General features: G+C 40.7%; 3 protein-coding genes and 1 long non-coding RNA gene across 10 annotated transcripts; 2 read left to right on the top strand and 2 right to left on the bottom strand.

Moving 5' to 3' along the window:
• Positions 1 to 4421: 4421 nt before the first annotated feature.
• Positions 4422 to 26669, bottom strand: PUM3 (pumilio RNA binding family member 3). 3 transcript variants are annotated; one of them, XM_053932629.1, is made up of 18 exons: positions 26641 to 26669; positions 26323 to 26429; positions 25546 to 25728; positions 23684 to 23819; positions 22878 to 22953; positions 22083 to 22176; positions 21806 to 21872; positions 21092 to 21266; positions 19369 to 19472; positions 18782 to 18860; positions 16986 to 17084; positions 15869 to 15922; positions 14230 to 14310; positions 12222 to 12364; positions 11334 to 11556; positions 10197 to 10284; positions 8272 to 8362; positions 4422 to 4674 (listed from the first exon to the last, which is right to left on the bottom strand). In XM_053932629.1, the coding sequence occupies exons 2-18, from the start codon at positions 26417 to 26419 to the stop codon at positions 4545 to 4547; spliced, it is 1920 nt and encodes a 639-aa protein (XP_053788604.1). In that variant the 5' UTR covers positions 26420 to 26429; positions 26641 to 26669; the 3' UTR covers positions 4422 to 4544. The 3 variants fall into 3 exon arrangements, with proteins under 3 accessions (XP_053788604.1, XP_053788603.1, XP_053788602.1); XM_053932628.1 differs by lacking the exon at positions 26641 to 26669 and adding an exon at positions 26568 to 26627; XM_053932627.1 differs by lacking the exon at positions 26641 to 26669 and adding an exon at positions 26554 to 26620.
• Positions 26670 to 39994: 13325 nt separating this feature from the next.
• Positions 39995 to 42683, top strand: LOC128781890 (acrosin-like). The gene is made up of 5 exons (XM_053931903.1): positions 39995 to 40106; positions 40405 to 40647; positions 40980 to 41245; positions 41523 to 41668; positions 42148 to 42683. The coding sequence occupies exons 1-5, from the start codon at positions 40021 to 40023 to the stop codon at positions 42499 to 42501; spliced, it is 1095 nt and encodes a 364-aa protein (XP_053787878.1). The 5' UTR covers positions 39995 to 40020; the 3' UTR covers positions 42502 to 42683.
• An 11001-nt stretch (positions 42684 to 53684) lies between these two features.
• Positions 53685 to 58680, bottom strand: LOC128782327 (heat shock factor protein 5-like). Of its 3 annotated transcripts, none has more exons than XR_008428729.1 (4): positions 58060 to 58680; positions 55399 to 57520; positions 54503 to 54805; positions 53685 to 53717 (listed from the first exon to the last, which is right to left on the bottom strand). XR_008428729.1 is itself a non-coding variant. In XM_053932593.1 (2 exons), exons 1-2 carry the CDS (start codon positions 58601 to 58603, stop codon positions 57433 to 57435), a joined length of 645 nt encoding a protein of 214 aa, XP_053788568.1. In that variant the 5' UTR covers positions 58604 to 58679; the 3' UTR covers positions 56261 to 57432. The 3 variants fall into 3 exon arrangements, 1 of the variants encoding a protein (XP_053788568.1); XR_008428730.1 differs by having other exon boundaries at positions 54717 to 54805; XM_053932593.1 differs by lacking the exons at positions 53685 to 53717; positions 54503 to 54805 and having other exon boundaries at positions 56261 to 57520; positions 58047 to 58679.
• A 17-nt stretch (positions 58681 to 58697) lies between these two features.
• On the top strand, positions 58698 to 68919 carry LOC128782328 (uncharacterized). 3 transcript variants are annotated; one of them, XR_008428732.1, is made up of 4 exons: positions 58698 to 59212; positions 67227 to 67360; positions 68531 to 68647; positions 68789 to 68919. It is a non-coding gene; the product is annotated as an uncharacterized LOC128782328 (long non-coding RNA). The 3 variants fall into 3 exon arrangements; XR_008428733.1 differs by lacking the exon at positions 68789 to 68919 and having other exon boundaries at positions 68534 to 68768; XR_008428731.1 differs by lacking the exon at positions 68789 to 68919 and having other exon boundaries at positions 68531 to 68768.
• The last annotated feature ends 2181 nt before the right edge of the window (positions 68920 to 71100 follow it).

The following is a 71100-nucleotide window of genomic DNA, read 5'->3' as shown; positions in this document are numbered from 1 at the left end:
AAGGAAATGTGTCTTGATTAATGCAATGAACTCTTGAATCATGAATGCATGAATCTGTCTTAAAGATGTAAGAAATTAAAAAGGTCCCACTTTCAATATCAGATTATTACAATTTAATTTTTTAGATATAACACAGAAATAAAGAGAACACATAGTGGAACTCCATAAGTACCAAGTGGTGTGCCTATGTGGGCATGGCCTTGTGTCCATTGTGACAGTCTACAACCCAATTGCTCAGGAGATGGACAGCACTAAGAAAGCAAGTCTCAGTTATGGGTCATAGTCTGTCTGCAATGTGTATACTGTCCCCAGACATTCCTCCTTTATTTTCAACTAAGTCAATCACTGCATTTTCTGCTGATCCCACTTTTCCCCTCAGTTCTGCACTCAGAAACAAACTCAAAGTCATTGTGTACTTTTTTTTGCTTTTGAAGAAAAGTAAGTTGGTGGAGTCAGTGGGAAAGCAAAACACTGCATGCTCTTGGTAGATCCTGCTGTCAGCAGTAAAGGGCAAGGCTGATTCTTCTGTACCTTAAACCAAGAGCTACTAAAGTGCAACTGCACCCATCTGCATACATCTATTTCCAAGGTAATGGAAAATAGTTACACAGTAATATATATCAATACCAAGGAAATGGGTCTTCTGTCTTCTAAGAACAGAAAATAAAACAATCATTACCACCTCTTCTGTCCTAGCACTCAAAATGGTGGTTTACCCTCCAACTTCTGCTAAGCAAGGTGAGAGGTGTTGGCTGGTCACAAGGGACAGGCATTTCATCTAGGGAAAATGGCTTTAAAACAAATGCCCCATAATTGCTAGCACAGCCTTTCTTCTGAGCAAGTAGAAGACAAAAAAAATTACTCGCAGCCTGTGCACTTCCATTGTTTTCTTGGCAATAAAAAAATTACTACAAGCTATATTAAGATGCTGGCAATAATTTGAGCACTTTGGATAACCTGAAGAAGGCAAAAAAAGTAAGTATCAAACAAAACAAAAAGCATACATTTAAAAAAAAAGAAACCCAAATCAAGAAAAAACCACTATTATTTCAGAAACTTTCAAAAATTTACTTCTCCACCTCCATAAAGCCAGAGACCCATGGCAGACTGGGACAGATATGGCACTGCATCCAATCAGTTTCCTTACTGGGAAAAACCAGGCCACTCCTTGATGTAGCCTAAGCCAGTGAAATAATCTTTCATACTCCACATATCCTGCTTTTTCCCTCCTTCCATTTAGGCTATTCTAGAATTTGTTTTCATTTAACATTAAAGACATGCCTTAACAGTAAAATGTATGTTCTATCTCTTGTAGGAAAACAGTGACAACTATAGCATAACCTTAACTGATGCCTACTTAATGATGAGAGGCATTTATCAGCTTGTGGTAAGGAAAACTAACAGCTAGTCACTGCACATAACTTAAATGATGTATGCAGACTCAAAAATGCAAATAAACTGCCTGGTACATATCCAGCTAAAGCAACTGTAATTAAAGTACACAATCAAAGCATCAGATTAGATTCATGTAAGCACATATTCTTTTTGTTGTTCTGTTTATTAGCATCTTCTCTAGCTATGACTTATTTTCATTGTTTCCTGAAATCCTCTTGATTGGAATATGTCTGTGCCAGATTCTAAGTATTCCCCTTAATAACCCAAAAAATTGAGAAGGGTTGTACCAGACTTTTTTCCTCTCCCTGTTTTATTGCACCATTAATTATTCAACCACAAATCTGTTGTATATTTCATTCAGGTTGGGTTTTTGGCAGTAACTGAGACTTCTTTAGAAACAGTTCACTACAGTTCAAATTCCCTATCTGCTGCTAATTAAACTGATCTGTTTTACTGTCACAAAAGAAAATCCTGTTACAGAAACTAATGAGTTCCAATCTTCAGTAATTGAGAGGACATGTTTACAAGCAGGAACACTTAACGCCATTGCCAATCAGATGCTGGAATTAACTACATTTTCTAGATGTGTATGTTTAAGTCTAAATAGTTTAAAGCAGTGAAATGCACTGTTTCATCTTTATAAATAATCTGTTGCTTCTCCCTGGGGGCAGTATTTGTTAGTTCACAAAAAAATAGTAAGATACTCAAATAGGTGAATTCATAAAAAGAAATAAATCATAAACCCAATTGTAATGTGTAGTTTATTTAGGCTACTTTGGGCAGTACATAATGTTATAGTTATAAAAATGGTTTCTAACACTTTTTGTTTATTTGCATCTGTTGATTTACTAATATTTTGCTGACTGTGCTCCCTGCTAATTCCACCTAAGTTTTTGAGTAGGTGTAAATACTTAAAGGTTAATCCCAATTAGACCAGCCTGGCAATGGCATTAAGTGTTCCTGCTTGTAAACACATTCTCTCAGTTACTGAAGATTACAACTCACTAGTGTCTGTAACACGATTTTCTTTTGTGACAATAAACCAGATTGTTTTAATTAGCAACAGGTAGTGAATTTAAACGGTAGTGTACTGTCATTAGGAAGTCTAAGTTATTGCCAAAAAAGCCAACCTGAACAAAATATGCAACAGATTTATGATGAATAACTACAGAAGTAAAGAATCACAGAACAAATTGGTTCAGAAAGGACCACAGTGGGTCACTAGGTCCAACCTTCCAGCTCAAGCAAGGTCATCCTACAGTACATAGCACAGGATTGTGTCCAGAGAGCTCTGGAATATCCCCAGTGAAGGGATACTCCACAACCTCTCTGAGCAACCTGTTCCACTGGACAAAAAACCTCTTCCTCATGTTCTGGTGGAACGTCTATGCATCATTTTCTGCCCTTTTCCTCTTGTCCTGTTGCTTGGCACCAAGAAGAGCCTGGATCCATCCTCCTGGCACCCTCCCTTTGGACACTTATAGGCATTGATGAGGTCCTTACTCAAGTCATTTCAAGGCTGAGCAGGCCCAGTTTCCCCAACCTTTCCCCGCTGAAGAGATGCTCCAATTCCTTGATCAACTTTGTAGCTCCAGTTAGTGGTAGAGCAAAACAGAGAGGGCAAAAAAATCCCCTTCTCAATTTTCAGGTTACTGAGGGCAATAATCTAATGTTTAGAACCAGGCACAGACATATGGGAGCAATGAAATTAAGTCATAGCTAGAGAAGGTGCTGATAAACTGAATACCAACAGCCATGTGAGAATGTGTGCTTACATGAATCTGATGGTTTGATTGTGTGCTTTAACATCAGGGCCATATAGGTGCTCCCTCGAGAACCAGAGTATTCTACCTCAGTCTATGTTTTCAAGTCTGAGTCAAGCACTGGGTAATCTGGTTGTGATGTGTGCTGAGCACTGCAGATCCCAGTGGAGTGCAGGACTAGTGGTGGACCATGATGACCTCTGTCAGTAAATGCAGTAGTTTAGAAGTCTGATTTCAAGTATGTAAAACATGGGAACTTAAACCAGTTTACTTAACCACTAGCAACCAACCACTGCTAGTTGTATTGTACTTCATGTTGAGGAAGCTGTTATCTTAGGAGAAACAATGCCTAAGTATCCACTGTTACTAATGGAATCACATCTTGTCAAGCTAAGCAACAGGAAAGACTGACTCCTACAGCTGGAGATTTAATCAATCTGGTTCTCTGCTTGCATCAGTCTATCAGCACAGCCCTGAGCACCAGCAGGGTGGGTATTCTATGAATGCCTTATGAAGGAAGTTTTGGATGTTTTCCTAATGGAGAAAATAAAATATTGGCTTAATTTTTCTAAATCAAAATAAGGTACAGGAAAAATCAACAGGATACAAATTTGCTATCATGTGGAAGTGAATTCGCTCCTCCCCACTTACCAAAAAAAACCAAAAACAAAACAAACAAACAAACAAACAAAAAAAAAACAACCCCCCCCCACAAAAAAAAAACCAAAAAACCCAGAAAAGCCCCCCCCCCCCAAAAAAAAAAAAAAAAAAAGCTCAAAATCCCTTGGCTATATTAGGGCTTAAAAGTGTGTGGTTAGAAGACTTGAGTGAAACCAAAATGTGGTCCATTGGAAGGGTCAGCTGTTCCTTCAGGACCTTCTCTGAAAAAAGTCAGAGACATTACTTTCATTCTATTCCTTTTAGTTCCTAGGGAGGATAGCCTCCATCAGAGGGTATGAATGAGACTTAAGTCGTCCTCCTGGTTGGTCTGGGTTTTTTAAGGAAACCAGGAGGGAAGGGGATTAAAACAAATATACTTGCCCAAATACACTATGTCCAGAACAGATGCTTTTGTTTCTGTGGTAACCATGACATCATACATGCAAATTTTAACAACACTTAAAACATTTTTGTGCAAGTTATCAGGAAAGATTGAACACCCTGATTACATGTTCAGAAGTTTCCATTAGCTCTTAAATCTTGAGACTTCAGTCTCTGAGAACAATCTTCTATTGTGCACCACAGAATGAGTACTATGACAAGTTGTTTTAGAAATTATTTAATATACAAATGCATACACTGCTTCTTAGAACAACCATGGTACAAAATCTTACCAAATCTCACTTGACTGCATGGATGTAAATAATTATTTTAAGTTCATTTACACTAGGAAGTCAATTTTTCCAGTAATGCTTCTATTCCTTTTACATTTTTATTCCTCTTAAGCTTTGGAATGAGCTTTTTTAATCCTTTTTTAACTGTGCTTGCCACCTCTTCATCAGTGCTTCGGAGAAGGCTGCAAGGAAAGGAAAAAAATGAAGGATATCAAAGGTAAGCACGCAGGTTATAGAAAAAGAAGTTGTCCATGACAGGAAACAGTAACAATGTAAGAAGAATACAGTTCAAGACAGATGCTATCACCTCCTACTATAAAAAAGATGCAAAACATTCCATAAAATATGAAACACCAAATCAGAAGACAGCCAACAGAGGATAAATCAGTCTGCAAGAAACTGCTGACCCCTATTCAATGCAGATTCAAATACTGAGTCAGACCAAGTTGTTCTGGGTTTCACCCAGGCTGGGCTTCAAACCTGCCAGGCTGGGGACAGCCACAACTCCCTGGGCCCCAGCCCCACTGCTGCACCATCCTCATGGGAAAAAGGTTTTTCTTTATCTCCAGCATAAGCCTCTTGTATTTAAGCTTGTGCCACTACCTCTTGCTCTCTATTCATCCATTGCTGTGAAGGGATCAGCTTTCCATCCATCCCGTTGGTGCCAGGGATGTCTCAGGAGCCCACAAGCTGCCCCTTTTCCCAGCTGAAACAGACTTGGCCCCACAGCCTCTCCTTCCAAGCCAAGACACCCAGCCCATGACTATGCCAGGCACCTTCCATTGAATTCACTCCAGTTTTTGGTGTCTTTCTTGTAATGCGGGTCCTAAAACTGGATGCAGTGAAGTACATCTAATATACATCAAGCACCTTCACTATTGTACTTTCATGATGCAGTTAGTGAAGAACAATAAAGCCTTACCAGTTCTGTTCTCCTTTTAGATACTACTTTTGGAAACCAAATCAGATTTCCCAGATAAATTCTCTTCCTCAGAAACAAAGAAATTCACCATAAGCTGTAAAATACTATCAGCTTAGTAGTGACTGTCCTTTTCCCTTTCTTCAGTTAACATTGGATGTTCTTGGATGAAGTACAAGATCTGCTGAGTTAATGACATACCTAATTTGCTACTTCAAAATTATGAATGAACACTGGCTAGAAAAGTGCCTTCTACAGCCAGTTTGTGCAAACCAGATCAGAACTGCAAGTTTGATGTACAAATAAACTAAGACTAGAAAAAAATTGTAACACGCGTGTGCTGGTATGAAGCAGGCTGCATGATAATACAAGTCCTTACAATCCCTAGGATTCTTCCAAGTGGTTCCCAAATTTACATTGACCTAAAAGCTTATTTCTTACCTACTTTTTAAGCAAAGATCAGATGTGGCAAACTGAACTGAGTAATACATAAAGGAATTAACGTAGCTTAAGATCAGATTTAAATTTTGTCTCCTTTAGGGTACCAAATCCTGTGCTGGGTGGCAACACTGTAGGCAGGAAAACACTGGATGTCCATCTGACAACACCACAACTTTCAGCTACTTAATTCCCTAATTTATTTCTATGACTATGACTTTGCAACAACCTTTAGTAGCAAATTGTGTTACACTTTTAGCTGTAATGGCTAAAGAGGCCTCCTTTAAAACTGAATTCAGCTGAGGGTGGTATTTTCTCATCTCTTCTATGATTCATGTGCCCCTGATAAAAGCAAGAAAATGCAGAATCCTGGAAAAGGAGGTACTGAACACATTGGTAATTAACATGGAGAGGTATGTATGTTTCACTCACCAAAAGAGACAAGGACCATATAAATTAGCAAACCACTCTGGACTGCACTTTACTTATCTCTAAAAATGAATGCCAGCTTCTGACAGCTATACATGTGACATTGCTTTCAAAAACATAGTAACCACAGGTACTTCTAGACAACATTCTTAATACAGAACACCCACATGTTTAACACAGCCAAAAGACCAACATAGTGACAGAGTGGGGTATTTTTAAATTACTATTCTGTAAGTTCTTACAAGGTCTAGAAATCTGGCACCTATGTATTCTGTGGATGTAAAACCTAACTTCCACAGATTACAGAAATAAACGAAGTCAGTAACACATTTGGTGAAGTACAATCTTATCCATGTTCTACCCGGATGCTACACATCATTTACAAATTCAAAAATATATAGAAAAGTCATATATAGGAATTTAAATAGGCAAGCATCTATGACATTCATAAATAATGAATGTGACTTAATACACATGTGAGCATGCAGAGTCCTCTCATTACCTTTGGGCTCCTCAAGACAGTACTAAGTCAGAACCAGACCCCAGATATTTTTATTACAATCAAAACCAAGTAGGGCAAGGAAAGGAGAAGGTCCAGAGGGTACCAGGTTATTGAGAAGCCAAGCATATGCACTGCCTATAACTGAGGAATAAGCTTAAAGGACTAAATAGCCAAAAATCTTCAAATGGACTTACTGAGTAATTCCGAGTTTCAGATCTGCACATATGTGACAGATGTCCATCTGAGGATGGACATGCTGCTGGCCAAAACTGGGCCAATGAGCAATGTTGGTAACGCCTCTGTGATGATATATTTAAGAAGAAATTCAAAACGAAGTAGACACACAGTTTTTTTTTTCTACCCAGAGAAGAGAAGGAGGTGAGAACATGTGGGGGAAACAACATGGCAGCACCAAGGTCAGTGCAAAAGGAGGAGAGGAGGTGCTCCAGGTGCTGGAGCCCAGATTCCTCTGCAGGCCATGGTGCAGACCATGGAGAAGCAGCTGTGCCCCTGCAGCCCATGGGGATCCATGGGGGATGCAGAGATCCACCCACAGCCCATGGGGGAGGTGCCCATGCTGGAGCAGGTGGATGCCTGGAGGGGGCTCTGGTCCAGTGGGAGACTCTATAGAAAGAGGGGGCCCTGCTCCCAGGCTGGAGCAGCCTGTCCTTGGAGGACTGCACCCCATTGCAGAGTGACCCATGCTGCAGCAGTTTTGGGAGGTGCTTGTGCGAGTGGACCCAAGCCAGGGAAGTTCACGGAGAGCTGTCTGCTGTGGGAGGGACCCCACAGCCTTACAGGGGAAGGACTCCTCTCCCTGAGCAGCAGAAAAAAGCCTCAGGTGATGAACTGACCAAACCTCATGCCCTGTCTCCCTGTGCTGTCTGTGGGAAGGATGGAAAAAAGTGAGGGTTTTTTTTTTAAGGGCTTATTTTACTTCTCATTATCCTCCACTGATTCTGTTAGTAATAAATTCACCTTTAAGTTAAACCAGTTTTGCACTTGCAGTGTTTTCACCCAGCCCTTATCTTAACTCATGAACCCTTGGATATTTTTTTTCCTCTCCTCTGCCCAGCTGTGGCGGGAGAGGGTGAGCGAGTGGCTTTCATGGATATCTGGCATTTGGCCAGTGTCAAACCATGACAAGAAGTATCTGCGTTTTTTAAATGAAAAGGTTTTTAAAAACTCAGCCTTTACTTTATGTTAAAAATCCCCTGCTGTTACTTTACACCAGACTAAATGAATCACTGCTGTACAATTCAGGTAGTCACTTGACTTCAGTGCATGCAGTTAAACAAAAATGCGGTTAATTGCTATGTGATAGTGAGGTAAGCAAGTGTGACATGAAATGGAACAAAGAATGCATCTGTGCATTCAAGATAGCACATGTTGAACGTCATTTTGTTGGTAGAAATTTCAACTGATGTACTCTCAGCTGTTCAAGAAATTAACAATGTAATCTAATCAGAAGTAGTCACGTGCCACACTTACCAACAAAGAATAATGGCGCCTCGATTTACTTCTGCCCAGGTCTTCAGATTCTCAATACCAACATGTTCCACCAGTGTTCTTCCAAAGCAAACTGAAAAATGGGGGAAAGAAGCAGGAGAAGAAAAAAATGAGACAATATCTTGCTACAAAGAAACCTGTTCAAAGTTTTCTGTAGTTTTGATTTAATCAAATAGTTTTTAGTCCCCCAAGTATTCACAAAGTTTTCCCCCTCAAAATAATTGACTGTACAATGCAATGCAGACCTTTATAGATATTAGACTACTTCCAAGTACTGCATGGAATTTGTTAAGACAACAGCAGCTCTGCATGACAGTGTACTATTATAAAGTATAAAAGGCTATTAGTATCTTAGAGAAGGCATCCAGTCCAAAGAGAGAACTCGCAAGCATCACAAATCATTCTGCTTGAACAGATAATGGCATCCCATATATTAAATACATAAACACCTTTGTTGAAAAATGCTACATTTTAAGCATCTGACTCTACAATTGAAGGAAAATAATTTGAACAGAAGTTACTTAAAATTTCAGAGCTAATCCTTAATTGATGCAAAAACGTTGTCTTTTTCAGATGTACTGATGCTCCAGGGCTCTATTTCTTCAGTGGCTTTGAAAGCCTAAGTTGACTTTAGACTCATTACATTAACCTAAGCTGACTTCAAGGCCCCAGCTGAATTTAAAGAACTGAACTGCATGGAAACTGTTCTTATAATTTGGCATGCTGAGCAAACTTACCAGTAAACAATGCAAAAAACCCCACCCAACCCAAATAAACACCAGCCTCCAAACACTGAAGCTACTTTTCACTGTCACTTTACATCCTAATTCCACCTGAAGATAGGTCAGACTTTATGCAACCTGCTCACCATGTGATAACAATTTGTTTGGGGTTTAATGACAATTTAATAAACTCAGAGCAATGATTCTGAATGGTACTTTTTGGAGGAAACCAAAGGGGATACATGTGATTAAATTGGAAATTGTATAATTTTTATAGAAATAAATCCAGATTACTATCATATTTCAGATAGGCAAGTCTTTGAAAGACACTCACAAAACTTTTCCTTTGGACATTTTCAATTATCTGCTTGAGAAGTGGGAAAACAGCCTACTTTTAGAAACATTTAATAAAACACAACTAACATTTTTAAAGGAAATACTGGCTACCTGAAAGTAGCAAGAGGAAAATAAATAGTTTAACAAGATCTGATCATTCTACATAGATAAAAACTATTACATACAGAGAAGTTCCCTCAGATTACACTTTGCCAAACACGTGCTTTCATTTTTTGAGCTTTTTGTATGAGAAAAAGTAATCACTATTAGGATAGAGTAATACACATTGAAGATTTTACAGTTATGTAATAATGTAAGTTTAAAAGCTAAATTAAGATGAGAACATCTGTGCCCAATATCTGCCTTATGGAACATAAACTAGCAAAGATGTCCTATTTTTGTGCACAAATTATTTTAGTAACAGTTACAAAGCATTAACCCACCAGCCTAATGAACACAGTAAAGATTAGAGCCAGGCTTACAAGGACTAATGAAACAGAGGCTCCTGTAAGAAAGACCTTATTGTTTCTATTATTATCCTTAAACTACTATGTAATTTAGCAAAGCTATCAACACATTTTAAGTATAGAAATGAACTCTGCCCCAAATACACATTAAAGCACTGATAAAAAAAACCCAACCACTGCTTGTATTGCAAAAAAAAGCAAACATATCCTTGGCATTCTGTTTGTATAGCAGCTCACAACAGCAAAAAAGATAGAAACAATAACATTAAATTTTCCATATACTAGTATACTCAAAGAAATAACTGTAACTATTTTATATGACCTCAGATAGCAAACTATTCTGAGGTCAATCTGAGCAAATAAAGCTGTATTTCCAACATACCTTCTTTTCCACTCTCTCTCATTTTTTCATCTTGCTCTATTAACCATTTCAAAACTAGATGGCCTGCCGGATGTTCTGCAATGTGAAGCTTTAAGGGGAATAGACAAATCAAAACAAAACAAAATTATTTAGTGATGTTGGTTCAAAATTCAATTACATGTCTGGCCATAAACATTTCTGCTTGATTTATTCACTCTGCCATCACACTGATTCACTGAGTCATGACCTATGCTAATATCAACAAGTTTGATGTAAGTTTCTGGTTACTCATTTAAATTGACCATTTTAACTCTTACCATCTTCCCTGCAACATTTAACTTTCAATAATATAAATTATATCAACGAACATTTCATCCACCCTTCCAAGAACTTCATTCTTAATAAACAGAACCTCCTAGTCTAACTGTCTCTGCCTGAAGTTCCAGAACTTTCACATTTCCACACTTGAAAATCAGCTACAGTATGGTTCACAGAAAGTCAAAGAAAGCATGTGTAGGTCACATTAGAGTTTCATAAAATGTGTATCAAAGAATGAAACACAGAGCTAAAACAGCACAACTATGGAAGCTGGAGATATCTATCTTAAATACAACATACATTGTGTTTTTTTGTTTTCTAGTCTATGGACACATATCTGACTGACTTTAACAAAGTAGGAGAGGGGCACTCTTTGAAGAAAAGGTCATACTGTGAAGACAAACAGCTCTTAATCTAAGATATTTCCTTGCATGGAGATATGCACACCTGAAAAGTAAGAGATCCCATCCCTCTCAGCGTAAACAGTCCAATGCCCTATAAAACTTTGCTAAGTGCTTGACTGCACAGTGATAATGAGAGACAGTGTAACATGATTGTCAGCAACCTTCCCACTAAGTGTTTAAAGCAGTTCTGAATATTGAAGATCATGAAGCACCTTGCCCTACAATTCATATGAAATGCTGGCACAAGCCACCATCTCTCCAGATGCACTAATAATAAACTATGAAATCAAGAAGTCAGAAAACAGCATCACATCTAATGTACAAGTGCTCTCAGGGCAGTACACTGATGACTTACATAAAGGAAAACAAGATTAGATTTTGTTTTAGTAATGCAGAAGATCTGCAAGGTCTCAGCACCTTGTCTTCTGTACATTACCTGTCCATCACGGCCCCCTGGAACCAGCTCTTCAGCTGCTAACTTAGCAATTGCATCTAGTGTAGGCTGGATGTCACCAAGAGCTGTTCTTAAAATATCAGCAACCAAGACAAAAGTAGCTTTGTCTATCACTACTTCTTGGGTGTGTTCTTGCACGTACTCTAGCAAAGGCAAGGAAATGGCTTCCAGGAGCTCATGGCGACGGAGTTCAGTATTTTTCTTACTGATGAAAGAGACAGCACATTACTGCAAGAAGATTTGCACTGTATGCACATCAAGTAACAAGAAATTTCAGAATGTATGTGCTATTTGAGACATTTCAATTACTGCTAGATTCAAATACAGGCATTATTGTTCCCTCTGTTTCATGTACAATTAAACGCATGTTGGACACAGAATTTAAGAATGCATGGAATGAAAAAGTGTTTAAAGCTGACTGTCTCAAAACCTCAGTGTTTTTTCTTGTAAGTAACATTTACTATATATTTTCATTTTGTTATCTCAACTATGGAGATACATTTTTTACACAGTTTACTAGTCATCTAGAATTGCTCCTTCATCAAAAGCTGGTAAGCATCAATGTCGATACCAGAGACTGAAATAAAATGAACAGTTTCCATTTTTATTGCTAGATTTTGAGATACACTTTTATGCTACCCAAAGCACCAGTAATGCATATTACAAATTTTCTTCTACACTGAATTTGATACATGAGCTTACACACAAAATATATCACAATATTTGCCCTTCATAGAAGGGGCAAATATGTATTATTTATATATATTTACATTACTTAGATTTATTATGAAGAAAAAAATGAAATTAAATCATTGCATGACTTCTTCTGGACTCTTAAGAAAAACCATGTAACCTTCACATCTGAGTTACCTATAGGCATTTCCATCTCCCTGTTGCAGAAGTGCGATGATTTCTGGAACAAAATGTGCAGGATCTCTAGGACTTAGCAAGTACAACAAGACCTTCTTTCCATGTTTGTTGTTTATTATATCAGGCAAAGAAGCCTTTATTTCCTGTGGGAGTAAACAAACCACAAAAAAATATTAATGAAATAACAGTTCTTGGTCACTATCGGTATTAGATCTGTGAAAAAGTACCAGGAGAAACTCTAAATGACAGAGATACGCTATTTCTTGTTGGTAATGTCTCCACCTTTTTGGAGTCCTCATGAAAAAGAGGGATTTTGTGCTGAAATCTGCCTGAATCCTTACACATGCCAAGTGCTCAATGTACAGTTCCAATTACATATGGAAGTTCAAAGCACCACACATGGGCATTAGTCCAGGATTAAGATTCTGTGGACCTGAAAGATGATGATAAGAAAAAGCTTTCCTCCAGAGGATTTATAGAGCTCAAAACCCTCCTTTACCTACAAATTCTCTGCCATACAACCAACCCACATAAATGAATTTTGCAAGACTACAAAAAAAATTTAAAACCAACAAAAATGCCGCCAAAACAAAAAAACCCCTTGCTTTTCTCCCTCTAAAGTTCTATTATTTACCTTCCTAAAGCTATATTTTTTTATAGAGAGAATGATAATCTCTATAAGGTATTTTTGAAGTCTAACTGCTCTTTGAAATAATTTTAAGGATTGGTTTCCTCTACAGAATATGCTTCAGTGCTTGATTTTAAGATGCCTCGACCTCATCATCTGCTACTAGTTTTCATTTACTATCTGAAGAGCTGCTTTTGATCTTAAGATTTTTTTTTTCATCTTCCTGCCATCCTTTCCCCATTCTTGACCACACATAAGCCCTGATGGGCCAATTGTCTATGTGCGAAGGCCCCGTCTTGCTCTCCATTTTCTTTCCAGATTGATGTGGTAGGATGACCAAACAGTAAACATTCCATTACCTTTGATAACTGATTAATTCTTGATCTCAGATGATTCAGTAATTAAATGACATCTTGGAAGCTCAGCTGAAGACATAGTATCTGAACTAATAAACTCTCCAGAAAGCAGAGTGCATGTTACACAGTACAGGAACAGGTCAAATATCTCATACTAAGCTCAGACATGTCACAACTTAATTCCTTAGACCTTTCCCAGAAGTTGTTACATTCCAGACCTGGCTCTGAGAAACAAACCCAGCTGCAATCACAGCTGAAATCCTTGAGGAACAAAAGCCACATGAAGATGCTTTCATCTCTCCAGACTCATTAGAGAGGCACAGTCTAAGGGCCAAATCCCTATGATAGGGTACAAAATCCCAATTGCACTCTATACTAAGTTGCACAAGGGAAATAGTTCCTACTTTGCAAAACAAGCCTCATCAGAACCACTTTCTCCTCATATTCCTTCTCCATGTACAGAGGATTTCCCTCATCTTTACCTCCCTGCCACTTCCCCTAAACCCATTAGCTCTTACAGCTATAGCACGTAATTCACATCAATGTGAGTTTCTCTGCTGAGAGGATGCAAATAGTTTCACTTGTAAAATTAATAAGATACCATCATCATTCTGAAGTTTTCCACAAATTTAATCTCTAGAAATACTAGTAGAACACAAACTTCTATGATAAAAGGCACTGATTTTAAAGAATCTCCAGTCACCCCTTATCCAGAATAAATGTGTACTAAAAAGGAAAATTTCAGCAAGTACTGAACCTAGCTTAAAAATTAATTCAAATAAATAATTAAAATTATGTCTGAAAGTGCTAAGATCTGCTAGGAAAAGAAAACAAATCATGATACATAAACATAATGAAACAGAAAAGACGGGAAGTATTTAAATAGTCTAAAAAAGCAGATGGATTCTTACTTTCATCCTCCTATACACTGACAAACTTTCATTCCCGCTTTCATCCTCTTATACACTGACAAACACATTGACACTATTTAATATACTATTTTAGGAGAAATTCAATTACTTACTGATATAATTAACTGCTTCACAAGTTTAGTGTCATCAATGCAATCAAATGCTGCCAGCAAGACCAGATGAGAAAATTCACCCTGCAAAGACGAGACATCAGAAACCACACGCAGTCATTTTTAATGAATATACAAACTGACTTAGAATCAGGATTTCTGAGGGTTTGTCTCAAACATAACACAACATGAAGCACAAGCAAATTCTGACTACTGTCGTAAAATGAGAGAAGTCCAACATTTAGGTTTCTCTCCAAAAGCAAGGCTTGTTAAGAGAAGTATGTTGTTAAAACAAAGGTAAATCTTCCATTTCAAGTGGATATACTGCTTAATCACATTCAAGCTATTAATCTAATCCTGTATTATCTGTATTATCAACATTTGAAATCATGTTTTCCCTACAGCAACATTTCATACAGACTTTATTTCTATTGTTGATTTGCTTAGAAGTGAACTAAGTCACATACAATGTTTTTGGAGATCATATCTCTGCAATGAGCCATACAGTCTTTACTGCATTGCTGGAGATCAAGTCTCCAGTACACTCAAAAGGGCACAAATGAATTCACCTGTATGTCAGTGAGGCTTGACATCAACATGAAGCCAGATCTTCTGTGCTCCAGTGTTGTGTCAACTATTATTTACCCACTGTCTCATATTTCCATATAATATATCATTTATAAAATGACACAACTCATTTATTCTAGTGGAAAATTAGGGAGAGAAACATTACCTAGACCAGTGGCCCTCAAAGTGGGTTGCACAAGAAAATCCATTGTGGTGCAGAAAGAAAATATTTTTGGCACCATTAATAAAAAATAAGAATAGCCTCTGGTTATTTTTATCTCATCCTTTCAAATTTTCTATTTCTATTATAATGTACACTATTACAGTAGTAAAGGCATGTAATTTATACAAATATATATATTGGGGATGCATGCCCAGGATGCAATCAAAATGCTTGAAGGCCACTGATTAAGACCACAGTAACTATTACCAAATAAAAAAGCCCACAGCAACCAGGAAGGGAAGTTTAAAAAGCTCTTCTTTACAGCTACAGTTTGCCCAACTCCATAAAATCTGGTTTCAAACATTACTCTGCTGGTGTTGCACTCTCCAAACACGTATGTTATTCATTAAAAAATAAAACAGATTTTCCATTGCATGCCAGTGTATTTTGAAGCTTCCTGACATGAAAAAAATATCGAGCATCTTCTAAGAAATACACATGTTCAGAGAGCTTTTTCAATGACATCTCCAGCATATCTTGATTTTTCTTCCTCCTCTTTATATAGGCTGTTTTACTCCCAACCAAGGAGAATTAATCAATGAGCCACATGAAGATGTAATACAAAGCTGGCATCAACAAAATAAAAAGTAGAAAGAAAACAGAGGAATAATAATGAACTCAGCCATAACGAAGCATAGTACTACATGTAGTGCTCACAATGAAGCTTCTTGGTGTGTCTCTAAATATTCCATTCAGTTCAATTAAGTTATATTATCTAATATATCGCTGCTATTTTAAGACTGGTTTTATTAAGATCTCAAAGTTGTTCCCAGTACCAAAGAACATTCAAGCTAGCCTCTATCAAATCACTAGTTTCTGAGACTATGAAATAAATGGTAAATGAACACTCACCGTTGCTATTTTTTCAATATATGTCTTCATAGTTTTCACAATGACTTTCCTGTCCTATCCAAAAGGAAAGAGGAAACCCAAATGAGCCTAGAATACCAGTGATTCTGAGTAACTAAACTGCTATTTACACCTTTCAAAAAGATAATCTTCAGTTTTCTTTCTAAGGCAAAGGCATCTACCAAAGACTCACACACATTCTGTTAATTTACACCCAGAACCAGTATGGAAAGTTAAACCTGAATTGTGACTTGATTCCAGAGAGATCCTGTGGTATATTTACAAGTCCAGATCACCAACGGGACATGTCAAAAAAACTTGCAAAAAACCACAGCAAACAAAAATCTCAAACCATCACATATGTTCACTCATATTTTGTCCATTAATTAAAGAAGAATGCATTTCATCTCTGCATTTGTAAAGAAACTTATTCAACAGAACTTAAAACTCTAGCTTAGTTTAAACCCCTATTACTAGCAAAAATATTTTGTCACAAAGTTCCCTCCCTGTATTTTTGGCTTTTGGAATCACTGCTCAGTCTTCTTTAGATCCATTTCTATGCCTAGATCATTGGAACTTAATTTTTTCTGCATTCTTTAACAAGTAGACTGTTTTAATACAGAATCTTTTTTATTTTTTAATACAGAAAAACATAGAAGGTATTACAGTATTTCCAAGATGTGATGACATTTATTACACCAAAAGTGGATACTGTATCAGCTGATGAAACTAAACCACACTTCTTATAACATTTTGCAAGTCTCAGTATTCCAAAGCCAAACATGGTTTCACATTATGACTTCTTTACTGTCCTCTCCCTATAGTCAATTTCACTTATATTAAGAAATCCATGGGACAAATGCCAATAACCTTACAGTGGAAAAATTACTCCATGTGTCACTGCCAAAACCTCTGCTAAAAATAAAAGGAGATGCTTCAGCTATAAAACTTCTATGAAAGCATTTGAGTCACAAAAAACAATGTTTAAGTTTGCCAAGAGATAAAAAGGGGCCAGTTTTTAACCTTTCTCTCTAATTATTAATTGCTTGAAAATGTGCCCAAGCAGAAGGACCCATATGGGCAGTCAGAGAGAACTAAGTAGAGGGAAACCAAACATTACCTTGGGAGTGCCATGCCATAAACAGTGCATTGCTACTCGGGCTCCATCGTGAGTGTGTGCCAGGTAGATGACAGCCTCTCTGATAGCTTCTATCATTTCCTGGGGAAAAAAAGGTGATAAAGCAAAAAGATTAAAGAAAAGGCTTGAGGAACTGAAGGCAGGTGGGCAAGAGAAAATTATTTTGTCTGCCCACATGATACTGCTCTACTCTCTATCACTGGCTCTACAGAACTACTTTCATTTCCCTGACCTATGAAAAACTGCCTCAAGAGAAGTCCAAATGACTGCAAATGACACAAGCTTTCTCTCTTTAAAATTACACTGTTCATCATAATCATGCCATGAAATCTCTGTATTGAAGAATGTCAGCTGTCTTATTGCAAAAAATTCAAGAAAGGGTGCTCAGAACTCAGACAAAATTCAAGAAAGGGTGCTCAGAACTCAGACAGAAATGAGAGAAAAAGACAACCATTAACTTAGGAAGAAATCCGGGCAGCTGATGCATATTCATACATACAGAGTATTAGCCAGAAAATAAGAACTAAAGTCATTGAAGTAACAGGTTACATTATAAATCAGATATTACAAGACATAGCCAAAAGTTTTGTCTTCATATCAAAGGAATGAAGTTTTCTGAAGCTATCTGACAATACCAACAGCCAAATAATAAAAATCAAATCAAATCAAATGACACCTTCTTGGGTTACTAGATACTACTCCTGCTACTATCTAATAGATTTCCTCGGAATGCAGCTCCCATCTATGCATCTTTCTATCCCTAGTTCTTCTTGCTTTCTAGCCAAAGGCTCCAAGCATTTTACCAATTATTTACAAATTGCTCAGTCACAACACAATTGGTGTCACTACCTGTAAGCACAGGTAGGAACAGATCTGCAGAAGGGGTTTCCAAACTCCAAAGCACATGTCCATATACTAGCACATTTGCACAGAAAGCCAAGCAAAGAGATACAATCTTATTCCCCTGATTCATGCAAGCCTGCGAATCCAAAAGCATTTTCAGTCACAGCATTACATAAAACCATGCACAAGAATCTTCTAGGTTCTGAAGTTTTGGACTCAGAATAGGCCCCAAATAGTCCACTTCCCTACCCTTAGCCTTGGGTTTATTAACAGTAACAAAGAAGTATTCAGGAGTCCAGTCTGGCAGAGAGAAGCAAGAGACAGCAAGTTTAGAAGGCTCTGCCTGTAAGTGAGATGGTTCTGAACTGCAGAACCATGGTGAGGTTGATGGACACACCTTGAAGACAGGTAAAGTCAAACAGGGTAACAGTTTAAACCATGTCACATTACACAGACGGATTTAGGCCAAAATACAAGAATGTCTGACGTAATCTTAAACCTGCAATTTAATAAGGATATAGCAAACAAAGTTTTGGTTGCTGACAGAAGGGCCAATCTCATTCTATTTTGGTCAAGATATTTTTGGACAATCACTGCAAGTTGTTAAGAAACTACACACTGGAAAGCTAAACTACTGGAAGCAATGATGCACACTTTAATTATATTCTCCAGCTACTGAGAAGGGTCATTTAGCAGGAAGAGGGGAAACATCAAAGTCATCTCACTTTATTTTACAAATTCAAATATCACAAACACTTGTGAAAGTTCACTCTGACTATAAATCGCCACACATTACTCTCATCTATCTAGAATCACCAGATGTGTAGAACTCTCTTAATGAAAGATGTATTTTTGTCTAGTTAACTTAACAAATTTCACAAGATGATAAAACCAGAAAGGCAAAAGAAGACAAAAAGCAAAATAAAGATACTTACAGATCTTTGTTTCGGAAGAGCGTAAGTGAAAAAGTCCAAAAATACTTTATGTACCAGTGAGTGCTTTATCACTGCCTCTCTGTATTTGGATAGATGAGAATAAGCAACAAGTTCCCCACAATCAATCACTTAAAATCATGTTAGGAATACCTCATTTGTATTTTAAAAAGTTAGGCAGTGTGATGAGCAAAAAACACACGGTCATTTTGGATTCAGATGTTTAACATTTACAGTAAGTGGAAGATTCTAACAAAACTTACAAATTATAGAACGTATTTTCTTCACTGGAGAAGCATATCTAATAATGTGTTATGGAAATATATGACAGTGCAACATTTCTACCAATTGTCTGACTGGGACAGAGTACTCTTTAATTCATAGAAGGAGAGTTCAAAATTAAAGGAAGATATTCATTATGACACCTGAGACAAAACCATAGACAATGCAGCACAGCAACATTACAGCTTAAAAGAGTATCAGTATCACTGTCATCTGAACTTAAAAATATACCAGTGCCATTGTTTGTATGTCAGAAACAAACTGATTTGTGCTAGATTGTCACACATTCAGCTGATTTTTGTCCTTACTTTTGTGCCATTGGTGTAAGAATCTGCTTCATTTCATCCAAGATAGCCTCTCTCTTTTCAGGTTGAGCTTCTAGCACTTTGTCCAGTGTTGGGACAGCTGGTGTCTGAAATGAATGCACAATCAGAGGTTTACTCGTACCAGTAAGAATCAGAGTTCATAGAATATTATAATGTTTAGACCTTTTTCAATCACATGTCAGGAATGTCAAAAACAAAATAAATTTTCTGCAAAACTAACCATTTTTAGATTTTTAAAATAAAAAGCTACCTTTTCTGAGTATGTCAGAAGCTGTAAACTTCAGTTTGTACAAATTAAATATTCCTCATTAGCAAACAAAACCCACTTCTATAGCCTGAGCTGGTTTTTGCCAGTTATATAAGCTCTTCATGCCAGATACAAGGCACAATACATAAAACTGGCATTGCGTTAAGGTGCTCCTAAGCTAAGCAGAAATCCTGCTTTAGACACACATCAGAGGGTAACACAAGAAGTTAATGAACTGAGAAGCTAACAAAGGCCCAGGAAATTCCAGTTCAGGAACAGCACAGAGGGGGAATATATACCATATATCTTACACGCAGAAGTACTTCCTGGTATCTTAACAGAAGAATTACACTGGTAACTCTCTTAAAATAATCTGCTATTAGAAGAAAACTCAGACTGGATAGACAATTAGAAGAAATATTTTTTAAACCATTCCTGCTATTTTTTAAAGACTATGTTGCAATTTTTTATAAACCTACATTGCGCTGCGTCTTGGTTTTGCACCACAATGTATGGCTACTTAAAGCAGTTATGCCAAAAATACCAGAATTATGGAAGCTAATAGTGCACTTCATTTCATGGGCTGTTCGACTCTCAGTACAAATTACAGCCCATAATCACAACAAACATACCTCTCTACTACTCAGTGCTGCAAAATGCCTAACTAAAACTTACAATAACTTATAATAACTTGCAGTGTTAAGAAAATACAGGTTCAGAAATGAGATGCTAATTTTAACAGAAATCCTGGTTATAAGTGAACAGGTGAAGAAGTATTAGAGTGGAGTTAGTAATTGTGAAAACAGTTCTGTACTTTGTATCAAAATTCCTAACCCTAATGGATACCAACTTTATAAGTCAGCAAAAATTAAAAACAGAATTCAAAAGAATGGAGGTTCTAGTTTTTAAGAAGGTTCCAACTGCCTGGTGAGGACCTACCACAGACCAAGATTTCAGTGGAGTTTGGACTCAAGCCCTACAGTCTCCATGGGAAAAGAAAACAAAGAGAAAAATTAAGCCTAATGGAACACTGTATGTGGATATCAGCTCACTCTGCCCACACTCAGTTTTCATAAGACATAAGGTAGTTCTGACACAAGAGTCATCTACAGTATTAAAGAAGAATTACACGTAAGTCTTACCTCAGCAAGGATGGTATCAGCCTAGACACTATGAGAACTGAAACTATGTAAGAACAAACTGTCCTTGATGAGCAGAGCAAGCTCATACATGAACAGAGAGTATCTTACATAGTCCAAACTAAAACAACTCACTACAATTTAATCTAAACTAGAATTGTGCAAATAATAATGACACTTAAACATGCTAAACTAGACTACCTTTGGATACCTGACAGAAAGAAATGTAATCAAAATAGTAGGTAAGATAGGTAAGGCACTACTAACACAACACCTTATGGGCTAAACTATCTTAAACTATAAAGTATTGAAATACCACCTTGTAAACCTGGAAAGTGTTTCCATATAGTTCTTCTGTCAGCATATTCCTCTGCTCCAGAATGGCTTTGTCATTATATGCATATTCCACCACAGCAGATGCTTCAGAATGACGGAGCATTTTTTTCACGTGGCCTTTAAAACTTTTTATTATTTCTGCAACTTGTGCTTTTGTCCTGTTTTACATGGAAATACAAACAGCAAGAGTTAAAATTTCTAGAGATAAGCTTACCTATTGATAGTTTTATTTTTAGAAACAGATACAAGTAGTAAGTTTTATCATAGAAACCATGAAATTTATGAATCTGAATCAGCCTTATGGCACTTGGGAAAACATGTAAAGAAAGCCAGGAATGTGGAGAAATTGTAAGGCATTTCGATGGAAACAGTGAATAAATTCTAGAGAAAACCAAATGCCATCCTGAAATGCTTAGCAAAGAAAATTTTTCAAAAGTCAGTGTTTTATATACAGCAAAGATCAACTCTAATAAATCTAACCATTTTTTTGGTCATGTTTTCCTTGACAGGTACAGCATTAGCTTTACTTCTTGCAAAAAGAAAAACACCATTAGCACCCCCCTGCCTTTACTCCATAATATTACAAAGGTGTTTCCAGAGATATTTTTTTATTCATGATCAATCCACTGTAGATCAAGAAGCAGCATTCACACTGGAAATGAAACAACATTGATGAGCAAATTCACTTGATACTCACCCATACATAAGAAACTTCTTCACAATATTTCTGGAATATTTTGACTTGCTCAACTCTACTAGGCTATCTAGAAGAAGGGAGAAACATTCAGCTGGTTTATTTTTCACTACATTAACTCTATGAAATGATAAGTCATTATTTAAATAAGTATGAAGAGTTCACTAGAAATGATGCATCAGTTCAGAAAAAAAGGTAAAAATGTTTAAGAGAAAACAACATGGCTTGTTAAAATGCATCCTAACCACAATACAGAAGCATATAAGTAAAATGAAAATACCTTTCAATTCTTCAAATGTCTCTTGCCTTTGCTTCTCACTACCATATTGAATAAAGCACTGGATCACCCGGGTTGAATCGTGTGCAAACGCCAGCTAAAGGACAGAGATATTTTGTTACTCTAGGCCATTCAAAAGGCAGTATGCACCATAATTGTTTTAATGTATGTGCTCTCTGGTATAGTTTCATACCACATGTAATGCCAATTATAAAATTAGAAAAGCAGTTATCTGCTTATAACAAACCCAAGACTTATGGATTTTTACCCCTTCACAAGTACTCTATCAAAGAAAATACAGACAACGGTTGCTGACAATTAAGGCCATGCATTAAGGTTTTTCATACTGAAATAAAACCATTAAATGGTATCTCCATTTTGTTCCTCTTCTTTATAATTTCAGAGTAAGTATGATGAAACAGTTCCACTTCAGCATGGAATACAAAAAGTCTCAACATGCTCTTCATTGCGAATTTATAAATTTCAGGAATAAAGTAGAAAGACTGTTTAGTATGATTAAACATGAGGACACTAACTTCACTAGAAAATTGAAAGGCAACAGTTGTGTTCCTCTGAGTTCCTGAACACCTGCTAACATCAAATTTCATGGAACTAAAGCTACTTGGCAGCCTTTTACAATAGCCAGCTGACAGACAAAGCATCCCAGGACTACTGTTCTGAAATACAGGTGCCAAAAGCAGTCTTTCAACCGTGTTTTTATTCTTTTTACTCACAGTTTCACCGTTCTTTAAAGAAGAATTTGTGAATTTGTGTACTGTACCATTAGTTTTTTCTTACGTTTTTAATTTTCCCATGAAGAAGCTTCTGTAGTTCATTCATCAGCTTTTCTCGTTTCTCCTTATCACATTTCTTCCTACAAGTAAAAGAAATCTAGTAAAACAATTCTAATTGAGGAAGCAGCTTCTTTGTAGTATAATTCACTTGTATCTATAAATTAAGAAGCAAGACAGTATAAATCAAACCAGGGTGGCTTCTGCCAATCCAAATGTATACTGTCATTCATTAACCCTGTACAGAGATGTCATTAAGCTGTTCCTGTTCATGGAAATCAAACCAGAATTCCACACTTTATGCTTTTTTTGAGTAAAAATATTTTTTGAAATATAAACTCAAATTTGCAGTCAGCTGCTCACAGGTCCAAAAATCTGTAAGTCTGCAAAGCACAAACACTTAGAATAAGCAAAACTAACTTTTCTTGCTGACATGGGGCACCAGTTCTAGAATTACAACCTCAGACAGAGACAACGAACCTTTACTTAAAACTCATGCAGTAATCCCACTGCAGGATCAGGGTGAATCAGTGCATACTCTGTATTTCAGGGCTCAAAAAAATTTGATTTCTTAAGCAGTTACTCACAAATTTATAAATTTTAGCCTAAAATACAAGTTCAATCCAGACATTCCTAGGACCACAGGTTACCATACTCTGTTTGATCTACCTAAAAAATTGCATGCAATGTTACTGTTCACCCAAAGAAATTCAGTTTTGAAATACAGTTTTATACAATTACAAGATGAGAAAGAGTGTATTCTGGCAATTTATGACTAAAAGACAATAGAGTGGAAGAAAAAAAAGTCATTACCTTCTCATGTTTTCCCATATTTGTTTAGATTTTGCAATTATGTCATAATAACTTTTATCATTAATTTGTCTGGTTAGCTTTAACTCTTTCTTTTCCTTTTTGAAGTCAGTCCATTTTGGCTTCTTAGAATCTGACCCTTAGGACAAAAAATAAATATATTTTCTACAATAAGTAGAGCAGCAATAAGTAAAAGAGTAGCAATACATAAAAGAGCAGCAATAGAATTCTTTAGAATTCTGAACTGTGGCAATTCTATGACTTGATTTGCTAACAATTCAGGACCTTTGCCCGTAGTTACGCAGCTAGCTAAAATGAGACCATAAATCTTGTATAAGTATGCTAAGCTAGTAATCACCACTTCTACACTACTGGGAGAAAAAGGCAAACAATTAATTTTCCTCAGAACTGTCACAGGATGCATCACAAATCCCTTAATAGCTTGAAAATTGACTGAAGATGTACTTAGCAGCTATGGCTGCCCCAATAATTCTCCTGTTTTAGTTTACTCCTAATTCACGCATATCTTTGCCCTCTCCCAAAAGGAGAACCCTAACTCAAAGATACATATTTGAAAACTCTATAAAAGAAAAAAAGTTAACCCCTTTTCACATGCCTAATCTTTTTACTCAATCAAATTCCTTAAGCATGCTATTTTACTATACAACCCTTGTACATGCCACACAATGAACTGGGGCAAAATAATGTTATAGAAGAGCCCCAAATCATGCATTAAAGACACCACCTAAAATTTTTATAGCTTAAAGCACTGTTCATTGGTATTTAGCAGCATGTATTTAACTGTTTTAACAATTCAAAAACCCATGCTTTTTTACAAAGCATATTATTGATTTTTACATCAATCTCTGGAACCAGCAGTGACAAGAAAAATTTGTAATGCTTTGAGAGCAGTGCAATATACAGAGGCTTTCATTTACTCTTATGAACAGTATTTAAAGGTTTGCTGTGAGTTTCCGATTTTTTTAAAAACAGCCGAATAAAAACATTCTACTGTTATTAGATTTTTCAGATATCTAGTGCATATTCCATATGAAGCCATTCCGCAAACATGCAAGAACAGCAATAATAAAATACTTGACATAATCTGCTGTCTTTCAAACAAATTACATATTTCTGCAGAACTTCAGAACCCCTCATTAAAGATTCTACTTCTCATTTTACAACACTGATTAACTGCTCCAGTAGAGCTTTACTTTATAGGAGAGGATGGGACAAGATGAAGATCTCAAGCAGAAGAAATTAATTTGAAAAATAAATCCATTTAAACATGATAGAACCAGACAACTACTTAGGCTTTCTGTATAAACACCAGAAAGAAAAAAAGCTGTAAAACGTAAAAGCAGTGTTAACACCTTTTTTTTTTCTCTTTTAGGATGTGACCAGATAGTCTGGACCACATAAAGGAAATAATGTAAAGGATAAACAACTTGGTTTAATGAATTTCTGTTCCAAGCTTATAGCAAGTACTTTTAGAACAGTCCAAAACACACAATGAAAAGCTCTGCGTTTGCAAATCATGTGTAATAATTGCCAGTTTCTAGTTGACCACTTAATGCTGCCATTAAAATAAAGAGAGCTTTAGGATAGTATGACAATTTTAAAATTTGCTACTGTGTCTTTAGACTTCCAAGAAAACTCCAAACTGTTAGCACTCCAAGTGTTGAGCACTAAGCCTCAAGCTTAGTCAAGTGAAGTAATTTTTCCCACAGCAAAGATTAAACAAGAAGTAAATGTGGAGTTATTCAGCCATTTGGAAAGGCAGACAGAAATAGGAAGATCTAGATGAACAATGTGTTTCCCAAAAACTGGTTTCCCTTGACAACCAGGCTTAAAAATCTGCTCACCTCCCTCTTCACCATTCTGGAGTTTTCTCTTCTTTGCAAACTTTTCTTGTTGCTGTTTATTCTTGAATTGTTTGACAGTAGCTTTTCCAGGTCTTAACTGTCCTTTAGCAAATTTCTTGGAAATGGATTTAGGCTTTCCTTCCTCATCTCCTTTGTTAAAGACTTTCTTTGGTGGACCTGAATCTATTAGCCAACACAAAAGAAATTAAAATGCTATCATATAGCTACTGTTGCTTCAAAATATATTAAAAAAAAATACTGTAACAAGAATTAACAATTCTGTATTTAACAAAAATTCTTATGTGCTTCTCAGAGCTGGTGTTTTCACTGCACCCCCTGGCTGTGTACATTTTCTCTAGGGAAGTTTGCCCAAGCATTATCTTCTGGGCAGCGGCGTAACAGCTCAGGCATAAAAAGGATTATTCCATATTAACCATCCTCGACATCAATGTCATCAATCCCCAAATCCCCAAACTTTTCATGATCAGAGCTGTTTCAACATCATCTGTTCTGAGGCAGCAGTGAAAGGCGTCTTCTCAATCCTAGCCCACAGCAGGTTCCCATCTAGCTTCACCTGTCGGATAATTCTGTCTTAATGTAGGAATGCCAAGTCTAGAATCAAAAGGTTATCAACTTCAAATTTTAACTGAGAATATTTCAGGTGAATCAAACAGAGATGAAGGGCTTGCAATGTAACCTGTTTAAAGCATTTCAGCAAATTAGTGGCTCACACAGTCAGTACAATTTTGAATACAAGACGACCCTTCGCCTTCTTACCATTATCTTTTTTAAATCTCTTTTTCCCGTGAGGTGCTTTTCCACGAGGTCCTTTTCCACTCTTGCCCACGAACTTCTTTTTACCCTTGTTATCCATCGCGGCAACACTGCAAACGGAGCAAAAGACAACATTACCGGACGGCCGCGGCTCCACCGTGAGGGAAAGACAGCCTGCGCCTCCTGGTTAACACCCATGGCGAAGTCAAACCCTCCCAGTGGACGGTGGGGTACCAGAGGCCGCGCACAGGCAGGCAGGTCCCCGCTGTCCCGGACGCCCAGCCCCGGCCCGCCGGCGGCTCCCGGGTCCGCCGCTCTCACCGCACACGTGCGGCCCGGCCGCGCCTGCCGGCTGCGTGCGCCGGGCGCCGCTCCCCATTGGCCGCCGCGCTGCTGCAGCGCGACAGTGCCGCACTGCCGTGCCGTACAGCGGGCGGGGGCGCCCGCGTGCCGCCAGCTGCGCGGCGCCTCCCGGCTGTGGGGCGGGGACGGGCCGGGGACGGCACGGGCGCCCGGCTGCGGCCCTGCGGAGCGGGACCTGCCGGGCAACAAGCCTCCGTCAGCCAGCAGTGTGTCCTGGGGGCCTGTGGATCCTGGGGAGCATTAGGAGCAGTATTCCCAGCAGGTCCAAGGAGGTGATCCTTTCAGTCTGCTCAGCCCTGGTGAGGCCTCACCTGGAGCGCTGTGTCCAGTTCTGGGCTCCTCAGGACAAGAGAGACATGGAGCTCCTGGAGCAGATCCGACAGAGAGCAAGAGAGGTGACTGAGGGACTGGAGCATCTCTTAGGAGGAAAGGCTGAGAGAGAAAATTCTGTTCACAGAGTCACATAATGTGCTGAGTTGAAAGGGACCCAAAAGGATCATCAAGTCCAACTCCTGGTGCTGCACAGATACCCCCCAGAATCGCACCATATATCTGAGAGCATTGTCCAAATGCCTCCTTAAATGCCTCCATCAAGCTTGGTACTGTCACCACTTCCCTGTGGACCCTTCCATTGCCCAGCCACCCTCTGGATGAAGATTCTTTTTCTATTATCCAACCTAGACCTCCCCTAACACAACTTCAGGCCGTTCCCTCAGGTCCTGTCACTGGTCACCACATGTTCCTCCTCTCAAGGGGTACTTACTAGCATAGGATTTTTTTTTTTTTTCTGTTGGGATTTTGTGTGATAATGATTTATTTTAGAGGAAGTGTCATGTTCAGTTCTGTGCTATTTCCCGAACTTGGGTGTATTTCATGCTTTGTGGTAACACCTCCTTTATTAATGCTTTTAATAAAGTGTTTGATTAATGTACATTTGAGGATCTCTGTAGTGTTAGCTATATCACCTCAGCATAGAGAACTACCCATAACTCTGAAAACAAGTCTCTGCTTCCCCTTGCACCACTGAAGAAAGGCTAAAGATTGGGATTTCTTCATAGATACTCACAAATGTTTACTGTAGAAAAAAATAAAAAATAGCAATTCAGAGTAAAAGCTTAACACTGACTTTTGTTCAGTGGCCATTAAACATAAGATTTATTATCTTACATTCCATTGAGCAATGCTTTGTTGGCAGTAGTTTGGAATCGTGATCCATTGGATATCTGATTACAGACTAACCAGTTACATGAGGAACATCTAAAACCTGTAAAAACATACTGAAGTCTCAGCAAAATTAGGCTGAAGTCTCCATTTAGTGTTGTGAGATGACATGCCTGAGAAATGGCTAATCTGGGGAGGGGCCACTGTAAGAAAGATATTTTTATACTTCCTACTCCCTTTTCTTTGTTTTCTTGACTTTACATTTTTTTCTTCTGTAAACATGTGCATCTGAGTGTCACTAAAGTCAGTGTGGGTTCAACCTGGTGAGCTGAACCTGAACAGTTAACTGGTATTCAATACCCTCTTGGATGCTTTATTAGCAATAAAGTAATTTTTCTGCCTTACTCCACTGTTGAACTGTTGTTCTCTATCCTGCTGACTCTCCAGCTACACTGTGACAGTGCATCTTTCCCCAGTTTCAGTTCCCATTTGATCAATGCACATTTGTAAACATGTGTGTTTTCTAATTACGAAATGTAGAAACATGTTATCTCACATGCCAGGACTTAAGGAAGAATAAAATGCATGCACTCTGGAGACTTATTCTTCCAACCTCTAAATGCCTTTTTCCCCCTCTCTCTTTTTTTAGTTTTTTTTTTTTAATCTTAAAAAAAAAGAAGCAAGCACAACATGTAGAAACTTAGTTAAGCAAATTAACACCAACATAGTTGTTTCACTGCAGTTAGATCCAGATGCATCAAAGTTGCTTTTTGATATCACAATTGTCATAATTATTGCAATGAATTCTGTGGATCTAGCGCAACATGCAGTAAATCACTGGTTCTCTTAGCAACCGCTACATTAATAGTAAACACATTGATTTCCTATACTATTCCTAAGGACAGAATAGTCTAATACCAGTTCATAGAGACAGACATTCAAAATGGATGCTACTGAAAATGCAACTTACCATGAACTGCTATGTATATATATATCATTGCTTACAAAAATTTAAATGTGTCTGTCTGGGTGAATGTAAAAAATATCAACCATATGCAGTTGATAAGATAAGCTACAAAAAGCATTTCTTACGGCTGTAATTTCTTGAAGATGAACCTACTACATGACCATGGATCCTAACTGACAGTGCTGTCTGCTGCTGTTGTTTTCCTCCCTCCCATTTACTTACTTTCTTAAAAAGATGAGAAATTGTCACACAAAATTCACAATGTAAGGTTTTTCCCCATAGAAAGTAAGTGTACAGATACTTTTAGAAGAGGTTTGAGACTGAAATGTGAGATCAAGACAGACATGCAGGTCAATAGGAGATAAAACAAATCTCTCAGCTGAATTCAGATTTCACGTACTCCTTTCATTATTGGCAAGGGAAACTTTCCAGACTCTTGAGAACTGAACAATGGCTGCCTGGTATTTGGATTCAGATGTTCCTGGATTAGTTGTCTTCTCCTACAGGCCTCAAACCACCAATCCCTGTACAGACTAAATTTAGAAAGGATAAATAATCAACTACATGACATTGCATCAGAAATCTCATTCCACTGCTTGTGCAGGGTAGAATGATGATTTCTGTTATAATTCAGAGACAGCACCCCACATTAAATAGTTTTTTTTAACTGTGTAACAAAGCAGGTGTTTGTTGTGCCAACTTCATTTTATACTAGAAATCTCTCACCTGCAGTATTAAATGCTACTAGAAATAACAAGCCAGTCATTGTCTGATGCTTCCTTCAGTGGTTTCGTGGCCTCACCCAGGAAGCTCTAGCCATTTACAATTCCCACAGTTTTAGGGACTAATTTCCATAATGTCATAAACTATCTTTAAATATCTGCAAATGGCCATTGACTTGGAGAAAAATCTCTGAAACTACAGCTGTTTCTTAATTATTTTGAGCAGCATGCAACTTCCTCAGAGGAGGAGGGTCTGTTTTCCTGGGACTTTTCATTCAAACCAGCCTTTCAACAGCATGTGGAATGCTAAAGGCTGGTTGTATTTTGCTAGAGGTAACATTGCAATTATGTTTTTGGTATTAAAATTATATCTGCATTTCTGATTTGACTGTAGCTCATTTGTTCAGAATGAGGCATACATATATAAAAGTCACTATATGCTTGTGGATGACATTACATGAAGAGAGATCTTAAAATCTGTTCTACAGCTCTATAGATTTCTTCATTTGCTAGGTACACAAGTGAAAAATAGATACTTATATAGTTTGCACTATCAATACTTCTCACAGACCTACAGAAAAGGTGAAAGACACATATCTTGTAATTTTTAATCATGCTATGCTGGGGGGAGTTTACAGATATGTTCTGTTAAACTTCTATAGGCATAGAGAAATCTCAGAACACTTACAAAGAGTATGCAAGATGACTCTAGGTTCATGTCGCAAAATGAACCAAATTGCTGAGTCCATTGAGAGAAAATTGAATGTGGGTCATTTAATAATGACCCACAGGATTATCCTCAGGCAGGGAAGTACCTGGAAACAGGTGCTGAATGTTTAAAGCACGAATGCTGCATACTGCTCAAAGATCTTCTGATGTGTTACATTCACATCATGAACATGATGTGGGTTTTATTCAATAACCTATAATATTGGTAAGAGTATTTTAAAAAGTAAGACTGGTGAACCTATGCGAGCTTACTGTAAAACAGTAAAGACAAACACAAAGAAATGGTTCTTTCTCTATCAAATGAACTCTCAGGAATAAAACTGAATCTGGTTCAATTCAAGTTTAAATGTTAGTGCAGTCTAAATTTCAGATTTAAAAAAAGAGCTGGAAGGATAATAGTCCCTTCTCATGTAACTCACATACAGTGATGCACAGCTGCAAACTGATTTTATACAACACCAGTAGGTCTATTAGGAACCTCTGTTTTCAGATGCGGTATTATGATATATTCTATCCATACCTATAAATGGATGAAAGAATAAAATGCTTCTAATAAAAATATACAATTCTACAGCTTACAGCACTAGCTGAACTAAGTAAACTTAATAAATTCCAATATAATTTTTTTTTTACTCTGTATTTTACCAAAAGCTATTGGCAGCTTTTTAGTATTTAATAAAGAGTATTATGAAATTGAAAGTGCAAGCACAACACTTGGCCAATGTATGTCAGAAAAATATAATTGGAATAAAGCCAGAAAATCAGTTCTCTGTGGTATTACTGGATTTGTTAAAAAAAAAAAACATTATTTCAAATTTGGATTGTAAGTATTTTCATTTTGATTTGCAGCTGTGCAAGCAAGTATGAAATGCTGCCAAATCCACTGTCGTTTACTTTGCAAAGGCAGAGGCTTTCTTTTGCTCTTAAGTATAACTTCTCAGACCATTGTCTTCACAGAAGTGAAAGATTTCACTGTCTGGTGAAGTCCAATCTTTTCTTTTTACCTTATGCTGTAAAATTAGTCGGGAGTTCTTTTAAATCAGAAAAAAAATGTCCAGAACTGCCCCTTCCCTACTATCCATGTACTATGTAGTACAGAGGTAAATATTTGCATCTGGGAGACTTTCAAACAGTGGCATAGAAGAGAGTCAGGCCACATGTGTTGGCAGAATGTCCCACCATGCACAGGAATCAACATGTCCTAGTTTAAAACCTGTAATTTTTTAAAGCCTTACAAATGCTCAGAAAGTTATCTCTTGCTATTGAATAAGACTTTTTTTTTTTTTTTTTTTTTTCTTTTGGGAAGTATTCTTTGCCTTTGCTTTTTCTTTCAGCATTCTGGTAATTGTTATGGGAGGGCAGGGGCTGAATGGAGAAGAATCAACTAAAAAAAACCTTAACGAAGCCTCACAAGGAAAGCCTGTTAAATATGGTTAGTGTGCTGTGGCAGGATTTCACAATCGAGCACTCTAAGAGCTAATGTATATAAGAACAGTGTCAACATTATTGAACTCAACATGGTTAATTTGCTAGCAACTATGAAAACATACAGTTATCCTTTACCTTCAATTTTCAAACGAGAATACCACTTCATATAACTTAGGGTATTTCTAGATGTAACACACAACTTGAACATTTTACTTGGTGCTTTCTTACAAAAAAGTGGTAGCACTCTTAAAGTGATTTCTACTTTTGTTGCTTCAAAACTTACTAGAAGTTTATTTTGCTTGTAAATAAATAGACTTGTATCATCTTTAAAGTCACTCATGCAATGGATACTGAGAATGAGAACAGAGATTTTAGGAAACCAGTAAACTTGCTTATAATTATCCTCACAAAAAGCTTTTAGTCTTGAAACCAATATTAGCCAAACCAAAAACATAAGAAAGCTAGGCACTGTCAATGTCACAGGTCAAATCTAAGAAATTTTATATTTTTTAGTGCTGCACTTTTGATATGCTGATGAAGAAAATTACTTAATTTTCATCAGACTCCATGGGAATTTGTTTTGTAGCATTACTGTGGAATTTTCATATAGATCCGAGTCAAAAATACAAAACAGGAAACAATTAATGTGTTTTTTCATGGGTACTTCCAGGAAAAAGAAAAATCCACCAGCTGTATTTGCATATTTTTATGCTAAATACAGCATAAGAATGAGAACAGAGCACAGCCTGTTTTACTTACAAATCCTCTTTTTTTCTTCTTCTTTTGGAAGAATTGATGGCTCCTTCCTCCTGCTTTTTTGATCTCTAATTAACAGCTTTTCTTCCAAAATACTCTGCTGTAAACACCTAATTAAGGTCCCTGCTCAGCTGGAATGGATTGCAGCAGGTAGATTTTTTTTCCTCTCTTTGCATTTAAAACAGAAAGGAATGTTCTTCATTTCCATCGCCAATATACTACTTGGTAGAGTGGGCATACTGCTGATTCCTCCAGTCATGCATAACAAAAGGAAACAGTAAAGGATTTAAGTACACATTAGTTCAAGTAAGTAAATGTCAACTATTTTGTCACAGCACTAAATCATTACTTAAGTTATATAAAACTCTTGTCTTTTGCTCTTTGTCACAAAGCCTAAATAGAATTTTTACATATAAGTAAGGAGTGCTAATACAAAATAACAATGCCTGCACATATACAATGGACTGTAACTGTAATAATAAGGTCAGAAACTTGTTCTTCTACAGTATGTGGGTTTTATTTCCTGTTCTGCAACAGCTGACCACTTTACAATGGTGAATTTTAGTCAAAAGCATTTCTTACCTAGAAAAATTGAGAGTTCATCTTCGTTTGCAATGATAGGACAGAGAATACTAATTTCTCTCTCCTCTTACCACTCAGGAAACTTCAACAAATCAGGAAATCATGGGAAATGAAAGTTTGTCTTTAATGTGAAACATAATTATTCACAATTGAAGTTTCATCTTTAAATAACACTCACCAAGGTGGTCCTATTCTTAGTTTTCTCTTCCAAGAGATATTTCTATAATATACTGAAAGGGTCTATAAGTGCAAAAAAGGGGTTGCTCGGGTATTATGGGGAGACAAATTGACTGAGATTTCAAAATGTTACGATAAAGAACTCCCAGAGTCGTAGACAGGTGAAACAATTGCTGATTAACAATTGCCTACTCCAAAATGCAGGCCTTCTCAGTAGATAGTTTGAGTCAGTTCTTAAAAGTCTGCCATTTTCTCAACTGTTATAACTGATGCAGAGTCTCTGGTTCCTTTTTTAATATTAAAAATGTTACTATCAGCTATTAAACTAAATACAAATCCCCATATGCCCATTTTATTTTAATGTATGTACTATTATGAATTCTTGACAGTTCTAATTTCAAAGACTAATAAAAGGCAATTATCAACGCAAATTAACATAAGTGCATTTCAGAACTTAACGGATAAACATCACCCCTCTTGCAGAAACATACCATAAAATCAGCACTCATCTATAAACATGTTAGTTCCAAGAATCACTGATATACCTGATGCATATTTTACACATCTATCAAAGACTGTTCTATTCAGGCAAGAAACAATAACTTTTGTCCAGAAATAAATCACTCAGAGAAAATAAACAGTGGGTTTCTTTGGCTTAGAGGTTGCTTTGTTTATTATAAGAGAAACACATTTTAGTGCCCTCTTCTGCAATGCTCATTTGGGTAAGTTGAGCTAAGACAGTATGGAAATACTTGAAAACTAATTGAAGTATAGAAAGCAAAATTACATAATACAGGTTATCCCCAAGAAAAAAGGTAGGAGTGCTCAGCCAGGAAATGAAATCTTTTCACTTAATTTTTCATTCCTTAATCATGTCGTAATCCTAATCTATCCTTGCTCACAAACTAGTTTTTAAGAAAAGCAAATTTAATGTAAAATCTTGTATCACATTGCCCCAAGTTAACCCATTAATAATTAATATCTAGCTACAGAATAAGGGTGAAGCAAGGAGATGTGTGATTTTTTAAAAGAAGCAACAATTTAATTATATTATAATTGCTTTTATTGAGAAATTAATTTCTGGTCTTAAATGGAAAAAGAATCTCAGTTGAGAAATCAAAGCCAAACATGTACTTATTCAGGATGCAAATTATGCTGCAGTCCTAGGGATTACTCCATTCTCTAACTGAAAGCCAGAGAGTCAGAATGGCCATTCTACAGTCAAAGATAGACTGAAATTTATTTTTAAAAATGAGAGTTTTCTCTTATGCATTTCTAGTATCAAAAGCAGCTGAGTGCAGAAGGTCACATCAGTAATCTGATGGTCTTGCCAGATTTCTGGACAGGTTTTAGGGTCTCCATGCAATAGCAGGTGGTATGCTACTTAAACTACTTTGCCTAAAGATAGCCAGTATAGGTTGGTTTTTTCCCCAGAGTGGTAAGAAAGATTTTTTCCCACATTCTTCCTAACTAGGTCCCCCCAAAGGTTTTTACCAATAAGAAAGATGAGTACAGGTGGGTGCTAAATCCAAGTGACAAAAAAAAAAAAAAAAAAAAAAAAAAAAAAAAAGGATATTTATGTATTAAAAAGGGTTGTTTTATTACACAGAAACCTGCTCATTTGGCTTCTTTCTCTTTTCCTTTCATTTATGGATGGCAAGGGGGAAATCAAGGTCAAGTCACTTGTTTAAGAGACTAGAAACAATGAGGGAAGCTAGTTGCATGTTAGGAAGACAGTTGTTCACTGTGGCACCCTCACCCAGCTCAGAGACAACACCATGCTGGGGGGGAGTGTTGATCTGCTGGAGGCCAATGGTGTGAGGTTCAACATGGCCCAGTTCTGGGTCCTGCCCTGGGGTCACAACAACCCCAGGCAGTGCCACAGGCTGGGGCAGAGTGGCTGCAGAGCTGCCCACAGGAAAAGGCCCTGGGGGTGCTGGTGACTGAACATGAGCCAGCAGTGCCCAGGTGGCCAAGAGGGCCAATGGCATCCTGGCCTGTACCAGCAATAGTGTGGCCAGCAGGAGCAGGGCAGGGATTGTCTCCCGGTACTCGGCATTGGTGAGGCCACACCTTGAATCATGTATTCAGTTTTGGGCCCCTCAGTACAAGCAAGGCATTGAGGTGTTGGAGTGTGTCCAGAGAAGAATAGACTTGTAAAGTGTTCTGAATACAAGTCTCATGAGGAGCAGCTGAGGGAGGTGGGGCTGTTTAGCCTAGAGAAAAGGAGGCTTGGAGGGATCTTATCCCTACAACTGCCTGAAAGGAGGCTGTAGCCAGGTGGGGGTCAGTCTCTTCTCCCAGGTAACAAGTGACTTGACAAGAGAAAATAACCTCAAGTTCTCATGGGGAGGTTTAGATTGGATATTAAGAAAAATTTCTTCACAGAAAAAGTGGCCAAGCATTGGAACAAGCTGTCCAGGAAAGTGTTTGAGTTACCATTACTGGAGGGATTTAAAATTCATGTAGATGTAACGCTTATGGACATGGTTTAGTGGTGGACTTGGCTGTGCCTGGTTCATGATTGGACATGATGATCTTAAAGGTATTTTCCAATCTAAACAAATTCTGATTCTCTGATTCCTAATGTGTTCGTATCTCTAGGCATCTGTGTCAACAGCAAAACCAGAATTATTACATACAGTAGTTAGCTTTTTCCAGCAGCTCTGTTAACTTGTGGAGTTAATTCCTGGCTCTTTATTCAACATCCACTGTTCCCTGTTAAACAAGGGGTACTGTAGCTGTAGGATTTAGGGAAGAGAGTGAGAGAGCGAGAGGGAAAAACAAGAAATTACATCCCAGACATAAAAACTTACCAAAATAAGTTGTCGAAAACACTCATCCACAGCTGCACTGTACAGGCTACACAGGTTGATCCCATAAAAATATTTTTGGTGCCTAGAAATGCATAAAGTGTTCAGGGAAAAATAGGTTTTTTCTGTGTCCCAACCAAATCTAGGCACCCTAACTGTAAATGGCACCTGTAAATGGTGAGCGAAGTGTGGCTAAACAATTCTTTCCCTTTCTTCTGCCTTCCAAAAGGCCAAATTTCAGCCTTCCTAATCTTACTTTACCTCTCCACAGACACACTATACAGCACTGAGGTGTCACTATGCCCTAGAATGGACATATGGAGACATTTCACACTATGCCTCTTAAAGAACAAGACACACCAAGCAGAAAATAGGAAGAAGGGCTGATGCACTCTTAAACTACTTTTGTAATATTGAGCTTTTCAGAATTGGGAGTGGACCTTGTATAAATCAAAACAGGGACGAGGGCACCTCTTCTACAGGTCTGTTATTTTTATTGATATCAAATAAGAAAACAAAGGTCAGCCTATACCAAAAGAAGGAGGAAAACCAAATTTTTGGTACTATCAATATGCAAATGTGCATTTGATCTATATTCTAAGTACTTCCAGTATGAAATCTGAAATTAAAATATACATGCTTGAAGTAATCTTCTTCCTGCACATTACCCTCTTATCAATTAATTGAAAAGCTTCATAGGTATCATTACTTCCAGGCAACATAAGAGGAATGGAAAGGGGAAACAGCAAGGAAGCTCATCTCCTTGTCACAGAAGTGTGGTCTAGATACAAAACCATAGTCAAGCCTTCTAACTTTTCAGGAAGCGCTTAAAAAGGGTAACTTTGAATGTCTGTCATCATTGTTACATCATCATACAAATCCTAAACTATAACAACTTTTTTCAAAGTGGATAAATTAGTCTAAACCCTTCTGGCAATATTCCTTAATAGTGATAAATTCTGCATTACTAGTCCTATGCTAATTACATAAAGGGAAGATGTCCAGATGGCTGTGTGTCTTAAAGATATCTTAGAAGACATCCTTAAGGAAAGAATTCAAATGAGCACAACAGAGAATATCAAGTGATACCAGTAACTGCAAGTGATCTTTTACCCCTTTCCATATCTTTGCTATACTGTACTAGCACTGACCACCACTAAGCCGTGTTCCCTAAGCATCATGTTTTTGTGGTTTTTAAATACGTACAGGGATGGCTACTCAATCCCTTCCCTGGGCAGCCTGTTCCAAAGCTTGACAAGCCTTTTGGTAAAGAAATTTTTCTAACCTAGACATTTCCTGGAGTAACCTGGCTCCCTTGGTCCTACTGCTTATTACCTGGGAGAAGAGACCACTCCCCACTTCACTACAGCCTCCTTTCAGGGAGTTGAATAGAGCAGTAGGGTCTCCCTTGCTTCCTTTTATCCAGGCTAACCAACACAGTCTGCACCTGCTCAGGACCAAACTGTGCTGTGGATCACTCACCCCTCACACACACAGCACTGACAGTTACAGAGTCCAGGGTAGGAATCAGAGAGAGGAAGATGTCTTGTTGATTTGAGGTGCAGGCCCTTCTGCAAATAACTTTAAAATTGAAAGATGGATTCACAAAAGGCATACTCTTATGCTTGCAGTTCAGTTCAGTCAAGCAAGGCAAATAATGTATATTAAATCACTTTTTTTTTTTTTTTTGCACTTACTGGAGATTAATGAATACACAAACACTACTTTTTAATACAAAACTTTTTTTGTCAATATTGAAACATTATGGTATACTTCCCAACTCTTCAGAATCTGTGATTTTAATATATTTTGATCTCCAATTAATCATTTCCTTACTTCTCTTTGGTATTTTCTTGTAAACTGAAGTACTTGCATTTTCCCTCATCTTTTTACCTTCTCTATGTATTGTTCCACTTTTCTATTTGTTTTCATGTCTTCTTGTATCTCCTGTCAAAATAGATACACAGAACATTGTGTGAGTACCATTTACAAGAGCAAAATATAGGCTCTTCCAGAAACATTAAAGAAGCAACTTTTAACAGAGGAGCAACAAAAAAAAAATCATCCCAAAATGAGATTTTTTTTAAACAATCCTCATGTTTAACTATATTCCTTTCAAATATTTTTCCTCCAAAACCTTTCCAAGCAGATGTTTGAGAACCATGTGGTGCTTGCACAAAGAACCCAATTATGGTAGAAGGCTTAGGGAGGTATTACAAAGGGTGGGCTTAGGGTGCTTTGCATCTATGTGGTGCCTCAACAGAATTTGCATCTCAGACTGGAATCAAAATGGCCTAATCCTGAGTTTGAAACTGCCTGGGTAGACTTTCTGAAATAGTCATACCTGGGCCATCAGGACAGTTTTGAAACAAAATCATAAAGTTGCACTTGTCTGAGCCACCTACTTTGGAATGATCTCCTGGAGTAGGGTTGTACTCTCCAAAACTCAAGACCATTTGGGAAAATGTTACCCTCTTCTTTCAAGTAAACCAGCAGAAAAATTATTCACCCAAAAAAGGATAGTGCTCAGCAGGGTTCAAATTTATTTGTCCGTGACTTACTTCCACAAGCTTCCTTAACAGTAATTTCACCTACTGGTAAAAAATCAAAAGAACAACCTCATCTTGCCTTCTGTTTGAGCTTACCTAACATCAGCTAGATCCTGTGAAGTATTTCTTGCCAGGCTGAAGTCTCCTTTAGTACCAAGCTCCTGCTCCTGATGTTTCACCTTCTCCCTGAGAAGTTAACCAGACTGGGTTTCTCATCACTAGGCCCTTTTGACCACCTCTCTGTTGTGTTCACATGGCTTTTCTCTGCAACCTTGCACTGGGTTTAAGTGGCCAAGTCTTGTAAAGGGAGACAGGGTAGAACAGCACGAGTGGCTTCTGTGAGAAGACATCAGAAGAGAGACACTGCTTCTCCCCTCCAGGGACCTAGCTCTGCTCAGCAACTTCAATAGATGTGGCTGGTTCCTGCTTCTCTACTGTGACTGCCCTGCACTCCAGCAGGTGAACAAGGCTGTAGCAGCCAGACTGATGAGATGAGACTGTTACAGGATTTACCAAAGCTATGGAGTTTGGCATGTGGGGCTGAGAGCAGCACCATCCTTCCCTGTCTACTTCAAATTGCATGTCCTTGGCTACACACATCAGATGCCAAAACTGTCCTTGTCCGTGTGGGCCCAGAATAGCAAAAGAAGCCATAAACAGCAAGGACATGGAGTCTGCCAGATGGTGTTACTGCAGCTGGCATGGCTGGCATGGACTGTGCTGCATCTGTGTTTCACTGTGCTTTGTGCACTGTCTGGGACCATTTGTTTTATTGGGCTTGCACTTGGGGTTACACTTTGTTGCTTACCCACCACAGCTGTAACTGGATTGGATCCTCAGCAACCCAAACACATGCATACTGCTCTCTGTTGAATGTTTTTTGGGAAGGACCTGTTGGGAAACTGATACAGAGAGCAAGGTGTCAGTGAACTTTTCAAAGACGTTGTGATGCCCCATGTGGTATATTCCTGTGAGCTTTTAACAGGCAGTGCTGGAAGCCAAATGCTGCTACTTGCTACAAGGCCTGCACACCCTCATGCTACCAGCAGAGCATTTACTGGGGCCTGCCAGGAATGTCCAGTCCCAGCTTCTGCCTCCCTTCCTGCTTGGAACTTTCATGGCTGGTGAGGCACTGGCACAGGCTGTCTAAAGAAGCTCTTCTATCCCTGGGAGTGTTCAAAGCCAGGTGGGGTAGGGTTTCGAACATCCTGCTCTAGAGTAAGGTATTTAGGCAGGGGAGTTGAAACTAGATAATCTTTAGAGTCCCTTCCAACGCAAACAAGTCTATGATTCTATGATTCTATGTTGCCCCTCCACTGTACACCCCCGAAGGCCATTGTACCCAAAACACTGAACCAGCTGCTTTGTGACATCAGCCCTGGGGCCAAAGGTACTGACTGCAGGCATTAGTTGGCAGCTGCACTGAATGAGCCCTCACTCCTTGCAGCTGATACATGCCACTGGCAGTGATGAATTTGCTGTGTCTCCTTGTCCTACTGGCCATGTGTAGGTCTGTGCTCAGCACATGGGACACCTGTGGGTAAGTGGCCTCAGGCTCTTGGAGGTAGTTTGGACAACATTTGAGGGGTGTTCCCTGTCCCCTCTGGCCACACTACAGTTTTCTGAGCCCCATGCAGGAGCTTCAGTTCCTTGATAGTACCCAAGCTGCAGCACAACTTGTATATGGGACTCAATCAGAAACAGGGTTGGACAGACACACGCCACCTGGGATTCCCTGGCTCTGCTGTCCATGCAAACAATGCCATGTGGGGAGGGAAGTTGGCTAACCTTCAACCTGAGCAGCAGCAAGCCATCAAGCAATAACTTTCTCTTTACAGAGGGACCTGTGGTCTCTGGCCCATGTCTGCTTCCTATGGCCCCATGGCTTATGACTATGACCCCATGGCTCCAGACTATGGCGAACTGCACATCATTGGTGGCACAGCTGTCCAGCCAGGAGCCTGGGCTGGGATTGTCAGCATCCAGGATCCCTGGGAACCAGGCACAGGACATATCTGTGGAGGGTCCCTCATCAGCACAGAGTGGGTCCTCACAGCTGCCCACTGCTTCATCAATGCCAGGTAGGGAGCAGCAGGGAATGGGTATATCTCCACTACTCCAGTAGGTATCATGTTGGCAACACCATGGGCTACTCCATTCTGTCTCCCTGCAGTATGCTCCATGTCTGTGCACTGCAGACCCCAACTGAGAGACTACGCAAGAGAACACTCTGCGTTCTTGCCACTGCTTCCTAAAAGCCTCTAGGTTTTACATTCTCAAAGCCTAAGTCATGCTAGTGCAGTCATACACACTGCTTTCTTCTCTGACTTGCAAAGCAGAGGACAGGGAACTCCTGTGCTTCTGCAGCACATGGCTCTGCTCCCTCTCACCTCTTTCTCCATGTCTTTCTTAGGAACACCAACATGTGGCATGTGGTGGCTGGGGCTACTCGGTTGACTCAGCTGGGCCCTGAGGTGCAAGTGCGTCAGATTAAGCAGCTATGGGTTCATGAACACTATATTCCTGGTGAGGAGAGGAACAACATTGCCTTGCTGAAATTGGACCAGCCTGTCGTGTGCAGCCACTACATCCAGTTGGGTTGTGTGCCTGACCTCACACTGAAAGTGTCAGAGCTGGAAACCTGTTACATTGCTGGCTGGGGTACTACCACTGCAAAAGGTGGGTTGCCAAGAGGGACACATGCCCTGAAGACAAACTTGGCACATAAGGGAGATGGGTTGGGCTTCCCAACAGCAGAGGCCAAAGCCAGAGTCAGGCTGCAGGATGTCTGCCTCTGGAGAGGTAGTCCTGGACCACACCCCAAAGCCAGACAGAAGGGGGAAAGCAGAGCAACATGGTATTTCCCAGGGAAGCCCTAGGGAAGGATTTCACCTCCCAACAAGGGAGGGGAATGGCCAATGAACTACTGTATGCTCATTTCTTCCTGTGCTCACAGCTCAAAGACCAAGTGATGTCCTCCAGGAGGCTAAGGTCCACCTCATTGATGTCCACCTCTGTAACAGCAGCCTCTGGTACACAGGGGCCATCCACACTCAAAACCTATGTGCTGGTTACTCAGTGGGTGGCATTGACCCCTGCCAGGTAAGAGCATGAGACAAGACACTCAGCCCCCAGCAGCACAGGCAGCCTGAGCAGCACCACCCAGCACAGGCCAGGGCCTGCTTTGTCCAGCCAGTCACCCTCCCAGCCCCAGCTGCCCACCACTGTTAGGGCTTCCCTCCCCTTCCCCATTTGCAGGTCCTTGCCCAGTGCCCCCATTGTCCCAGAGGCCTGGCACTACACCAGGAAGCACATCTAGTGCTCTTGGCAGTCCAGAGGTCCAGATGCCAACCCTGGAACATCCACCCTCTGCATATCCAGGATCACTGTGCAGAGAGACAGCCCTACCGTACAAGCCCCTGACCTGCTCCCAGCCAAGGTTCTGGAGGCTCCAGCACCTGAGCTGAGACCTTCTCTACCAGGAATACAGCTCTGCCAAGGGCGGTGAGAGAGAAGGAGACAGCTCTAGTGCTGACAGCAGCTACCCAATATTACCTTATTCCTCTCTTGCTCCACTGCAGGGTGACAGTGGTAGTCCTCTGGTGTGCAAAGATAACAATGCTGCCTTCTTCTGGCTTGTTGGTGTGGCCAGCTGGGGGAAAAGCTGTGCAAGAACAAACCAGCCTGGAGTCTACACCTCTGTTCAGCACTTCCATGATTGGATCCTGGTCCAGATAGACCCACAGCCAGACAGAAGGGCATCAAGACATTCTATGACCACCCTAACCCCACCTCAGAAGCCAAGGCCAATACCAAAAGCATTGGACAGGTTTAGCTCCTGCCCATTTTCACTCCAGAAGCTGGTGGAATTTTTTACTCAGGTGCAGGAGCTCCTTCAGGTCTTAAGGAGAAAACTGGCTAGAGAAGCAGGATGAACAGGATCCAGTGCAGGCTGCAGTGGACCATGACCATTTTCTTCTGGGGCAATGCCGGCTGATCCAAAGGCAGCCTCAGTGTTTAAGGCCTGCCCTATCCCACTCATGCTTCTCCTCTGTGTGCACATAAATCCTGAATCTGACTTAGTTGTGGAAATAAAGTTGCCTGATTTCACTGTTAATGGTGTTTTCAGTCGCATTCAGTCTCCCACGCCAGGCAAGGACTTCCACACTTGGTACACGCAAAATAAGGCTGAGGACAGACATCAGGCTCAACAGAAAAGAGTCGTCCAAAGGACTGAAACTCTGCTTGGTCAGAGAGGAGGGCAAGGGTGCAGTAGAAGGGAACACAGGTCACAGAGCAATGAGTGGCTTAGAGATCCTAGAAACAGCACTTAGAAATCTAAAGTGTCTTAGGCTGCCTAGTGGTGGGATAAGTTTGTGTTTGTGCACAGTGCACTAGGGAAAAAGTGGATTCCTTCATGGAGACATGGTTCATAGAAAGACCCAAGCTTTGCACCAAGGACTGGGTAAGGAACTTGACATCCAGTCACAGACAGTATCTGGATAAATTTTAATTAATCTCTATACTGTTATTTGAACAACATGCTGTGCTTATGAATACAGGGAGTGAAGGTGTGTTCATGTTTCACTAGAAAACATTCAATCCAGATCACCTAGAAAGACAGAAAAGGACTGGACTGTGTTCATGGTCATGAAAGAGGGTGGTTATGGATACTTGGGTGCTAGCAAAGGCAATGCTCTGTCTATGTCAACCTGGTTTGTTGTTCACAGTAACTGTGTAAGTCTCTGTGTCTGTTTCTGTGTCAGTGTACCTGGCTATTCAGAATGCACACAAGCACAGACACACAATTTATCCTTTAGGAAGCAGAGCTATACCTAACAAATAGTTCAGAGCTATCAGCTATCACAGACATGACTAATCTCTGATGTTACTTCCAAACATGAATTATCATACTGGCCAGGCAAAGTTTATCCATCTCAAGAAGTCTCATTCAGAATTCCTTGTTGTTGTTATTAAATGCAGAATGAGTAAGAAATTACCATTATTATGGTAATGATATCGTAACTAGTGGTTCTTAAATAAAATATTAACTCTGAGTAAGAGGAACTATAGGGCTGAATAGCGCTGAATTTTCATTGCTGAAAGAAAATTCCTTTAGGAAAATTATGACAGACCATTTCAAGAGCTTGCATTTCTTAGTAGCTCTCACCTTCCTTTTAGTCTCATAAATACAGGCAGTGTGAGTTGTGGAAAAACACGATGACAATCACTTTTCCAAAAGCAGGCTGATATGATTGCTCCAACATTTTTATTGCAGTATAATGATGGAAAATTTCAAGCAGAAAAAAAAATCTAATAATCTATTCAGAGGAACCATAAGCCACCATCATCCAGCAGTATCACTGAGATGCCTCTATAACGCAAAATCCATAGCAATAAGAATGATGCCAGACTGCATTTTCCCTAAGGAACTGCATTTGCACTGTAAACAGTCCTGCACATCTTTCTGAGGATATCTTATTACCACAGGAGATAATGGCCAACACTTCATACCTTCTTTTTTGAAATTATACTAAACAGTAAGTTGCAGACTAAAACTGCTAAGAAATCATTCACTTGCCAGAGATGATTGTTCCTTGCAGCTTGATGATTTTCATGTGTTCCCTAAAGTATATTTTCTTATATATTTATATAATAGCCTTTCTGTTGGACATGAGGAACAATATATAATTACAAATTATAATTTAATGTTGTAATTTGAACTCCTGGGCACTGTGTTAGTAATGATATTTTCTTTATCCACTGTTCTTTTATAGCTTTTTTCAAAATTAATTCTTTCCCCAATTTCTTTAGGGAATCTTACTTACAAGCATGGTCTCTACTAAATACTGTTAATTTAAACAACCAGACCTGAATCATAAGAAAGGTTAAAGAGGAAGCTTGAGTGCAGTAAGATTTTTTTTTTTTTTTTCTCTCACACTACATTTGCCTGTGCTCTTGGACAAGTCTCTGAACTGCCTTTCTAGGGTATTGTTGTATATATACTTAGCAGCAGAACAAAACACAGCACTAGCTACTGAGAATAAAATCCCAGCCAAAACTGGGACAAATGCAATACATGAACTACCTATTCTTGCAACTGTGAACAGTGAGAATGCAGAACTGGAACTTAAAATATGATTAGTTTTAGGTGCAAAACTACCATGTTTTAAAGAAAAAAAACTGCAAAGAAACAAAACGTGCTACATCCTTCAGTAACCCACACTGATAATAAACATGCTCAAAAACCAAGCAGTTTGAACAGGACTATTTCGTGTCATGGTACATTTGCAATCTGAGATTCCTATATACTTTCACTGCATAACCAGTATCAAAAGAGGCCTCTAAGTTTACAGTGCTTTTGGTACAGGCACATAGCAAATGGCAGGGATGAGAAGTAATGTGCTCTGTTGACATGTGAATGGTGATACGGAGCCAGAAAAATAAACAGTTAAGAATAAAGACCTAGAGTAAGGAGATAAGAAATTCATAGTAAAAACCAAGAATGAGATACTTTTTTAAGAAAAGTGTCTTATTTCTGAAATGACAAACTCTCATTTAGCACAGAACAAGATAATAACATGAAAAGTATTCCTGGATCAAATGTTCCTTGTACTGAAAAAGTGTATTTAGCACTTGTGCACTGACATGCATTTTCCTTTCTGAAATGTCCTGCTGTTCATGTTAGCTTCTTTTTCTAAAACTACAGTGACCTTGTTTCCTTACTGATGGATCTTTACCAATAACAGGATCCTATGCGGTATTCTACTGTCCAGTAATTAATTTGAATGTCTTTGCACAGTGGTTCCAGGTATGGTCCCTGATGACTATCTTTTCTATTCCCATCTTCATAGAATCACAGAATCAACTAGGCTGGAAAAGACCTTTGAGATCATCATGTCCAACCTATGACCAAACATCATTTTGTCTACTAGACCATGGCACTGAGTGCCACATCTAGTCTTTCCTTAATACCTCCATGGACAGTGACTCCCCCACATCCCTGGGCAGCCTATTCCAATTCCCAATCACCCTTTCTGTGAATAAATGCCTCCTAATGTCCTCCCTCCCTAACCTAAACCTCCCCTGGCACAGCATAAGACTCTGTCCTCTTACCCTGTCACTGGTCGCCTGAGAGAAGAGCCCAACCCACATCTGGCTACACCCTCCCTTCAGGAAGTTGTAGAGAGGGATGAGGTCTCCCCTGAGCCTCCTAAACAACCTCAGCTCTCTCAGCTGCTTCTAATAGGACCCGTCACCAGCCTTGTTGACCTTCTCTGGACATGCTCCAGGACCTCAATATCCTTAAACTGAGGACCCAAGACCTGGACACAGGATTTGAGGTGCAGCCTCACCAGTGCTGAGTACAGGGGAACAATCCCTGCCCAGGTCCTGCTGGCCACACTATTGCTGGTACAGGCCAGGATGCCATTGGCCTTCTTGGCCACCTGGGCACTGCTGGCTCATGTTCAGCTGCTGTCAGTCTGTATCCCCAGGTTCCTTTCTGCTTGGCCACTGTCCAGCCACTCTGTCCCCAGCCTGGAGCTCTGCCTGGGGATGTTGTGGCCAAAGTGCAAGACCTGGCACTTGGTCTTGTTAAACCTCATATTGCTGGATTCGGCCCATCGATCCAGCCTGTCCACATCCTTCTGCAGAGCCTTACTATACTCCAGCAGATCAACACTCCCCTCCAACTTGGTGTCATCTGAAAATTTGCTAGTGGTGGACCTTAAGAACTCAGCAGGTATGATATTGCAGCCTTGCTTATTACAGGAGATGTGATATAATATTATCAAGGGGGGAACATCTTTAAACTAAAACTGGATAGGTCTAGATGAGACATTAGGAAGAAATTCTTTACTGTGAGGTTGGTGAGGCACTGGAACAGGTTGCCCAGAGAAACTGTGGGTGTCCCATCCCTGGAAGCATTCAAGGCCAGGATGGATGACCCTTTGAGCAACCTGGTCTAGTGGAAGTGGGAGTAGACTAGATCCCTTCCAACCGAAGCCATTTTATGATTCTATGAATGTGATTAGAACTTTCAACATTTCACATTTCCTCCTATCCAAATAGTAATAAATATTTACATGTTTTTTAAAAAAATCCTTGTGCATTTCTAGCAAAAGGGAATGGCATTAGGGAAACAGAAGAGGTATTTGTTGTAATCAGAAGAGGTATTTGTAATCTCAAAATTTAAGCAATTTAATCTTCACTACTTTTATTAATCCTGTTTCCAGGATTGAAGTCTTGGCAACAAGCTACAGAAGGGTGAGCATTGGGGTTTAGGAGGTGCTGCGAAGGGAGCAAGTAGGGAGTCAGGTGCTGCAGAGTGATTTCAGTCAATGATAGCTCTTTGGGAACACAAACCAAAATGAAAGCAAATGCCAACACTGAAAAACAGGCTACCAGTACCCAGGGAATGGGTCTCTAGGGGGTAGCTGGACAAGCTGCCTCCAGAGTCTTGGAATGGCATTGACTCAGCAGGGAGCTGAGGGAGTTGTAGGGAGGAAAGGAACACCAAGGATGACTGAAGCAGCTGGCACTGGGAGGGCACTAGCCTGGGACAGAAGGGGGAACCCTCATGATAAGGACCTGAACCCCTCTCAGGGACAAGGTGATCACATCTATTGAGGGGACAGGACTGGCAGGAGTGCTGGGCTCCCATGGCCCTGAGGGTTCCACCAAGCCCTGTTTCCCCAAAGGTGGGGGTTGTCGCAGCTCTGGGGCTCCTGAAAAGCTCAGGAGCCTCCTCTCTGGTCCCAAAGAGGGGTATTCCAGAGAGAGGGATGAAGTATCACGGACCTGAGAGTCCTGATGAGCCCAGCCATCCCCCTCAAAATGTCATTACCCTGGTTGTCCCATGGAGAGAGGGTGTCACCACACCTGATCTGAGGTAATGGGGGTGTGTCATTGCCCCAGAGTCCCACCAAACCCAGCATCCATAGGAAGACTGTTCTCATGGAGTGGGACGTCCAGAGCCATGCTGCTGCCATTCCACCACACAAGGGTAGCAGTCAGTTGGCCAACACTTGCCTCTGCCCCAGCCACCATCCCCTGAAGATGTCTCTGGGTCTGCAGGGAAATAATCACCCCAACCCTCTCCCAGGCCAACTGGTCTCCATTTTCCCAAGCCTGCACATCCTTCCAGCCCAGCCTGGCATCTACCTTATGAAGCGATACGCGGAATAATTAAATAGACTCCATAACCTGGGGTGGTTATGAAGTGGGTATGTATTGTCAGTGCCCAGCACAAGTGAGATAGCTCTCCAAAACTTGTGCCCTGAGCCTCAGTCTGACCCACACCTTTATTCCCAAAGATGTTCCATATGCAATACATTGCACAACTTTTTCATGCATATTCAACCCCTGGCCCCGCCTGTCCTCACGTCTCATGCTAAATAGGTCTGCGCCCTTCTGAGCACGCGTGGTTTGCTGTGGTGGTCATACAGGGGTCTCTCGGTGGTCCTGAGGCTGAAGATTGTGGTCTTCCTCATGGCTGAACTTTTGAACTTTTCCTCTCTGCGAGTGTGCTTTCGGTCCTTTGGTGCTTATCTGAGTACGTCTGTCAGTCTTGATAGGCTTGGAGACAGAGGAGCTTCTTTATCTGGGTTCTTTGCCTCTTCTGGTATTGTTCTTTATGCAAGAAGCTTCAGGATTTTGCATTTTCTTATGCTCTTTGTACCACGTAGAGGTTTCTTAAGTAAAAGGTTAAAATTCAATACATAACTCTACAAGCTAAAATATAAATGCTTAATTCATTTTGTTAACTTAAGTAAACTCCAAAAATCTCTATTTCACTTAGAGCCCCAGATCAGGGCACACCCACCCCCAGCAGCCAGCATTGTGGTGTAGTGCAGCACCGTGTTGTAGTACAGGTCAGGATCCAGGCTTGTTCTCTCTCCAGGAGTTATACTGACCATGTAAAAAAACAATCATAATGTGAAAAACGCCAATCACTTGGTTTTTAAAATTTTTAAAGTTTAATAATAAAATTGTTATAAAAATAGTAATACAATTAGAGTAATAAAAATTTAGAGTTAGGAAAATTACAAGACAATAAAAAGCAAATAATTACGGACGTCCGGATGCTCTCGGGCACTTAAGCCACGACAAGCATGCCTTGTGAACAAAGGAATAACCTTAAAAGCAATAGCCTGTTGCATATACAAAACACTTCATGATTATGCATATATTTTATTTAAAACAAGAAATTCGTCTGGTACTTGTCAAAAAGTTTCTGTTAATTCCCAGGCGCCTTTGAGTCTAAGTCAGGCTTGAAGAAGTTTCTTTCTGTTGATAAGGAAAGCCATAAATTCCTCTCCTCTGGAAAATTTAGGGGTTTCTGTAATTGTTATTTTTGTGCAAAGAATTCCTTGATTATCCCATCTCTTTCTTGAGCTAGTTATAAAGTATCTTACATAGTATAGTTTCTATTTTAACATTTGTGTTATAACCTAAAAATACATTCAACACACTACTTGAGAGAATTAATACAGCATAACTTTCCAACATTACACATATGTCATTGTAACTATTGCGAAAAGCCAATCATAAAATATGCATTTTTCACACATAATAAACAAGACAAAACCAAGATGCATTCCCACACTGAGGAAACATTTCCTACTCTCCAAGCTTCAGGACTAGGATGAAGTCCCTCCTGTCCCCTGAGTGCCATAGTGGGAGGCAGAACAGTTCCCCCCAGAACCTGAGAAGTCCTTGAGGTGGCTGTAAAAATCCCACCTTCTGAGCTTGCCCTCACAGGTGAAGCTCTAGAAGTGAAACTTGCACAGCCCCTCCTTGACGTCCATGTAGTCCGTGGGGCCATAGTCTTGGGGTCTCCAGCGTCTAGACACCCGTGGCCCTTGTCAACATCTGCAGCACAGCCCTCAGCCCCGACCCATCCAGGCACCTGTCGCGTTCCACTGTGGGGAACTGCAAGGAGTTCTTTTAGTAATGGATGGTCGGGAATGAAAGCAAAACGAGGCAAACATTGTATCCGTGAACTGTTTACTGGAACGAAAAGGAAAAGGAGTTACCCAAAGGAAAAAGGGCTAGAAGAGACAGAAAAGGAGGAAGGAAAATGGAGAAGGGATGGCGGAGCCGGGAGACAGAGAAGACAGAGGAAAAAAGGGCGTTACCCTCAGCCAGTCAGCGGCGCTGTCGGTGTCCAGGCGGCGGGGGTGTGCTGGCTGCCGCCTGTGCACGGGCCGGCTCTGAACGGGCCTGCGCAGCTCTCGGAGAGGCGCAGCTCCGGCGGCCACCGGCTGCATCGGGGCAGCAGGATTGGACGCAGGGGGCTAAGGCACGGACGCGGAGAGTAAGCAGGCGAGGCGTTGGTCAGAGACACAGGGAGGCAGGGCAGACGCGGGGGCGAGCAAGAGCCAGCGAGGGCAGGAGAGCCAAAAGGCAGGCTGGGGCCAGGGCAAAAAGCGTAAGACTCAAAAAAGTCCCGGCTCAAGAGCAAGTTTCGAAAAGCAAATATCAAAAACCCAAGCTTCAAAAACAAAAGCACAGTCTCAAAAGAGCCCCAAGCCAAAACCACAAAGGGCAAGTTTGGAAAACCCCGGGGCGCTTGTTACGCAGTTACTTTTTGCGCCTCTGGCCCCTCCCAAAGCCTGCCTGCTGGCGGGAGACTGTTTGCCCCGTCCAACCTTTCGGCACCCGATTGAAGAAGCCCCTCTGGGCAGTTCAGTGTCTCCTGCTGCCTGTCCCATGTGAGGTCTTACCATGCAAAGTCCTTCCAGACTCAAGGCTTTTCGTAGTCGCCTCCTGCACGTGGCACACGTGCAACCCCTCCCCCATGTGCCGCTGACACCCATTGTGGAAACAGAAATAAATTGTCTCCTCACAGCACCCATGATGCCTTATTCTGTCTTCTGCCTTTTGATTAAAAGGCAACCGCTCTCAATATGTATATTTGCCTTTCTGTCTGTTCATTCAGAGCCTTTGTGACCTTTGTTCTGGGTTAGGACTCCACTAGGGTTACTGTGCAACTAACAGCTTTAGCAGTCAATGGAATAAATTTACACTATAGTTTGCACTATAAGACTTAATTTTTAGTTGTTTTAAAAATACTAAACTTTTTGTTCTGCAAAGTTCTTTGTTATGTGTTTTTGGGCTGTGTACACAGACTGGGGATTCCCAATGCTCTCAATTCTTTTTGTCAGAAATGTCTTTAAACCCCACAGATAAGATGTCCCTTCCCACTGAAATTCTGCTTCACCACGGTATGGCAATGGCCTACTCCCCTCCAATACGTACATACTCCAATATGTACATACTCCAATATATATCCAGTTCTGGCAAAGGTGACTATGAGCTATTTTCCTTACTGTGATTTCTTCAGGCTAAGCAGTGAGATGGATTTTTCCTCCAATGTTTTTCTTAGATGCAAATTTTCAATGTATAAGTTTCAACGTGCCTTCAAATTCTCGGAAGCTGACTTTACAATTTGTAATACTATTTAATGTAGAGGCTGGACATAATAAAATGTTTACAGTAAAATAGAATATCCAATGAAGCTTACATTATGGCTTGCTTCATATGTCACCCTTAAATTTTACTTGCTGTATTGTTTTATCCCCTTACAGGGTGTCGTGGTTTGTCATGGAAGTGAATTTTTTCCAGGAAGTTGGGTCAAACCAATCAGTGGTCAGGTTTGGATATTGGCACCTGGAGTGACCACTCAAAGTATGGACACGCCTCTGAGAACACAAGGGGTTAAAAGCAAGAACTCCCAGGGGAACTGTCTCTTTTGGTTCCGGTCGTCAGAGAGTGCAGACTCTCCCCTGCCCAACCATGGGCTGGGTGGGGGAGGGGAAGCCACGCAGCCTTGTCCAGGTAGGCCGAGGGGCTGAGGGTCTGGAACCCAGCCAGCTCCTGCGGACTGAAGGGTGGAGAGAAGCGGAGATGCCTTTGTTCCCCCCCGGAGGGAAAGAGACAGAGAGCCTGGCGGCACCTGGAAATCTGCCGGCAGAAGAGAAGGAGAAGTGGGGAGGGATGTCCAGCGTGGGAGGCGGCGGAACACCGGACCGAGATATCAGCCGTCCAAGGAGTCTGAACTTTTAACCCTTTCCAGGAAATGAGGGCTTTTAAAAGTATTACTCCTCCTTGATTTGTAGTGGAAGCGAGATAGTCCAGGACCTGAGATGTTAGAAGAAGAAATATTTAGGTGGGAGGAGATGATGAAGTAGCTTTTGGCTGGACTTTTCTTGTTAGTCATGGACTGAACTAGAATCTCCTGCAATAGAGACTGCATTTTAGGGGGATGCAGTGGTGACCCAGGGAGACCTGTTTCAGCTTCGAACAGCACAAGAATGGCGAGAAACGAAGAAAGCTGAAGAGGGAATGGTGATGCCCTCTGTCTTCGGGAAGAAGATGAGTCCTGTTTGGACCCCTCGGCCCCAGGGGAAAATGGGGGGGACTGTAGTCCCAGGATGAGAAACTGAACTGTTGTATCTTTGGGTCTGTGGCAAAGCATCCTTAAAGGAGCCCTAGGAGCAGTCTGTCCATGCACGGTGGTGAGAGCACTGTGACATGGAAAGGAGAGTGTCACACTGGCAGATTTTTTTTTTTTCCCAGGCGGTTGCCATGTGTGACAGGGAAACACAGGGGGGCAGCTGTGTTTCCTGGGGGGTCTGTGGTGCAAGAGAGACTTCTCTCTCCCTTGATAGTTTGAATATGGATTACCTGAAGGGTGGTAATTTGATCAGGAATCCTGGGTGATGTTTCATGGCTGGGTGTTTTTGGAATTGGGAGGAGGAGGGGTGGTTTAAAAGGTCTTCATCCTGGATTTAGTTTATGTGTTTTCTGTATTAGTAGTAGTTTAATAAAGTTTTTTTCCTTTGTTATTAAGCTTGGGCCTGCTCTGCTCTGTTCCTGATAACATCTCACAGCATTAATTTAGAAAAGGTGCATTTTCATGGGGACGCTGGTATTGCGCCAGTGTCCAACCATGACACAGGGCCATTAAGAAGTGTGGTTAAAAGTGGTTTTCTGTTCCTATTCTGTTAGATGTAAGTGAATATTTACCCATTATTTTTTCTAATCATAATGCTAATAAATAAATGTAATAACAGATTTATAAATAAAGACAATAGTTAACTAAATTACAATCAGATATCACAGGTGCAATTACAGAAAACGGAAGCAAAAGCACCAACAGAAATAAGATCTAAGCAGTCCAATGGCTAATACTAATGAATAAAGAAAAAAAAAGCCACTATTTCAACAGAATTATTTGAAATATTGATCAAGATGCTAAACAGCATTGATTTAAAGCTCGTGAACATTTGGAATTCCAGTTTGGAATTCCAGTTTGGCATTCCAAATGTGTTCTTCAGAAACAAAACCTGCTGTTATGATTTTTACATTTAAAAAAAAAAGACTGCAGTTATGCTTTGTTTATTTTCAAGTGGGACATTCAAATCTTGAGGAAAGTCTATACTCATTTTGTCATCAGGAACACCATATTTATATTCCTTCCACCAGCTGGATTCCATGGCACTTTTATTAATGTCATGCATACATAGCAGTGAAAACACTAAGCAGTCCAACAATTTAAAGAGTTGTATTTAATAAATGATTTATAAATGGTTTACAGGTTGAAGGTGAGAATTAACCTTTTTGAGCCTTGTAGCATTTTGGCCACTGACCTCAAGTAGAGCCAAAATGTCACTGAGTCCATTCAAACACTGTTCTTTGCTGTAAGTCTGCCCATGACAAATGGACCCGCAGCAGACAGGTCAGCAACAGACTGTTCAATTAGGGTACATACCAGCTTCTTCTCTGGCACTTGAAGATGTTTCTTCATGTTGCTCTTATCCCTGCTGGCCATTTGTCTAAACTAAGAAGCCTTGTCTGTTACAGATGTCTAGGCATGAGTTTTGCTTCTGCTCCTTCATAGTGTGACGTGCAGGTATGTCCCTGCTTCTTCCTTTGCAAGCCCGACAAACTCCTCCTGACTTCCCTTGTCTTTCCGTCTTGTTGCTTATCCAACTTATGTCTCTTTTTTCCTGGGGGAACACATGACCACACATCAGCTCAGCCACTGGAAATGTCCTGCACAAAGATTACCAAAGAGTCAAGTCCTTTATCTACAAGCATTTACTGCCTACCTTTTGATTCTTGCTCCTGGGAGGTAGAAAACCTGAAACAGGATATTATGAACAAAAATAAAATTTAAACTTTTGGGGAATGTAGTTAACAATGGTTAAATGTTGTTATGAGGTAAAATGTTGTTAATACAAGTTAAATGTTGTTAATACAAGTAACAAATTGTGATTAGTAATATTAAAACCCAGTACTGTTGTGCATGTATAAAGGGCGAGTGGAACTAGGGAGGAGATGGGTTGCCAATCTTTGGAAAACGGCAGAGAAACTTTCAGGAGTATTACATCATAGAACACAACTACTACTTAAATCAAGATTGGAAGACAGACCAACCAATAGGAGGCGAGAATTCCAAAATTATTGGCCAAGACTGCACCAACTTATAAGCCAATCAGCAACGGAGAAATAAACCTATCACAGCATGGCTCCTGAGCGCCCCAATCAGGAGACAAGAGAGAGACTTTAAAAGGCCTGAGGTGTCTCATACCTGGGTGTTTCCTCGGGCTGGTTTCCCTTGAAACACCCCTAGGTTACAATTACTAAGTTGTTGAAACAGTCTCTGGACTAGCCGGAGTAGCCGGCGGCTTTTCCTTCCAGTTGTTCGTTTTGTAATGAACAGGCTTACTTTTTAAAATTAACCTGCCTCCTTTTTGTTATTTTAAAGTTTCTTTCTAAGCCTGTCCACAACACAGGATATATTGTATGCTAGCTAGTTTGGGTGTTGTAAATGTCTTAATTCAAATACAAATATACATTAAGTGATGTTTCCAGGGCAACACTGTGACTGCTCCATCAAAAAAAAAAAAAAAAAAAAAAAATTACCTGAATGTTTTATGTTCTTAGATATTTGGGTTTTCTAAACTTGTCAAGTTTGGCAACAGTTTTCTGGCCAGACGAGTTTTTTAAAATGTCTCACTAGTCTTTTCATTTTTTTAAACCAGATTTTCAGCTTTTTGTAAAGAAATCGATGGAACTCCAACAGTTAATGGCACCAAAGAACAATCCCTTTCTTTTAAAATATAGACTGATGTCTCACAGTTTTTCTTCCTTCCTTCTGCATTTTGGCAGAAGTCTCTTCCGATAGTATAGTATGCTTTTACAGGACTTCAGTGTGCTGGAAGGAGGCTGTTAGGGATGGAGAAAACATTCTATTTGTTCTCCCATCCATCCATCCATCCATCCATCCATCCATCCATCCATCCATCCATCCATCCATCCATCCATCCATCCCTCCCTCCCTCCCTCCCTCCCTCCCTCCCTCCCTCCCTCCCCCTCCCTTGGGTCATTCAACTATTAGCCTACTTTCAGATCTCCAGTTATGAGTTTGAGTTACTCAGAAGTGGCTGACCTTTAAGAAGCAGAAAGAAAAGTAATTTAAATCAGCCAACAAAACTTGAATTTGGCACTAAATGAACCATTATGTGTGCGCTTCTGCTTCTCATAGGTCACTGGCAAATACAACTTGTTTGCCACAGAGATGCCACTCTGACTTAGCAGCGTATAAACACATCACAATATGCAGAGAGAAGTACTATGTGGAATCTCATTAGGTGGAACAAGAGACAGGGACATTGCATCATTCCTGAGCAACCTGGTCCCCGTGGGGGTCACAGGTCAAAGTGAACTCTGCTCACTCTGCTGTGTTACAGGGACTTGGGTGAATGGAAGACAGCACTGTCACAGCATTGACAGTGACATCAGCTTCAGAAGAGGCATACCATGCTTGGCAGGCAGTGAGGCAGAGCAGAACTTTTGCTGGATGGCTGCAGTCCTTGACACAGTGTAGGGCCACCAGTGTCTCTTTAAATTTATTTCCAATTCAGATAAGTATTTCTTCTGGGATGTGTCTTGATTTGTCTCAATTTTTAGAAGATGCTTTCCTTCCCAGGCTTCTGGTGTTTCTAGAGTCTGGCCACTGTCTTTCCCCTCTTCTAGCACTGGCTGTGCTCCCTCTTTTGTGGCTGTTGTCCTGTTATGATGTTTCTGCCCCCTGAGCAGACAGTTAGGATGTTTCCTATGGCTGTAAGTGGTTCCCTGCACAGTGAATTTCTAAGATTCATTGATGATATTACACTTAATATCTTCTAGTAGACCGGTGGTTTTTATTTTTAAACACACTTCAACTGTACTTGCCAGTTGCTGTTCCCACTTGCAGCACAAAGTGAGATGATACGTATTTGGTGAGATGACAGTATGCAGCATTTATCATTTTGCATTTTCCTTTAGACATCTCTCTTCTGTGTGCTTTTAAAAAGATTGAGAAACTCTCCCATTCCTTCCCTTTCTCTCTGCATTAGTAAATATATTTGCATTAAGTACAATTAAGGTCTGAGTGACTCCCCCAGAAGAGGAACATGTCTTTAGGAATGTAGTTTAAATGCTTCACTATGCCAGAGGTACATTAGCTGTGGTTCACGATAATTTCATTAATTCATCTTCTTTATGCAGGGGTTTGCCATGGCCACTTCAGGTAAAATACAGAAAGGCAGTGTTGATCAGAATGTTTTCATTTATGTCCACTATGAGGGCATCAGGGGAAAAAAACCCAAAACAAGTCAATAAATTACAACTGATGAACTGTGCATTGCAACAATCAGACTTCTAAATCTTTATTTAAAGGAGTTCATATGTGTGATTTTTGGCTCTGATTCATGAGAGCTGAGCCCAGAAAGCAGCATTATGATCATCTAATCTGAACCCCAGAATCATAAAAGCCATAGAACCTTCTCTCATAGTATCTGCCCTGAACACATTTTTACATAAATTGCTCCAGCTTTTCTCTCCATGTATGGCATAGCAACTCTGAGATCTGAAGGACCCATGGTATCCTTAGGTAGCACCACAACTCAGTGATTTGCAGTAGTAAACTTGTGGAAGGACACCTCAGGCTGTGAATTAGGTGCCTGTTTGGGTACTGTACTTAAACATCTAAAATAGCCTTGCAGGTTTGAGGTGCTATGTCTTATTTCACTTAGTTCCATTTGCTCCCCACTATTATAAAATGGTCTTAAGAGAAGAGAGATGACAACATAGACTGAAGATTTGGGTAGGAGCTGTCTACCCACAGGGAGCAGAGAGCAATGAGGCAGTGCTGGCCATGTGAATCAGACACAGCCTTTTGCAAAAGCTTTACAAAACCTCTAGGCTTTCTGAGCTCATTCCCATCCCAAAATTAGGAGGATCTTCTGGATTATCTCATCTGTTTCCCCTTGTTGTGCTAATGGAGGTTACCAATGTCACATCGGTCAATGTCTCTGCTGCGCTACACTATCACTATACTGCCTATCCTCAGCCATCCCAGTAATGGCCCAGGTAATTGTGCCACTGTTTGCTATGTCCTGGGCTGGGGAACTTTTCTTTGGATGAAAGGTGAAAAATGTCTTTCAGATATCTAAGGCAGGCCTCATATTAGCACATCTTAGTGTTATCAGAAAAGCAATATGGCCAAGAGCTACGTAATGTGAGTGATGTGAAATAACATCAGAAGCTAATTTAAAACAAAATAAAAAATAAAGAGAGACAGAGCCTGGTGAAATATTATTTGTAGGAAAATACAAGGTTTTGAAGTTTACAAAGTATCCATGGATATATTTTCAGTTCATGTCCATGAATGTTACTTAACAATTCATATTTTAGAAAACAAGTATGTGTTGAATAATAGCTCTTAGCACATTGCATCAAGCAACATTTTATTGAGATAATAACTGACTTTTCTATGAACTTTTTTTTCCTGAATTTGAGAACATTGAAAATTACTCAGTTTGTGTGTTCCTACAGTAGATCTCAAAGTCTTCCTTTCTCCTTTCCGTTCTTCTCTGTGTTGTATATGGTTTCCCACAGCTGAAAATGCAAGATGCAAAAAGCAGATGATTGGCCTCTTCATTTTCAAAGCACACTGAACTTGTGTTTTGGGCAACTTTTTTTTTTTTTATTACAAAGATTTTAAACATATGAAAGAATACATGTTGCACCTTTTATCTAAGGACAACTTGGTGTGTATATTAGTTTTAGGTCCTTGCTGGCACTTTACAGGCACACTGAAACACTGCAAACCATGTCATTCGTTGTAGATAATACAAGCAGGACCTGTGAGTTACACAGTGAGAGGTATATAGATATTCAGATACATATACTGATATTTGTGTATTTATATATAGGCGGCACAGTTGTAGCAGTTTGTAATTACATTCCCTGTGTTTACTGGCAGCAGATTTACCTTCCTGAAGAACAAACCTTTTCTTACACCATGTGAACAGAGCAGCCACTAGCAAGGGCAGGTGCTTCGCTCCCCCCAGGGCAGTGCCAATTTTCTAAGTCCATGCCACCCCCAGGCCGACCGCGGCCACCCATGACCTGCCCGTCGCACCGCTCCTTCCGACCTCGCCGAGGGACGTGGGCGACCGCAGCATGTCTCCTTCCAGTAATGGACTGCAAATCGTCGGGCAGGCGGCTGGTCACCTCCAGGCCAGCGTCCAACTTCTTGTCGGCCTTGGTCAGTCTCTTGATCTTTACGAGGAGATCGGGACAGCCGTAGCAAAAATGCGGGTTCCAGAAGTGGTGCAGGGGCCCATCAGCGTAGCTGGTATCTTCCCCCGCCGTGGCCGGCCTCGGCCGGGACCCGACCGTGCTGCCGGCCAGACTCACCGTCAGCTTGTGGAACCCGTATAGGTTGAGCTGGCGGACGATGCTGCCGTAGTTCTTCGTCCTGAAGAGCTTCACCTCCCCGGCAGCGCTGGGCCCCACGCCCAGCAGCTCCTGCTCGAATAGCCCCTGGTCGATGAATAGCCCTTCGCCGCGGGCGTCCCAGCGCACCGAGTGGACGCACGGGCTGTTGACCAGCAGCCACAGCTTCATGGGAAAGGTGCGGGGCCAGAGGGAGGCGGAGGAGGGGCAGAAACCAGCCGGCAGCTGCGGCTTCGCCATCGCTCCGGGCGGAACTGTCGCGACACGCGGCGGCACGCGCCCAACACCGACAACGGCCGCCGCGCGAGGGCGGCGCCGCCCCCGCCGGGCACCGGCACGCGCCCGACGCACGACGCGCGGCTGGTGCCGGCGTCAGCGCGGCCCCGCGGGGACCCTCAGCCTCGCGACCCTCAGACCGCGCCACGCTGCCTCAGCACCGCCGGGGCCCTCCGAGCCCTCCGGTCCCCTCAGTGCCCCCAGCCCAGACCCTACTGCTCTCAGCGTCGCAGAAAGGTCGGGAAGAATACAACCCTCTAGGACTGTAATTTCAGTCTTAGAAAGCAGGCGTTACTTTATTTCAGCGCTGGGTGCAGGGGGGACCACTCCTCCTAACACATGCCCGCACCGTTTCAGAATTCTCGTCCCCATTATTTACATATTCAAATCTGTATACTTTATAGCTTGAGCATGCGTTACAATTTGGGTAACAGTCTCAAGAGGGTCTCTGGTGGTTATTTCGGGAATGGCCCCTACCTTACATTATACATTCATGGCCACAAGTTCATCTGAGGACATGACTTATGAATTGTCTCACAGTCTGCTGTCTTGGTTGTGCAACTTCCTTCCTTGGTAAGAAAACTTTTTTATGGTTTATAAAACTTTAAACAATGGGTCTCAGTGTCTTGTCACAACTGAGATACTTACTGCAAAGCATATGCTTTTTGAGTATTTACGTCATCAGTTCCCTCATGTCCCCTCAGTGTCCCCAGCCCACACCCTAATGTCCTCAGTCCTCTGCCCCTGCCATCCCTCAGCCCTCCAGCCTCTGCCATCCCCCTCAGCTACCCAAGACCCCTCATCCCCACTACATCCTCTCAGCCCCTCAGCTGCCCCTCAGCCTCCTGTCCCTTCAGTGGCTCCCCAGTTCCTTCAGACCTGACATCCCTGAGGATGTCCACCAGCAGCTCCCGTTGTTCCTATGAGTGATCTGGCTGAGGGGGTAATGCAGGGTGGATGGGGGGCCGGGCAGGAAGGGGTTCAGGGGACATGAAGAACAACCCTGGTGCCGGTGAGAGGACATCCCTGCCTGGCCATGGGCCATGGGCATGACAGACTGGCTGTGCTCACTCTGGAGAGGCAGTGGGCATTGCCTGGATCAATGGTAGCACAGACCATCAACCACTCCTCAGACCCAAAGGTCACCTATGCCACATGCATCAGAGCATTACCTCTATCTTGGGAACCCATAATGAGCAGTGCAGGTCAGTGACTGCAGATCTTCAGTAAAAAAAAAAAAAAAAAAAAAAAAAAAAAAAAAAAAAAAAAAAAAAGAGGAATGTTTCATGGCAGAACAAAGGGAATAGGAGTGATATCACCCTAAAATGGCTTAAGGGACTTTTGCAAAAGCCTCAGAGACACTTGTGCTCTTGACTCAGGATGTGAAAGGGAAGTGGTAAAACATAAATCAGAAGCTGGTTGCAATGTCCTGGGCACAGTTACGTTAATTAAATACAACACAATTGCTGGAATGTGATATGGATGACTAATTGCCCCTGTTACCATATGGTAACTACTTGCTAGGTGCTGCTATTTATCAAAAACTACTCAGGACCCACAATTACGAAATGCTGAAGAAAGGCTCACAGACCCACATTTTAATGCAACTGCTGTGTATTGATAATCAGAATCTGTTTTTATGCCTTGATCCTTTAGAAGGTCCTTAAATGTTTTCTTTTGTAGTTTTTTTGGGGTTTTTTTTTGCATGCATGCATGCATGCAGACTAATGCATGCTGACTAACACATCTTCTATAATATGGGGTATGAAGGAGAATGATTTTCAGTCAGCAGTACATCAGGGAGAGACAGCTCAGCCATTATTTGTCGAAAGAGAAACAGTCTTTTTTAATATATGGGCAATCTCTGGCTGAAATTCAATAGAACCAGATTATCTAGCCAAGAAGCTATTGAAGAGTAAAGGGATTATTCCTTTGGTGCATTATTGTATAGACTTCGGGATCACTGTCATTGCATATTGCTTTTCCAGCAAAAGAGGCCTATGTGCAAAATAGCATGAGTGACAGAGACAGCACTCCCTCTATCACTTGCAAATATTGTGGTTTTCTGCTCCATTTAACCTTAGCTATGGATACTTGTGCTGGCTGTGTGATTGAAGCTTACAGAAAAATACCTACCAAACAGTCTGCCTGGGCCAGCACTTTTGCTCTTGCCCTGAAAAAAACAAATTGTTCCTTGGATTCACAGCTGGAAAATCAGACAAACCTGAAAAAACGTTACTGACTGCTGACTTTGGTCAAGGCTGCAGCCAGAGAGAGAGAGGGCGGAGGCTGAATAAACTCACAGGGCCAACTGCGTATGATGATTTGGCCTGCACATGTGGAGCAGGAAGCACAATGGCTCTGCAGCTGGCAGGAATGAAGTGGAGCAGCAGCTAAGACTAGCTTTGGCAATTAAATTTTACTATAAATAGCTGCTCTTAGGTTACAAAGCAGGTGGTCTGGCACTGGGCCAGCAGATCTACAACTTTGCTGTCCTCCCCCTAAGCCATATCACATAGCTGCTTGCAATTCACTGTCCAGCAGTCATCTCTGTGAAGTTGATCAGAGAGAGGGGTTCAACTTGCTTTTTAAGAAATAAGCCAAACAAATTGTCAGAGGTTACAAAACACTATTTTGTCATGCTGGAGTTCTCACATACAAGGGGCTTTTTATCTTTAGCAAAATACTCAAATAAAATAAGTGAACCAAGCAAGCTCAGTCTGCTCAGGCACAAGCTCATATTTTCAAAGGCACTGAAGCATCCAATGCAATAGTCTGGAAGCAATGACTGAGACTTTTTATAATAGCTAATCAAAAATCAATGATTTGCAAACTGTCTCAAACAAATTGCTGTTTACTCAGGCAAAAGCTTGAAAACTGATTGCACATTCCTATGGTATAGCTATATTCAGATTTACTTGTGTGGGTCATTTACCACCTCAACTAAAGCTGCAGACTCAGAACAGGTATCTGGAATTCTAAAGTCAGATTAACTTTACTTATACTGTATTTCACAGCCTTTCAATAGTTCTTTCTTCCTATGTGCCCTGCCACCCTTTCTTTGTTATTTCACAAGCAAAATCAGAGTCACTGGTCTAGTGGCAGAAGGGTCCCAAAACCAACCTCCTTATTATAATGAGTAGTATGTCACAGCTGTGCCATCTCTCAGTTTCTTCTATGAGACAGGGGCAGTGGCATTTACTTATTTATTAAGGCAGTTGAGTATAGGAAGAGGTGGAAATACTCAGATGTTACAAGACTGCCCAAGAATATTTTCTTGCTGCCATATCAGACACAGTCTGCATTTCAGGAGTCTTCAAAACTCTGAAAATCCCTTACTTCCATGAAGAACTTCCACTCTGAAAATCTTTCTGGTTAGCCACATTTGCTCTAGATGAGATAAAACCTCATAAAGATACGATATCAACAAAATTTAAGCGGTCATGTTAATGCCTAGAGGAATCTGGAGGATACCTGGATGCGGCTTTGACCTGTCTAACTTCCGTCAAGGATTGCAAGATGTGGTTACTCACAAGCCTTGCAACAAGGTTGTCCTTGGCACAGTTAGTCCAAGCTACACTCAGAGCACATGTGAGAGCTGCATGCCCATCCTGCTGCTCTGCCTGTGCTGCTCCCACACCTCTTCTGACCCCTGCTCAGCCTTATCAGATCCAAATTCCCCCAGACCACTGCCTTCTGGAGAGAAATGGACAGGTTCCCCTGTGCTGGAAATATTGGTATAAAATTGATTATGACAATAGGGAAAGCAAGAGTGGAGTCCCTTATCTCTCCAATACCTTTGTCATTCTCTTTTTGTCCTGCGTCAGGTCAGTGCCTGTAGTAAGGACATCAAGGAACAGTAACAAAGCCAAGGTGTTGCCAGAGGTGGTGTGCAGTGCAATGCTCCTGAAATACCTCTGCTGGACTTGCAGGCCTCTGCCAGGCAGTGCAAGCTCTGGACATCTAAGAACAAGTGACAGGCATTGCCAAAAGCAAAGGCACCCTTGAAGTTTTCAGTGTTCCTGAAGTACTTAAGATGAATGCAGAACAGGTATTTGTCAGACTAGACTGCTATTTACTGGGAGAAATTAAACCCTTCTGAGATGTCAGCACTGATCGTTTTTGCATTTTTTTAGAGACTTTCTTGTAGCAATTAAACACCAGTACTTTCATACTATTCTTACTATGCTTCTTTATGACTAGCTTCAGGATTCCTAAACGCGTGAGCTACTGCGATACCACATTCACTGTTATTTCAGCACTGACACAGTCCTGCTGCCTGTGATGAATGAGAGGGCGAGAGCCCAGGCAAGTCCTGCCTTTGATGCAGATTTTTGAGAGTGGCTGTTTGAGGCGGCCTGTGCCACAGATTGCTCTCACTCACAAATTCTTAATAATGGTTGATTAGGTCTATTACAAGATGAATTATTTATTGAATTAACAAAATTAACAGACATAAGACTATAAACAGACTACTTACTACACGGAAGTAAAACAAAAAGAACTACTAGTAGACAAAATACAGTGCATGATAAAGGTACCTATATTTACAGCTAGCAAAGAAATAGTATAGATTAGGATTCAATGTAACTTACCACCAAATTGGTGTTGGAGTATACACAGAATTCTTTCACTCAGTTCCCAAGAAAGTATCCAGCAAATTTGCATCCAAAGTCTCCTTGAGAAGTCCCACACATTTCCAGGGTGTGTGTAGGAGGTTTCTGCTTCCATGAAAGTTTGTTTGTGTAGCTTTTATAGTTTGTAAAGTAGTGTCTCTCAGTCACGAATTTCCAGCTTATCTCCCCATATCTGTTCTCACATTCAGGTGTTTATTGGGAGTTCTACCCCTGGTGCCACAGAGAGGAATAACTAGCAAGTGATGACTTACAAGTCAGAGAGCTGGCCTGGGTTATCTCATAAGGTCATGTGTGGGGGGAAAATGTCCAGAGCTATTGCACCAGAACTACTGCACCAGCTGATTGACAGAGCAGATAAGCTCTTCTGTGGTAGGGGGATGCCCTGCAACAGTGCCATTGCCTTGATTCCTCCTAAATTCCCTCTCAAATTGCACCTCAGTGCATGCTCTATTCCTCCTCAATACTGCTTTTCTTCAAAACCTGCAAGTGTCCACAGTTTTCCACAGGCAGTTAAAAAATCTCCACATAATCACACTGAAGTTTCATACTAAAGTGGTATCATCAGGCCCACTTTGAGAGTAAAACAAGCAAACCTTATATATATTCCCTGGTAGGTCACAAAGCAAATGTCCGTGATAAGGGGTAGTCATTTACCTGAAACACAGTTTTGGAAGAACTAGAAATAGCCCAAAAGACTCAAGTATCTGATGTTTGAATAGAAAAGAAGCAAGCAGAATTCCATCTAACTACTTTGGTGAGCAGTATCTGTTTTTAAAAGCCTATTTTTTTCAAGCCACAATAAGATAAGAGACCAATCAATATGTTGATTCCTGGTACTTTTTCCACTGGGAGCATCTGATTCACTGTACAGCTAGCAATGCTTCATTGCGCACCAGAAAATACATTTCTGAAGGCAAAGGAGGGCAGTATCTCCTGTCAAAGATGTAATTTCAAGTACCACCTGTTCCAACTGCAAGCACTAGAAATGCTTCCTTGAGGTGCTGCAAGAGGGCTTTTATCTTTCACTAATCATTCTAGTGTGATCTAGAGCAGGATTTTTCCTTTTCTTCTATTTTGAATAATTTGTTTGTCATGCAGTAGTATACTTACTTGCCTTGCTTGCTTCTTGGTAAAATTGGAAATGTAGCCCTTACAATGAATTTTTAATACTGAGAGACCCCTGAAGCCCAATGTTACCTAGAACTGCTCCAACAACAACCAGAAGTTATGCCCCTCAGCCACTTTATTGTATCAAGTTATAACTCCTGCAAAACCTCATACAGCTATTTGAAAATTGATTTTACTCTGTTCCTATCTACTCAACTTGACATTTAATGAGTCAGTGCACCTCCTTTTTTATACAAAAAAATCTTGGGGGCATGAGCTTGGTGTAAAGTTACCAGATTTGCAAAGAGAAAGCCACACTCATTTTCTAATTACAGATATATTTATTTTTACTTTATTTTTGCTAATTCCATGTCCACACCCTTCTGAGAATATGATTACATTTCAACTATAGTTTTATGTAAATAAGACTTAAAGAGAATGAGCTACTATAAAACAGCAGGAAAAAGTTGTGATGATACATGACTTCGGATCCTTTAGATTTCAACCATAATAAACAAAAACAAGGCTGAAATTATCAGATCATCATAACCTCACCACAGATGGTTTGCTTTCTAGGTATCTGTATTAAAGAGCTGCAATCTGCTTTTGATACAAAATAACCTAATCCTATAAACATATGCAAGTGTAATGCCTCCCATGCACCTTCCGGGTATATGGTAACTGAAGTCAATGGAAATAAATCACAGCAGAAAAATTATTAGTATACATTTTTATAGGATGAGGATTTGTGCCTGACTCATTCAAAATTATAAAGCTCAAAGAGGCAACTCCCAAGGAAGATGTGAATGATCTTAAAGAAATACAAGTAATAATATAAATATGTGATAAGATACAGCAGACTTTCCCTGGGGCTTTTACTAAATTACTAACTCTTACAAAATTCATGGTGTTCCATAAATGAAGACACCAACAATCTAAAAAAGACAGCCTTTCTTGCATATGTAATGCCCAAATTTTACTCCCTGTCTTGACTTGACCTAAAACATGTAAGGGCCAAAATACAAATTTATTACAGATTTCCTAACCTTTTTTCAGCTGTAAAGAAATAGAGACTAATCTGCCACCCTCCCAATTTTTAGCCCTGTCATTTACATCTAACAAGACTACTGCAGATACTGTTACATGGAAAGGGGAAATTAAAAAAATCAGAATTTCAAAAAAGATTGTTTGCTCACTTTTCAAAACAAAAATAAGGACTACTCTTCCAGTTTCATCTAAACCATCCTATCCATGTCCTTCAAATAAAAAGAGTTTGCAAAAGCAGCTTACCTAGGCATTGGTGAGTTTACTCTGTATATAACTAGAGAGAAAAAATATCTGCTAAATCAGAAAAATACTGCTTTCTCCCCGCCTCCCCCCCTCACTACAAACTACTAGTAACAGCTAAAAACCCTTTCCTAATACCTTTCAAAGGTATCAGGGATTTTGTTTCCTAGTAACCTCAGGCAAAACAAATAATGAGTGAAGAGCCAGTGTAATAGGTTTTTGTCCAGAACTTGCAATTTAATGCAGAAATACATGGGTTCTACAGCTGTTAGCTGTTAGTTCTTCTTTTCAGCTTCAACAAATCTGAAAAGAAGAACCAACAGCTAAAAGCTGTTAAAATTATTAAAATTGCCATGACTGAGCATAATGTTATCTACTTCTGCTAGGTACAGTGAAGCTGGATGTGTTTTTCGCTTCAGAAGCTTAAATCCTGTCTGTGTTTATATCCTTGATACTTTTAAGGGACAAAAAAAAAATACAGTAATAAATCAACAGAAGCTCTACTACCAAAACACTACAAGATTCCAAGGATTCTATGCTTTTAAATGTATTCAAGAAAACTTATTTTGTCAGATAAGGTGGAAAAAAATACTTCACGGAAACTGCAGCTAATGGTCTTTCAGAGCAATTAAGCAACAGTATAACTGAATTAGAGCTGCTATGCCAAAATACGAACCTTTCAATAACTTCACTGGTCTCAGTTTTAAGAACACCAAGACCTGTTTACGTGCCATTTTAGACAGGATAGGGAATCCAAGAGGCCCAGCAGCTCTGGAGAACCCACCACACTACTATATTTGCATCTTAGGACTTTCTGCTATCTGCTCTTAAGCTTCCTTAGATCAAAGTAGGTTGCAGCCCTGGATTTTCTCTTGGCCTTCTGGGAACACTCCCTGGACAACAATCTTCTACTTTTTTTCTGAGAAGTTCTCACTATTTTTACTAGAACTTTTGCAATTCTGTTATGATCATTCCATAAACCATTAATTACATTTTTAGTATCACAACCCAAAGCAATGCACTGTGTCAGACCACAGGATTTCTTCTGTTCAGCACCCATTAAAATATTTTGACTGAAGGTCAGAGTCCTCTCAGCAGCAGCTGCGTACCTTTCAAGAGTTGTTTTGCAGATTACATTTTAATTTCTAAATCAGTGGTGATGAACTGTCCTAGGTAGTAATTCAGGCTAAGTCGTCACGTGTCTTATTGACAATGCCTCTCCTCCACAAGAGGCCTCAAGAGGCACAAGAGTCTGCAGCTCTCATTGGGTTCACAGCTCACTAGAATCCACGGTCTTCCTGATGGATGCTCCTCTCAAACCACTGCAGCTCCAGCTCAGAGCTGGTCACTCTGCACCACACTCAGAAGTATACTCACCTGCTGCCTGAGGCACCTGTACTTGATAACGTCAAGTGTTTCTTCTTTCTCCACTTATATGAATACTGCATTGTGGAGATTCTTGCTATCTACTGTCCCACACCTGAAACAGGTCCATTGTCTGATAAAGCACAATGACACCATTTTCCTTGTTTTAATATCTTGTATTTATTTGTCAGTTTTTGCAGGAGCAGTTATTCCACCTAAGGAGAAATTCTATTGCTTCAGGGTTCCTTTCTGGGTAACAGAGTGGTTGTATTTATATCCCTTGACTTTAGACCCTGTATTGCCCCAGCATACATCCACATGAAGGGTAAGTGTTTAAGGCCTGAGCTGGTGGAATTCTTACAAACAACTACAAGCAAGGACCACAAAGTCCAGCAGCTCATCAGCCACAGTATAACTCACTCACTTGTTAGACTTTAAAATCACTCTGAGTACCAGTAATAAACTGTATACTGAACATTATGCTATGCAATGCAGTCTACATTCCTAGTTAGCTCTATACTTAATTACTATTATTACATTACAGACAATAACACAAAAGAGTCAGACAAATTCAGTAGTGATACGTGAAGTATAAAAACTACAGATAAACTGAGTGCTGTAACAACATCCAGTCCTGGTGGATCTGAACTTGGATTAATTTTTGACCATACAGTTTGATCAGGAGTATTTTATCACTTGAAAATACACATTAAAAGTGCATGCTTTATTCTCTACAAAAATATTTTCCAAAAAATATTTTCTTATTGGTAACAAAAGAAGATGGTTTTGAAAGCTAGAATTTTTTTCATTTTGTTTTTTGTTTTTGTTACTTAAATGACAAAATCATTTAGGTTGGAAAAGAGCTCTAAATCATTGAGTCCAACTATTAATTTTTTTCCAGACTTAGCCAATATGTAGTTTGGGCATATATATTTAAGTAGGAAGTCTGAAGGTAAAGTAATTTTCATCATTTCAATTTGAAGCAGGGAAGGGGAAAAAGTAAAAATGCAGTCAAGATTTCAAATTATGTCAATTCCTTTTAGTGCTTAAATAACATATATGTAACATACTTAGTGTGTTCTTCTAGCACTCGTATCTGCTTATTAGAATGATCTTACTAATATTTGTATTTTTTCACCTACTACTACATTAGCAGTACTAATAATAGGCTGTACCATCTAGCTATTTGCAGACTTCTCTTACCTAACACACAAAGTATTCAAGTTGCTGAACTACCAGAAACCATTAAGAAGTTTTGTATTACCCATAAGGTCTGATAGGGCATAACTTGATCTTCTTATGAAAGGAAAAGAAAAAAGACAGCCTGCACCTCAAAACAGGTTTGCAATATTCCTCTCTTTTAGCAACAATGACACACCGATGCATCCTCACCCAAAACTTTCAAATGTGGTTTGATTAAACTAAAGCCCAGTGTTCTTGAAAAAAAATCCCCAAACCAAGAAATTATTAACTTTGAATTTCCCTCTGCTTCCAGCAGGTCTTTGACATGGCAGAATGTGTATAAAAGGAAACAGCAAGAGAATGGTAACTACAGATCAGTCTTCTAAGTAACTCAATGCAAGACAGAAGCCCGTATCAGCTCTGATAAGTGGTCAGTTCATGTCACTCATGCCTTCTTAAATGACATGTTAGAAAACCCAAGTCCATATACCAGTACTAATACTGATTCATATACATTTCTGACCAAAAATAAAGCACAACTGTAAAACATATATTCCATCAATCCTTTCAGAAATTACTGAGATCCATTGTGAAAATCCAAAGCCACAATAAGCACTGCCGTGTCTAGAACAGCTCCAGATTGGCCTCATTCATCCATCTCACTAACTACTTTCTGTACATACACCAGTTTCAGGTGGGTTCTTTTTTCATTGTCTTCCCCCCACCTAGATTCAAGCAGCTGGTTTTATTTTAAAATTTCAGCTGTGCTATTACCCTGTAAAGACACGAATTTAAAAGAAAGATTGTCAGTAAAGGTGTCCATTGCAGACATCACTTCTGCATCTTAAGCCAGCCTACCTACAAGTAGCAGAGCCAGAGAGAATTACTTCAGGGCTAAGCAGTACCCTTCTGGACCAATTTGGACTTTCCCAGCAGCACAGTGCATCCCAAGACACTGCTGCGCTCTGCAGCCATCTTAGCACGGCAGTCCAACTAGCAGCAGCAGTAGAAAAACAAACGTAGTTATGTTAATACAACTACAGACTGGCTTCTATTACTTCTTTCCCTTTCTAGCTGGTTATTTTCTCTCTTCCATTTGGCTTCATAGCAAGAAAACACCCTGTCCTTCAGGTAAGGGGGAAAGACCTCTTCTGACCATCCCTGCCTTAAGTTACAAACTCAAGAAGAGGGAGGAGAAACGACCCTGACAGACCAGTCTGTACCTTTCCCTGATGGGAGCAGTTTCCTGCAGCCGAGAAACGCTGCCTCGCTGCTGGTCTCGCCAGTAGCCGGGACAGCTCCCCGCGGCTGCCGGCCCCTCCGATCGAGGGCCCGCTGGATTTTCGCCAGGAGCACCAACGTTCGCACCCGAGGAAAGCCCCTCGCACAGCCACAAGCTCCAAGCGCTGAAGCGACCCCGGCCTGGCCAGGGCTTCCGCTGCCGAGCCCGGCGTCGTCCGGCGCAGGCGCCGAGCCCCAGGCCACCGCACACCGTAAGAGACGCGGCCCCGGCGCCCCCGGCCCCGCTTCGAGGCCACCGCCGGCACTTGGGGACGGCGAAGGAAGACGGCGGGAGCCTCTCACATCGCACCGGGGCTGCGCGCACTGCTGATAGCGCGTGAGACACAGCACCTCTTCCTGCCGAGCCGTCAGTAAGAAGTGCCCAGGGCGCTTAGGGACCAGCTGCTTCCCAGCGGAGAGGGATGCGGAGCCCGCCCTGGGCGGCGACGCGCGGGAGAAAGTCAGGGATCTTCGGTACCTACCCGAGTGTCACAGTCACGTCCGCGCACCCCTCTCTCCCGCTGCAGGACATTCTGGCCGGGGCTGGCGAACTGCAGTCCCGCCGGTAGCTCCTCTCTAGCGCGGAGCATCCTCACGCTCCAACGCTACGGCTGCGGAGACAGCACGGCCGTGATCCCGCGCCTCCCGCTCGTCCCCCCGTCTGTGTCGCTGTGGCCAGGGGAGGCAGCGGGGAACACGAGGCGAGGGGGCGGTGTCACCGTGAGACCCTTCCTTCCTTCGTCAGTGTCTCCCTGCTGAATGACCACGGCCCTTCGGGAAAGCCCAGGGGCCCAAGGTTGAGACCGCAGCCTGAGGTTCGTGGCGATGAAAGGGAGAAGGTTCGCGAGCCCCTTGGGAGTTCGGCTTTCCCCTCCCTGGCGTTTTTCCCTTCGCTTTATTTTCGAGGAGCGTAAGGGTGCAACTGTGATGTCCAGCAGTGGGTGTCGCTGTTTTGCTATTTAAGTTTTTCCTAGATTGTGTAGGTTTTTTTGTTGGAGTTAGGTAGTGCCAACCCCGTCGTGGTAAAAGGAAAAAACAAACAAACAAACCCCTGTTAATTAATTTCGTATGTACGCCTCTGTGTCAAAAAGACACTATGAAGGTTAATTAATCAATATTTGAGAAGTGCTCTTGGGTTTACGTACCGTGTGGATTTTAAGTTGGCCTCAGCTCACTGTGTTTCCAGACATTTTGGAGCATATATGTCAGTAATGTGTGGACCCAAATGGTTCCTTGGGCTATCCTGTTTGGAAAGGAAGCAGATGTACCCACCCTGAATGCATTCAAAGGATTGTGTGGTTGTACAAAGTGACGATCTTCAGCTAGATAAAGAATTGTTCATCGGAGAATTGTTCCTCTGAGCTTCTTTAGCCACAAAATGCACAGAAGTGGCACACATGTTGCTGAACTTCTGTTTGCACTAATGACTGAGAGGGTTCATCTGTAACAATAACCTCTTGATTGTTCTGTGAGGGAATTTGACGTTACCCCTTTATGAAGGAGAAACAAGGCTGCCTGCATGTGTCATCAAGTGGATAGCGCAGTGCACACAGTCAGTGTTTCAGCACTTAGTAGGATTACTTACACCCAAAGCCAATTCCA

This window comes from Vidua chalybeata, chromosome Z (genome assembly GCF_026979565.1).
Source record: "Vidua chalybeata isolate OUT-0048 chromosome Z, bVidCha1 merged haplotype, whole genome shotgun sequence".
NCBI classification, from domain to species: Eukaryota; Metazoa; Chordata; class Aves; order Passeriformes; family Viduidae; genus Vidua; species Vidua chalybeata.
The sequence above is the reverse complement of the archived record's forward strand: the minus strand, read 5'-3'. Positions and strand labels throughout refer to the sequence as shown.

Excerpts from the sequence above, each read along its gene's own strand:
- LOC128781890 (XM_053931903.1), top strand. The coding sequence starts at position 40,021 with ATGCCACTGGCAGTGATGAATTTGCTGTGTCTCCTTGTCCTACTGGCC. Across the intron at positions 41,246-41,522 it reads GGGTACTACCACTGCAAAAG|CTCAAAGACCAAGTGATGTC; the intron begins GTGGGTTGCCAA and ends CTGTGCTCACAG. Across the intron at positions 41,669-42,147 it reads GTGGCATTGACCCCTGCCAG|GGTGACAGTGGTAGTCCTCT; the intron begins GTAAGAGCATGA and ends GCTCCACTGCAG.
- PUM3 (XM_053932629.1), bottom strand. The coding sequence starts at position 26,419 with ATGGATAACAAGGGTAAAAAGAAGTTCGTGGGCAAGAGTGGAAAAGGA. Across the intron at positions 22,954-23,683 it reads ATATGGGAAAACATGAGAAG|GAAGAAATGTGATAAGGAGA; the intron begins GTAATGACTTTT and ends TTTTACTTGTAG. Across the intron at positions 10,285-11,333 it reads CAGGGGGCCGTGATGGACAG|CTTCACATTGCAGAACATCC; the intron begins GTAATGTACAGA and ends TTCCCCTTAAAG.
- LOC128782327 (XM_053932593.1), bottom strand. The coding sequence starts at position 58,603 with ATGGCGAAGCCGCAGCTGCCGGCTGGTTTCTGCCCCTCCTCCGCCTCC. Across the intron at positions 57,521-58,046 it reads CGGCGAGGTCGGAAGGAGCG|CTGTGGGAAACCATATACAA; the intron begins GTGCGACGGGCA and ends TTGCATTTTCAG.